At 36.1% G+C, this 60948-nt stretch overlaps 2 protein-coding genes across 2 annotated transcripts; one reads left to right on the forward strand and one right to left on the reverse strand.

The window, feature by feature from the left end:
- The first annotated feature begins 7337 nt into the window (after nucleotides 1–7337).
- SLC24A5 (solute carrier family 24 member 5) lies at nucleotides 7338–28334 on the forward strand. Its single transcript, XM_068992817.1, has 9 exons — nucleotides 7338–7458; nucleotides 8387–8566; nucleotides 19430–19513; nucleotides 19604–19707; nucleotides 20557–20657; nucleotides 22431–22714; nucleotides 25366–25572; nucleotides 27432–27533; nucleotides 28012–28334. The coding sequence occupies exons 1-9, from the start codon at nucleotides 7338–7340 to the stop codon at nucleotides 28332–28334; spliced, it is 1506 nt and encodes a 501-aa protein (XP_068848918.1).
- MYEF2 (myelin expression factor 2) lies at nucleotides 26013–60235 on the reverse strand. The gene is made up of 16 exons (XM_068992805.1): nucleotides 60075–60235; nucleotides 54710–54918; nucleotides 53423–53475; nucleotides 52239–52246; nucleotides 52043–52136; nucleotides 48573–48764; nucleotides 47745–47898; nucleotides 47149–47198; nucleotides 46971–47034; nucleotides 42020–42121; nucleotides 40535–40585; nucleotides 40188–40256; nucleotides 39784–39882; nucleotides 37467–37675; nucleotides 37336–37387; nucleotides 26013–29079 (listed from the first exon to the last, which is right to left on the reverse strand). Exons 1-16 carry the CDS (start codon nucleotides 60233–60235, stop codon nucleotides 28916–28918), a joined length of 1731 nt encoding a protein of 576 aa, XP_068848906.1. The 3' UTR covers nucleotides 26013–28915.
- Nucleotides 60236–60948: the final 713 nt, after the last annotated feature.

A 60948-nucleotide genomic window follows, 5' to 3' on the forward strand; every position in this document is an offset into this window, starting at 1 on the left:
TAATTAAAGACAACATTACTAGCTCTCTTTCTCATGAAGAAAAGTCAAAATCTCTTATCAAATGACCAATTTCACAGGGTTCCTCATTGTAGATTTCCTGTATTTCCTCCAACAGGAAGTTGGAAAGCCCAACATGGTGTTTGAAGTAGTAGCAGGTGGAGCTGGAGAGCTGATTGACAGATGCTTGGGGAACTGGATGGCACAAAGGGTCAACTTACAGAAGATACTGTGTATTCTTATCCTGTGGATGTTGTGAAGGAAAAGTCTTTGGGGAATTCCCTATTTTATTTCATTCACTCCTCCATTCAACAATATTTAGTAAATGTCTATCACATGCCCAGCACTGTGTTGAACACTGGAAATGCTGGAGGAAACTAGATAGGCATGGTTTTGTCCTCATGAAACGTACATTATAAAGAGTTGGCTCAACTTAGCAGATGAGGACATTCTTGTACTTTGACATTAAATAGACCTTTGCCTGCATCCTAGCTCTGACACTTAGTTGGGAACTATATAACCTTAGATCTTAGGCAATTGACTCAATCTACCATCTATAAAGCAAGGGTAGAAATCTCCATCCCAGTAGTTCTCAACACCCCTAGAATCACCTGGGAAATCTTAACAAAATATCCATGCCTAAGCCACCCCTTAGATTTTGATTCAATTGGTCTGAGTAAGTGTCAAGTCATCAGCAATTTTAAAAGCCACAGATACTTCTACTGAGCAACAAGTAAAAACCACTCCTCTACCCTTTAGGGTTAGCAGGAGAATTACACTGAATAATACATATGAATATGCTTCATGCTTAGTAAACATAACTTTACTATCACCTTTGATTCCAAATATAGCAGGTGCTAACTCAGCAGAGGTCCAGGTATCTGTGAGAAGACTGCGAAACTGAAGCTGGTCAGTGAGCAAGGAAGAGCTGAAGGTAATTCTGACACTTTTATTCCTCAGAAGAAAAAAATGACTACTAGTCATCGACTCAATGACCACCTCTGCACTGATTTTACCTGGGTAGCTTACTTGGTTGTTTCAATAGACTGCTTGTTCTGGGCGTCTTTATTTTTTATTTATTTTAGTTTTCACTGTGAGTACAGGACACAGTTCAAACTTTAATAATGCTATCAACATGAAAGAACTCAGGGAATATAGTTCCCATGAGCCCTTCCAAAGAATCTACTAGAATATAAGATTTGAGCATCAGAGTATCTAGAGAAATATCAACCTAAGAATGGTGGCAAGTGTTGAAAATGTAATTATTTGTTGGTAGTACCAAGATTAGATGAGGGTTAGAAGAAAAAAGAATATATTTAATGACTGTATGCTCAGGCAATGAATATAGACTATAGATCATAGCATAGAAAGAGAATGGAAAGGGCATATACTGCATTTTAACACTCTTCTCAGTAATTATATATGTGGTGGTGATATCAATATCACTATTTTGAGGTTCATAAATAGGATCAGCAAATGAGTAATTATGAAGCACTGGATTTTCTACTGCCACCCCCCCCCCTTAGTACATGAGAACCTTGAATGAGAACTATCGGTATGAACTCATGAGGCAATCTATTAAGTGGTGTGTGTGCGTATGTGGGTGTGTGAGAGAGAGAGAGAGAAAGACAGACAGAAAGAGAGAAAGGATGAACATCCCTGGCAACCCAGATTCTTAATCGTGGTCTTGATGTACTTAACATTTGAAAAAACAGAGAGACATTTGGGACGATGGCTGGTTTGAGGTAAATGACAAGCCTAGCGCATCTTTTTTTTTTTTTTTTTTAACATTAGGCAGTAAGAAAGCTATCAGAAACTATTAAGGCTCTCAGAAGTCATATTGAAGAGGCTCCTTCTGCCTAAAGATGAGACAATTTGAACTTCAGAAGTGATAATAACTATAATTGGAACCCATCAAAATATTTAAGTACATTAATTCATAATAATTGTTTAAATAGAATTGGTTATTTGGGAGGAAAACAGAGAGCCAGTCATCCTGAGAAGTGATACAGAAGAGTCAAGCACATATATTGTCTTTTCTATATACCCCTGGGAACCTACCAAGTGGATGATAGAAATTATCTCATTGTAAAACATTCCAAGTGATAAATGAAGAAGAAATCATAGAAGTAGAATGTCTTTCTTTTGCAAGTGAATGGATTGCAAAAGAATGAATGGATTTAGGTAATGAGCATGAAGGGCTGTGATTAATAACTTTACCACAAGAGAGAAGCAGACATTGTGTGCTTTATAAGGAAAGACCTCACCACCACCTTAGTGATGCCAAAGCGTAGCCCAGTAGCAGAGCAGATTCTGAGCAAGCAGAGTTAGTCTTGCCAAAGGGGCAGAACTGAGTCTAATCAAGTTCTGCATCCAGCTGTCAATCAACAAAAATATAGAAAACGGACGCATCTATTGAGCTATACCATAGGACACAATCGATAAAATCAGGACTGTGAGAAACTCTACAGATCAAATGCCCGGGGGTTTTCTAACAGATAACCCATAAGGAGAAGAAAAAAAGAGAGGAAACCTATAAACTAAAGGAGACTTAAAAGCCTTCTTTCAAGGCTAAGCTGCAGTATCCTAAGAATGCACCCAATTAGGGATGGGTGATAAACTATTAAAAATACACCCACAAGGAGGTGACTACTATATAAGTCAGGAGCCTGGTTACCCTCAGGGAAAAGGATGAGTTGGGACTGAAGCACATGAAGGATTGCTGGGGTGTCTGGTAAACTTCTATTTCTTGACCTGGGGAGTTTATGAGGGAGTCCATCTTATAAAAATAAAACAACAACAATAACTGTTATGCCCAAGTCGCGAAATCTCCCAATGACCACCAGGGAGCCGATATCCGATGCAAAAGCAAGAGAGTTTTTATTACCAAGCTCGAGCTGGGGGCTCCCACCGTTACTGACGCAGCGGCTAAGGAGAGGAGCCCCAAACTCTGGGTTACTTTGCTTATATAGGGTATTCTCGCATGAAGAATTTGAAAAACGGGAGTTTCTGGGTTGGGAGATGTCTAATTGGTTACCTTCTGTGGAAGGGTTAGGTGTTGGGTTCTGATTGGTTTTCATTTCCCGGGCTGGCCACGGGTTCTGATTGGTTCCCATTTCCCGGGCTTAATTCGAATTTCCTGGGCAGGTCATAAGTCCTGAAGGTAAAGTCAGGAGATCCTGATCTGGGATCTGATTGGCTCGCAGGTGGTGGGGTGAGGTCAGGGGATTTCCAAAGACTTTCCTCAGAACTCTAAAATGGAGTCTTTTTCAGTATGGTACTGGCACAAAGACAGAAATATAGATCAATGGAACAAAATAGAAAGCCCAGAGATAAATCCACACACATATGGACACCTTATCTTTGACAAAGGAGGCAAGAATATACAATGGAGTAAAGACTATCTCTTTAACAAGTGGTGCTGGGAAAACTGGTCAACCACTTGTAAAAGAATGAAACTAGATCACTTTCTAACATTGCACACGAAAATAAACTCAAAATGGATTAAAGATCTAAATGTAAGACCAGAAACTATAAAACTCCTAGAGGAGAACATAGGCAAAACACTCTCTGACATAAATCACAGCAGGATCCTCTATGATCCACCTCCCAGAATTCTGGAAATAAAAGCAAAAATAAACAAATGGGATCTAATTAAAATTAAAAGCTTCTGCACAACAAAGGAAAATATAAGCAAGGTGAAAAGACAGCCTTCTGAATGGGAGAAAATAATAGCAAATGAAACAACGGACAAACAACTAATCTCAAAAATATACAAACAACTTATGCAACTCAATTCCAGAAAAATAAACTACCCAATCAAAAAATGGGCCAAAGAACTAAATAGACATTTCTCCAGAGAAGACGTACGGATGGCTAACAAACACATGAAAAGATGCTCAACATCACTCATTATCAGAGAAATGCAAATCAAAACCACAATGAGGTACCACTTCACACCAGTCAGAATGTCTGCGATCCAAAAGTCTACAAGCAATAAATGCTGGAGAGGGTGTGGAGAAAAGGGAACCCTCCTACACTGTTGGTGGGAATGCAAACTAGTACAGCCACTATGGAGAACAGTGTGGAGATTCCTTAAAAAATTGCAAATAGAACTGCCATATGACCCAGCAATCCCACTGCTGGTCATACACACTGAGGAAACCAGAATTGAAAGAGACACATGTACCCCAATGTTCATTGCAGCACTGTTTATAATAGCCAGGACATGGAAACAACCTAGATGTCCATCAGCAGATGAATGGATAAGAAAGCGGTGGTACATATACACAATGGAGTATTACTCAGCCGTTAAAAAGAATACATTTGAATCAGTTCTGATGAGATGGATGAAACTGGAGCCGATTATACAGAGTGAAGTAAGTCAGAAAGAAAAACACCAATACAGTATACTAACACATATATATATGGAATTTAGAAAGATGGCAATGATGACCCTGTATGCAAGACAGCAAAAAAGACACAGATGTGTATAGCGGACTTTTGGACTCAGAGGGAGAGGGAGAGGGTGGGATGATTTGGGAGAATGGCATTGAAACATGTATACTATCATGTAAGAATCGAATCACCAGTCTATGTCTGATGCAGGATACAGCATGCTTGGGGCTGGTGCACAGGGATGACCCAGAGGGATGTTGTGGGGAGGGAGGTGGGAGGGGGGTTCATTTTTGGATTGCATGTACACCCGTGGTGGATTCATGTCAATGTATGGCAAAACCAATACGGTATTATAAAGTAAAATAAAGTAAAAATAAAAAGTTAAAAAAAATAAAATGGAGTCTTTTTTTAACAAAATGGGGTGGCTTAAGTCTTTCAATAACAATATAATAATAAACTATACATTTATTTTATGTGGCTTTTTATATGTTTTATTTTACAATAGAAAGCTTTTAAACATTCTTTTGCAAAATGAAGCATAAATGTACGAAGTAAATCTAATTAGCCTCCTAAATTCTCTTTTCTTGGTAAAACTATGCTTTATCAGATAGTTTGTTCAGAACAAGTATATGTGTGTTCTGGGAATGTGTTTTCAAGACTTATTACAATCTAATCAATCAACAAACGTTTATTAAGTACCTACTCTGCACAGGATTCCACTGGAATTGTTTCATAGTCATTGGCTTTTCTCTTCAGATATTTGCTCTGTTTCCTGGATTAACAATATACATTGTATAAGTATTCACCCTGGGCTTGCGTTTTCCTGTTTTGTCTGTTTATAATGTTTAGTTTTATTAATTAGTTAAACCACTGCATTTCAGAGAGGAAAGGTTCATGAGACACTTCCACACACACAAAGTTAAGTGGGGTCTCTTCCCAGGGGGTTAGCACTGCTGGCATTGAGACCACAGGCCAGTGGTCCAGGGTGCCACCTCCTGCAGGTATCAGCAGCCAGAACTCTGCTTGCTGGGAATCTGCTCTGTTCCTGGGCTACACTTTGATGACTCATTATCCCAGCTTCACAACCACACCACACATCTGGGTAGTCAGTTCCTGGAAATGATGGTTTCTGAGAGGTTTATAATGGGTAACAATTCCCAGCAAAACAAAGGGGGTGTTTGAGAATTTTCACCAAATCAAGATCACAAACATCGGAAGCAACTTACTCCTTTCCACCAGAAAAACCCAGTTTCTAAATTTAAAATTAAGCAAATAGAACACTTTTTAATGCTCTTTTCTGCTAAGCAAAGGAACCACAGGAGTTGCAAAACTAAAAATTACCCTTATGGCCAAGCTTCTATCTTAATCAAAAGTAATAAAATAGCAATAATAATACACCTGATGCAAAGAACTGATTCATTGGGAAATACCCTGATGCTGGAAAACAATGAAGGCAGGAGGAGAAGGGGATGACAGAGGACAAGATGGTTCGATGGCATCACTGACTCAATGGACATGAGTTTGAGCAAGCTCCAGGAGTTGGTGAAGGAAGGGAAGCCTGGCGTGCTGCAGTCCATGGGGTTGCAAAGAGTCTGACACGACTGAGTGACTGAACTGAACTGAACATGATAGATAATAGATAGCTAGGTAAAACTGACCAAGGGGCAGAGGCTGTTCTAAGCAGATGACATGCATTCATTTATGTAATCTGCACACAACCCAAATAGAGGATACTATAACCTTCCTGTTTTACAGAGAACGGAACAGAAGAGGAGAGAGGTTAAATAGCTTGCCCAAGGTCTTATAGCTAGTAAGTAGCTAGGATTCAAACCAAGAGGTCTGGCTCCAGAGCCTGTGCTATTTGCTACATGTTACCACACTGCCAGAAGTTCTTAACATTCCAGCAAGCCCAGTAAATGCTTAAGCAGGGAGGATAGTAGTTTATATTTGAACACTCACTGGCGTGTCCAGTTTGCATTTTCAAACCTCTGGCAGAGAGCACAGCTAATCAATGATCAAATAGCCTTCATCCACTATGGCTCTTACTAGTTCTTGAAGCTGCCCGCTTCTCTGCTCCCCAACTCTTGTTGCTCTGGTTCAAGTCACCATCATTTCTCCAGGAGATTATTGTGGGATCCTCTTTCATGACCTCCCTGCGTGGAGCCCTAAATGGAGAGAGAATGAGAGGCCCCAAAACAGCAGTATAAAAGTGTATAAACTTAGCCAAAGAACACATAGACATCAGCTCCAACAACTTCTAGAAGGGCTGGAGAGAGAGGTAGAAGCACTTGTAAACTCAGGTTCTTAGAAATCTGGAGAAAGCCCACAGCAGGAGTGGAGACACAGACGTAGAGCAGACTTGTGGACACAGAGCAGGAAGGAGAGGGTGGGACACACTGAGAAAGTGGCACTGCCGTACATACACTATCATATGCTAAACAGATATTTAGTGGGAAGCTACTGTACAACACAGGGAGCCCAGCCTGGAGCTCTGTGATGACCTAGAGGGTGGGATGGAAGTGGGGAGGGAGGCTCAACAGGGAAGGGATAGATATATAGAATTATGACTGATTTGCCTTGGTGTATGGCAGAAACCAGCACAATACTATAAAGCAATTATCCTCAATTAAAACAAAAAAAAGCAGAGCCACTGTGAAGACAATAAAATCAGTCCACAAAGAACGAGCTGCCTCGATCTGCCCTCAGGGACCATGGGCCAGGGGACTGTTCCCCTCCTCTCCACCTCTTCCAGCCTCTCTGAGGCTTACGGCTGCTGAGCAGAGTAGCTTAACTTACTCCAGTCACCCTCCCTCAAGCACTGGCCTTGCTGTGATGTGCCCTGGGCAGGGCGTGGGGCAGGAAGGAGACTCCTCACATGATCCAGCTTAATCCTCCTTTTCTCCCTTCCCAAGGCTGCACGCTGCAGAAAGATTGCTACTGGAATGCAGATCAAAGGGGGCCCACGGTGGGCAAGACGGGCCCTGCTCCTCGGCCTCCTCTGGGCTACTGCACACTTGTCTCCCCCAGGGGCCTCCCTGGCCCAGCGTCTCCCAAGGGCTACAGGTAGGTGGACACTGGGGTCAGCCACCGCTGCTGCTACTGCCACATATAAATAAACAAAGAGAGGGGAATTCTTACTTGACTCACTTTTGCTTATGCTTGCCGCTGTATTTGCTTGGATTTTTAGCATTTGGTGGGGCTTCCCAGGTGGTGCAGTGGTAAAGAATCCAGAGACACGAATTTGATTTGATCCCTGGATCAGAAAGATCCCCTGGAGTAGGAAATGTCAACCCGCTCCAATATTCTTGCCTGAAAAATTCCTTGGACAGAAGAGCCTGGCGGGCTACAGTCCATGCAGTCACAAAGAGTCAGACACGACTGAGCATTTAGATTATTTTAGCATTTGGTAGGATATCGAATACTTTCGGTCCTTCAGGTAGGTTCTTGAAAATGGCTCTGAAATAATGCACAGACATCATGAAACAGTAGAGTCTTCAGATTTTATTGCTGGAGACTTCACAGAAAAAGGAATCTTTCATCCTATAAATTCTGTCTGCAACAATGAATGGTTCTCTGTGGGCCTTGAGATTTGTGGACAATTTGGGCTCTGAAATGGGAAAATGAGATTGCACGGATATTAGAAATTTTTATCTTTAGATATATAGTTTCTAATTTAGGAGGAAAAGGGGTTCAGAATTCCCTTTTAGAGTTGAAGCAGACAAGGAAAACCGATTTCATTATTTCTTCTTTTAAATTCATCCACTATCTTTATTTTATTTTATTAAAACACCTCTTTTGGGTCCCAAAGACTAATATTTTTAAGGATCTATAATTATATCATAGTCAAAAGAGATTTATACATTTTTACCAGAGTTCTTAAAATTCCACCCAGAAACCCCACACTTACTATTTTCTTAAGGAATTTCTCTTTGTGGGCTTGGAATGCGTGACTCCAATATCCTTCAGATTTTCACCTCCCTTTCCTTACCAGGAAATAGCACCCAGTGTGTTATATCCCCATCATCGGAGTTTCCTGAGGGGTTTTTCACGAAACAGGAACGTGCAGATGGAGGCATCATAATCTACTTCCTAATTATCCTTTACATGTTCATGGCTGTGTCATTTGTCTGCGATGAGTACTTCCTACCATCCTTGGAAATCATCAGTGAATGTAAGTTGCTGGAAATCTCCACTATAACTTCCCAGAATAGTGATGCCACACACATATATGCCTGTGTTTGGAGAAGCTCAGTAACAATCCTGTCCATCTTACCTGGCTGCAGGACACTAACGTCTGTGTTGTGGCATCCTGTATCGTGAGGAACTGGCCTGACTGTGGTTTTTCTTGGTAGCTCATGTACAGCAGGGCATCTTTAATGGGTATAAAGCAACTATCCTACCAACTACGTCTAAAAATTGCCAATTTGTCTACTGTATTGTCTAGCTATTTGTCAGTAAACTGTTTCGAATTTTATACACATGCATTTGGTGCTCCTAATACTTGCCATCAAATACTTCAATTTTTTTTTAAAAATTTTTTACTCTGAAATCTCTATAACTTTTTAGAAATGGTAGATGATAAACAAATGCCTTTAAGGACCACCCTCCTACCTCTTCCTTTACCAGTCTCCTACAAGGAGGGAAAGGAAACTAATTCATGTTAATGAACCAACAAATATATAAAGAAGTCCGGCATCTTATGTAAAGTGACCTCAGGGATTAGGTAATTAAAAATTAAGCTCAGTTATTGGTTTCTGGGAAATAAGACCTGCCAAGCCCTTTAGTTCTGTCTCTTCAATCATGTGTATCACTCAGCATTCTGAGCATAGACCTTACATGGGTGCACTGGTCCCTAAAATCAGGATACCAGTGATGTATTATGATGACTAAGCAAAAGTGCCTGCATTTCCAGGCTCTATCTCCTGTTTAATTAGTTTAACTGGTTGAGCATGCTCACTTCAGAGAAGGTCGAAATTCAGGATTAGATTTCCCACTGCATACTCCCAGGATTGCACAGAAACAGCATGCCCCTTCCCCACTGCCAGACACACACACTGCTAGCATTTCTTCACAGAGGGAAAGAGCATGAATGTAAACTCTCCTTTTCCCCTTTTTCCCATGGCCCCATCCCCACCCCTGCTGAAATGCAAGTCATTTTTTCTCTTTTCTCTCTTGTTAGTGAAGTATAGCAATATCCTTAGGACTTAAAACAGGATGTGGCAGCAGTGTTTTCACTCAACACTTATTTCTCTAATTCAAAATATTTATAGAACAGGTCAGTGTAAGTTTATTATAATTATTATTTAATTTATTTATACAGTTTTACTTTGATATTATATTTGACATGGACATTTCTTTAATAGAAATTAACATTTTACTTAGATTGATGAAATGCAAGAAAAATAGAAAAAGCATAGACTTTCCTACATTACTATCGCCCAGAGATCCCCACAGTTGTCATTTGGTATATTTCCTTTTAGTCTTTTAGATATTGCTACACATACAGTCTAAGACTATTTCTTTTTCCTAAGATACTATTTTATTGTGAACATTTCCCCATATTATTAAATAGCCTTCAAAAACACGATTTTTAATGGTAGCACAATACTTCCTGCTTCTGTAAATGATTTCAGCACCTAACACTGGTTTTTATACAGAATGAGCACTCAGTAGAAATTTATCAATTTTTTAAATTATTAATTTTATTCAGTTCAGTCGCTCAGTCGTGTCTGACTCTTTGCGACCCCATGAATTGCAGCACGCCAGGCCTCCTTGTTCATCACCAACTCCCAGAGTTCACTCAGATTCACGTCCATCGAGTCAGTGATGCCATCCAGCCATCTCATCCTCTGTCATCCCCTTCTCCTTCTGCCCCCAATCCCTCCCAGCATCAGTCTTCTCCAAAGAGTCAACTCTTCGCATGAGGTAGCCGAAGTATATTAGACATTTGATTTTTAAATTTTTTGTCCTACATAATGCTCATACTTGTATCAAATCTTTGCAAACTTCGCTGACCATTTCCTAACAAAGACGCAGAGCTATGTATATTTTAAGCTTTATTTTATACATTGCCAAAAACATTTTACAAAAGGTGTGCCAACAAAAACCTCCACAATGTGTGGTAGCTTCCATTCCCGAAAACCATGAATAATATCATTTTAAATGTCTTTGTTAATTGCTTTAAAATAGAAGTTTATTTTATAAAATTTGCATTATTATTTGTCATGTTAAACATTTTATATAGGTACTGAAATTTGTGGTTTTGTTCTTGTGGGGTTTTTTTTTCCCCATGTTCTAATTAGGGGAGTATTTGTCTTTTACTTATTGATATCCAAGATTTTTTCTAATATAAATTCCTAACATAATTTTCCTATCATATGCTTTTTATGGTTTGTTTGGTTTTGTATTTTGTGTGTTTATTGCATTGAAGTGTACATAGGTAAATTTATAAATATTTTCCTTTATGATTCTTTTTTGGTTTTATACCTAGAAATACCTTTTATCCCTAGGTCAGAAAAAATTTCATCTTCTCTCTACTGATAGTTTTTTCTTTTCTTAACATTTATTTATTTATGTTGAGTATTTTTATTTTTTTCCACTAAGAATTTCTTTTGTTATACGATACATTGCTATTTTACCAAAAGTTGATCCATTTTCTATACCTTCAACTCTATACTCTAATGATCTATTAATGTTTGTGCCAATACCACACTTTTCATTAGAAAAACTAAATCATATTAATTATATAAAACTAAGAAATTTAAAATTCAAGGTACTATCTCTCTACTTAGAATCTTTCTTTTTCTGGAAAATAATAAATCCCCATCCCCTTTCTTTGCTTTCTTGACTGAAAGAATTAACCCATCAATATTTTTTTTTAATTAAAAACCTGTCTTGGGAGTGGTAAATAAATAAATAACTTTTGTAGCCCTGCAGAAGAAACTACTGCATTAAAATTTAGATTGATACTTCAAAATAATCTTCTTTAAGTAACTTCATGAAATATCTATAATAAGTAACTTCATGAAACATTTATAATAATGACTTCCACAATGCCACTTGTGGAATTACCTTGAACATCATCAGCAAACATGCGTTTCTCAAGTGAATTGCCTTTTGCTCTGAAATATAACACAGTAGCTATTATGGATGTGTGACTGATGGATGCCTATGCCACTGCCTATCTTCAGCTGCTAGGAATTTATCCCTGTCTTGAGTATTGAAAATACTGGCAACAAAATGAAATAGAAATAGTGCTAGCTTGATTCATTTTTAAATGCCTATAAATTAATTCTGTCATTTCTCTTTTCAAGGTCTTAGCATGGTCTTGTCCAAATTAGGACATCAGCAATAAAAAACAGGTTCTCTGAAATTTGTTTACATCCACAGAAACTAGCTTCAGAAAGTCTGTAATTGCTTTACATTTCCCCATAGTTCTTTGATGAGCATGAGTTATAACAGTCCCACCCAACTAATAAGTATTAATATTATCCTCAAAATAATTTACTGAGCATTATACATTGAACTGAAATGTTATTAACTACTTATGTATTTATTGTAGTTATTTTTCATAAACAATTATAGAAGACCAAGCATAGTTCTAAATTAAATATATAAGGTTTTAGTTCTTCAAAAAACCCTACAAAGTAGGGACTATTAGATTGATTTTACTAATGAAAAAACTGGAGCTGAAAGAATATATAAGTTCTCAAGACTACACAGGGCTTCCCAGGTGGCACAGTGGTAAAGAATCTGCCTGCCAATGCAAGAGACACAAGAGATGCAGGTTTAATCCGTGAATCAGGAAGATCCCCTGGAGGAGGAAATGGCAACCCATTACAGTATTACTGCCTGGAAAATTCTATAGACAGAGGAGCCTGGTGGGTTACAGTTCATGGGGTCACAGAGAGTTGGACATGACTGAACACACACACACACACACACACACACACATACACACACACACATACACACACACACACAGAGCCAGTACACAGGAGAGCCCTGGTCCCTTTAATGTCAAAACCCAAGAATGTTTTCAATTGCTATATAATATAATTTTACACATCCTTATTTGAGATTAGCTGTCATAATATGGTTGTTTCAGAAGAACTGTTATTTTAGGTATTTTCCACCCAAGGGCACCAAAAATTTTGATTAAAAAATACGTCAAATAGTCATTGTAATGACAGAGGAAGTATACTACAAAATAATGAGAATCTACTGAGTCACTTTAAAACATCAGTTAAGAATTTCAGCAACCTACTAGGGGTTGTAAATTAATGTTATAAATGGTTACCCACAATAATTAATATGAGAACTAAGCATTTTGTTTACAATGCACATGAGATTATAGCATCGTACTGTGGAACCAAACCATCATGTTTGATTCAATGACATTCTGTGGAGTACATGTCTGAGTTCCAATCTAGGATACAATGGTTGAATTGGCTGGCCCCTGGCCCATCCCCAGCCCCATTGTCCCATGATCCACTCTTCCAATCACTGACAGTGGTTCATTTGGTTATTAGCACAAGGGGCTTCAGCATGGTGAATTCTAGGAGTGGCTGGGACTGCAGTCTCCAGGGGATACGTTGGAGGTGGTGGAGGACAGAGCCTCTGGCTGATACTCTGGTCAGGCCCAGCTTAGACACCTGAGTGCTTTCTCTGTCTGCAGCTATACACATTGGTTCTATATACATTGGTCTGTCAATTACCTCTAGAACCACTACCACTTGAGGCTTCCACTAAGGATCTTTCTCTTTCTTGCTCTACTCATGATCATTAAAGTCAAACAACCTCTCCTTTGCACCTCAACACTAGGAAAGCAAGCACACACAAACCCTGAGACATTTTGTTGTCATTTTAACCAAGTAGATCCAATATGAGAAAATGCTGTTGCTATACCACCTTCCTTTAATCCTATCTTCTCTTTTATGCATTTAAGTTCTAAAGGAAAAGAGGCTAAAGATTCTTTGAACACATTTGTATATAATAGAAACTATATTAACTTACAGCCCATAGTAGGATGATTACCTCTCATCTTTATAAGCAGCTCATTTTTAGAAACACAAAAGTTCAGCAGAAAGCCAAAACAAATCCTTTATGTATCATTTTTATGTAATGGGGATCTTCTAGAGTTATTTAATCACTGTTTAGAGTACGTTTCTTTAACTTTTCTGAGGCTAACTACAGAGAAAACTGAGAACCCCTAGTGATTGGTAGGTCACTTGATACCGCCAGAAGTCCACAATGAGCTAGTTATGAAACTTTTTGTCTTAAATGTTACACTAATATGCTATTCAGTTGATACTCTAATCCCTCCACCACGTTGATCCTTTGAAGTATAACATATCTTAAGTGAAAATGATCTTAATAAGGTTTTGGGAAACATACTTAAATAAAATATTTACTTTTTTATTAAAAATTCTTTTTATTCATACTGCTTTGAACTAATGTTTGTCCATGTTCTATTTTATGTTTCAGAAACAGACAATAAGAAAGAAATACAAGTTTTAATTCCAGGTAGAATTGATTCTAAATTGATAAAATTGAAAGGGAGTCAAATAATTCTGTGAGTATGGCATTTGGATAGCCGACAGTTTCAGGGGATTGTTTGATTCTTAATCCTTATGAAATTTACAGAGGCAAAGCCTTCCTCAAGAACAAAGAATCTAAGAAGAGTGCTTCCTCCCAGCCACACAGGCACTCATCCTCCTCTTAAGAGCATTTTCATCCTCTTTGCTTTTCTTTTTCCTCTGATCTAAACTAATCTGAATTTAAAATATAAATAAATACATTGTGGTTACCTTGGATTGCATCTAAATCTACCTTAGGTATACAGAGATAAATAAATGTCAAGTGGTCTGGATATTACCCAAATGCTATTGGAGAGACAAGCAATAATAATAATAATAAAGCTATGTATTAAATCTCTTCACTTACCTACATGGATAACAGAAAGAGCAGCTTTTTCAACTCAGAAAGATCTAAGTGCCCATCCCATCTCTGCAATTACTACCTATGTGACCCTGAGCAAGTTATGGAGACAAAACTCAGATAATTGTGAGGTTTGGACACAAAAAGTCTTGCATGTGGCTTTATATGATTGACTTACAGCAAGTGGAAACTAATAGCTGTTAGATTAGGGCATGGGGGCATCCTTTTTCAGTGGAATCGGGCTTTTCAAAGCATTATACAGAGCTTCAGAATTTGTTCCGTTATGGCTCAGACAAGATATGAGATGATAACTATAAAGTACTCAAAATGTTTTTATTTACTATTAGAAGCATCACAGAGCATATAGATGCAATTGTGCATGGAGAGGCTGGGCATTTATCCCAGTGATGCTGACTTTGCTCAAAATATTTCTAGAAATATATCTGAAATTAACGTCAGAACCAATTTTGCAAATCATAAAAAACACTGGTTTGCTGTCACACTTCATTTTGAATCCTAAGTAGAGTTACTCAGCATGACTACCCACCATAGTCACTAGAATTGGGTCTGAATGACTTTTAATTGCTTCCAAAACTCAAATCCATTCACAAAGCATAAAAATTTGCCATCACTGAGGACTTTATAAAATTGTACCAGAAGACACCAAATTGCTTATAGCCTAGTCTTGTAACTCTGTTAAATGTACATGTGAAAAGAATTGAAAATACATTTTTAAAAAGGTAGCAGTGGTTAAAATACAATGGTAAAAGTATAAATGATGCTCCCTCCCATCTGTTTTCTCCTCTATCTTCTAAATTTTCAGTTAACATAGGGGTTTTTAATTATAAAAGGAATTTATCTAATAATAAGAGGTGGTCCAGAGGTGTAAGGCATAGAATTCATATTTCATAATTTTTAAATTTGATAAAAATTAGAAGATACCTTAAAGATTTGTATATTCCAACCCTATTACAGATGGCAAAATACAAGCCTTGTCTGAATGACTTATCTAAATTCTCACATTAAGGTACTGGCAGGGCCAGAAGCCAGGTTTCCATTTTAGTTTAAAACTCTTTTTCTATATTTCCAGAAAAAGATTTGCAAAGATGGTTATAAACTTTGCAGCATGGTATCAGAGAAGAGAACACGCTTAAGAAAAAGTCTGTTGAGTTTTAGTAATCAGTTCATTATCATAAAGTTGCACTTTGTATAACCAATGTAATATCTAAACCTATAAAGAAAACTCACCTTGAACATTTCTACTATATCCTCAAGGAAATATGATTAGTCCTTTAGAGTAAGAGAGAGGGAAAAAAAGTAATAGCTCTGGGGGGGGGGGTGAACAGAACAATTTATCTTTAATAATAAACTATAACAGAGAGAAATGCTACCCAAAGGTCAGTGAAGACAAAGCCAGTCGATTCTAAAGTTCAAAGGTATAAACCATTCTACAAAATATGCTTAGAACCTTAAGATATAACTTGTTAAAATATCTTTGAAGTTTTATAATTCATCTGTAGAGAGCTCTTCTTTTCATAACTGGAATAGAGCCCAGTGAATAGCAACAAGCTTTATTGTTAATGCCTTTTGAGAAAGAAAGTGTTCAGAAGGGTCACTTATTTTCTTACCTTGCAACAGCCAGATGGATCACTTTTTCTCTCTCCAGACTGAATTCTTCCAATGAAGCATTCTTCAGCCAGCACTAGACGCGCAGATCAGCCAATCACTCTTCAGCTGCCCCAAGTTTAGACAGTTTAAAATATTTTGTTCTTTTTTCAGTTTCCTCCATGTATTAGTTAACCCTGATTTCATTCAAGAATTCATGGTAATATCACTAAATTTATACATTCTCTGAAATATGCTAGAAAACTTCTGAATTATTACTCTCACTAGCTATTTTTCCCCCTAGAAAAGAATACAATGGGGGAAGTTACGTACCAGTGCCACAGGGAAGGGAAGAAAATGACTCAACCACCTCCCATCTTAAATTGCCTCAGTGCCTTTCTGATATTGAGTTTCTGTGGTGAAAAAGAAATAGCACTGGACTTAGGTATAGCTCAGCTGGTAAAGAATCTGCCTGCAATGCAGGGGAACTGGGTTCCATCCCTGGGTTGGCAAGATCCCCTGGCAAAGGGAAAGGCTACCCACTCCAGTATCCTGGCCTGGAGAATTCCATGGACTGCATGGGTCGCAAAAAGTGGGACACAACTGAGTGACTTTCATTTTCATGTTTCATGTTTAGAATCAATAGACTTGGGGTTTACGCCCAAACTCCTCACATTTAAGACCCTTACTTTCCATGTCACTTTAAGTTACTTAACCTTCTGATTATTTGTTTTTTATATGTGAAATGGAAACACCACAACTGAGAACTTCCCTGATGGCTCAGATGGTAAGGAATCTGCCTGCAATGCAGGAGACCTGGGTTTGAGCTGAGTTGAGAAGATCCCCTGGAGAAGGGAATGGCTGCCCATTCCAGTATTCTTGCCTGGAGAATTTCATGGACAGAGAAGCCTGAGAGGCTACAGTTCATGGGACCACAAAGAGTAGGACACAACTGAGCAACTAACACTCATTTCAAGGAATAGCTGAGATGATTAAATTGTGTATATGAAAGTGAATTGTATGCCATGAATATAAGATATTATTTAATTCATAGATAAAATTTTTAAGAAGTTAATAGAACAATATGCTTCATCTTTTCTAAGTTTTATGACCAACTGGACCTTCTATGTATCAGAGTTGTAGTAAAAGTATAAATACTATATATAAATGCAAAATCACTCCAACCAATTAAAGAAATGCTATGAAATGTAACTTACATAAATTATTACTTCTGTCCCTTCATTAGCCACCACAAATAGTGTTCATCAAGCAACATGACCAAAGGCAAATAGGATGGAGAACCTGGATTTGGTAACTCCAACTATCCTGAGAGGATTTTTCCCAGTGGAGGCATAACAGGTAGCAAAACAGTTCTGACTGGAGCTGGTTTGACCACTGAGACCAGATAGCCTCATGGGGACAAAAAAAGATGACTGTGGCTAGTATCACCAGCAACACTGTAGATGTCTTTCCAAAAGTGAAAGTGAAAGTCACTCAGTCGTGTCCAACTCTATGAATTCTCCAGGCCAAAATACTCGAGTGGGTAGTCATTCCCTTCTCCAGGGGAGAAGTTATCCAAACCAGGGATCAAACTCAGATCTTCCCAAACCAGGTCTCCTGCACTGCAGGCAGATTTTTTAACAGCTGAGCCACCAAGGAAGCCCAAGAATACTGGAGTGGGTAGCCTATCCCTTCTCCAGCAGATCTTCCTGACCCAGGAATGGAACCGGGGTTTCCTGCCTCACAGGCGGATTCTTTACCAGCTGAGCGACCAGGGAGCCCATCTTTCCAAGCACTTCCCATATTTTTCACAGCAAAAGCCCAAGTGCTCGCTAGGATCCACAAGGCTTTATATGATCTGGCCATCTATCACCTTGGACTCCATCATCTACAGCTCTCCTTCACACACTTTATTCCAGACACTCTGGCCTTTCTCTGTTTCTTGAACATATAGGCTAGCGTCTACCTCAAAACCTTTGCACGCACACCATCTGCCTATATTACTTCCAGGTCTATGTGTGGCTACTCCCTCGCTTTGTTAGCATCTCGGTGAAGTCCTTTCTGGTTACCCAATCTAAAATTACAATCTTTCCTCCATGGCATTTTATATCCCCACTCCTGACTTTCAAGCTTCCCTGGTGGCTCAGACAGTAAAGCATCTGCCTACAATGTGGGAGACCCAGGTTCAGTCCCTGGGTCGGGAAGATCTCCTGGAGGAGGAAATGGCAACCCACTCCAGTATTCTTGCCTGGAAAATCCCATGGATGAAGGAAACTGGTAGGCTATAGTCCATGGGGTCACAAAGAGTTGGACATTACTGAGCAACTTCACACCTGACTTTTGCTCCTTCTAACACAGTATGTATTTTTTCTTGTCTGTTTGCACCCACTGGAATTAAATTCCAGAAGAGAAATGTTTGTCTGTTTTGTGACTGCCACATTCCTATCACATAAAAAAAGCATCTGGTACAGTAGGTGGTCAATAAATACAACAAATAGATAAACAGGTGTTCCAGTTATCAATGGCTTCTTATGAAATCACCCCAAAACTAGGGGCTTAAAAGAACAATCATTTCAGACTTCTCATAGCTTTAAGGGTTTACTGGCCTCAGCTGGATGGTTCTTGCTTGAGGTCTTTCATGCAGTGATAGTCAGAAAAAGGACTAGAATTATCTGAAAGCTCCCTCCTTCACATATCTGGTGTTGGGACGGGAGGATTCAAAACTGAGGGGCTGAAACAGGGGTTCCTCAGGCATCTCTATGTGGGCTCTTCACATATATATATGGCAGCTATGGTTTTTATGTGGTAGCTTAGGGCTCTGAAGCAAATGTCCCTAGAGAGAACAATTAGAAAGGTGAAAAATCACCTTTTATGTCCTAGCTTCAGTCATATGGTTCTGCCATACTTTCAGCGGTCACAAAGGCTCATCTAGGCTCAAAATACATAAACTCCACCTTGGTTTTTGTTTTAGTTTGTTTGACAGGGAATGGACAGGTTCTGAAAAACCATGTGGGCAGAAATAGTGTAGCTATTTTTATAAAATTCAACCTGCTACGCCACCAACAAAGAAAGAAATCAGTAATGTCAAAGGCAGATATCTCAGTAGAGAAGCACAAGTTGAGGTGGACTGGAGAATGAGCAACAGGTAATGGTCCCACAGGTAAGAATAAGGAAATACTGACTACAGGTGACAGGGACTCAACCCAGCACACCAGAGTCTGAGGGTCTGGGAAGACTCAAAAATCAATAATAAACAATAAACATTGACAAAGGATTGCTATCAATGGCTTGGAAACCTGAATTTTCATTCTAATTTTAACTTTCTGATATAGGATAAATAATGCCTAGAAGGCTTCCTCTATTGGCTGTTTTCCAGTTGAAGTTAGTAACAATGGCTTTCTATGAAAATGTTGCTTTGATATATAGTTATGAGAACATGCTCTCCCATTTGTCACTTTACCAGGCATAACATAATTTCATTTGTCTTCAGCCTTTGGACTGTCCCAGGATGTTGCAGGTGCAACTTTTATGGCAGCCGGTAGTTCAGCTCCTGAATTAGTTACTGCTTTCCTAGGTAAATACCACTCATATATTTTTTTTGCTTAATTGGTGTTATTTGATCTTCTCCAAGGCAACACTAACTTAGCTACAATCTGGCTCATAGGTGTATTTATCACAAAGGGCGATATTGGCATTAGCACCATTCTTGGATCTGCAATCTATAACCTCCTTGGTATCTGTGCAGCCTGTGGCTTACTATCTAATGTGGTACGTAAGAAAACTTTATTCAACAAAATATATTGTCTTGACAAATTATAAGAACTGCTTACTGTCAAACTGCAACATTAATCAGCTGTAGGTATACATATATCCCCTCCCTTTTGAACCTCCCTCCCATCTCCCTCCCCATCCCACCTCTCTAGGTTGATACAGAGGCCCTGTTTGAGTTTCCTGACACATACAGCAAATTCCCGTTGGCTATCTATTTTACATATGGTAATATGTTTCCATGTTACTTTCTCCATACATCTCATCCTCTCCACCCCTCTCCCCATGTCCATAAGTCTATTTTCCATGTCTGTTTCTCCATTGCTGCCCTGCAAATAAATCTTCAGTACCATTTTTCTAGATTCTGTATATACACGTTAATATACGATATTTCTCTTTCTAGCTTCACTCTGTATAATAGGCTCTAGCTTCATCCACAGAAATAACAGAAAACAACAGAATTTGACAGAGTTTGACAGAAAAGAACAAAATTCTGTAAAGCAATTATCCTTCAATTAAAAAAAAATAAATTTATAAAAAAAGACAAAGAATAAAAAGAACTGTTTATATAGTCTGGAACAAACAAGGCACTAGGGATGTGTTCAATTAAGTTTATTAATCAGTAGAAAAACAACATGTATTCAATTTTAACCCACAAATACCTCTTGGTCAAATTTATGAAAATCAGACTTGGTTTAGAAACACAATTTTTCTTAAAATTCCTTTCTCTAAAAGCAATATGTAAAAGATAACAATGTTTAACTACAAATATACAAATAATTTTAGTATTACACTAAGCAAGTACTTGAAGAAGTAACAGTGTAATGGAAACGTTAATTATATTTACAGGTTTCAACACTATCATGTTGGCCCCTATTCAGAGACTGTGTGGCATATGCTATCAGTGTAGCAGCACTTCTTGCCATAATATTTGACAACCAAGTTTACTGGTAAGCTTGAAACAATCATTACTCTTATGTAAACCAATTAGAGAGTACTTTTATAAAATGCTAGTTTAGTAACTTTTTTTTCAGAAATGTTCTCTCTTTTACTTCTTAATTATCTACGACTTCCATACATTTTTCCTGTGATCTCTGAGCTAACCTCATCACAATTGCTGGTTGGGTAGTTCTCCCTTGGCAATTTTTCAGTCAAATCAGTCTTCCTTTTTGTCTAACCAGTGGATGTTACCATCCTTCTTTTTCCCTACTGACTACCTTCTCAGAAAGTTTCCAAACTTTTGATGTTTGTTAAAGCCCCAACAGGTGGCTTTTTCATCTGTTGGGTTGTTTACCTTTCCTCAGTTAGAAGTGGCCATGATCACACAATTAGAGAGATAACAAAGAAATAAACTTTTTTCCCTGATGTTCATTTAGTAAGAGAAATATAGGCCTCTTCCTCTAAAAATTAAAAATGTTTTAGGTTTCAAAACTAAAAGCTATTTGTTTTCTTTATAATCTCCCCATGCCTTGTCATTCTAAGAAAATGGAAACAGTCACTTTTCCAGCTAACACGTACCAGGTATTTGTTAGGTATTGATCACTATGATATGAGTCTTAACAGATGAATAAATGTAAAACACAGACACACAGACTACACATTGCCTGATGGTGGAGGTCAATGGCACCCCTTTGGAATACTAGTTTGGCAGTGCTGCTCTAATACCTACTATCAAGAAACTTCAGACCTAGCAGGGAGTAAATTTTCAAAGTGAATCTTCCTGAAATCTAGTCTGTCTCCCAAGGAAAGACTGTTGGTTACAACAGAAGTGCTTCTGGGACTTGGCAGTTGTCTGCCAGGGGACAATGACTGTAGGAGTATCCAAGGTAATGCTCCTTTCATTAGGGGAATCAAGAACTCTGTGCTTTCAAGCTGTAGCAGTGATTCACTAGCTATAAAATAACCGGTAAATGCAAGGTTCAAATGTGATGGCATCAGATAATCAAAATTCTCTAAATAGCAAACCAGAGTATAGGAAAACGGTGCAAGCCAAACTTATTTACATTAAAATCATCAAAAAAATCTCAGTATAGCAAATTTAAAAGCTTCAGCCAAAGTCTAACATATTCTGATTTAGCACAGAATTCCTATACCAGAACAATTGAAATGAAGGTATACTATATTCTTATAATTATTATCTTCTTTCAATGAACTGAGGTGGAGAAGCCCTATCACTATTCATTAGTTTCACTTTCACTCTGAAAATTTGTAATTACTATTATTTTCAAATAGGACCTTCCAGGTGGCTCAGAGGGTAAAGAATCTGCCTGTAGTGCGGGAGACTCAGGCTTGATCCCTGGGTTGGGAAGATCCCCTGGAGAAGGGAATGGTAACCCACTCCAGTATTCTTGCATGGAGAATTCCATGGTCAGAGGAGCCTGGCAGGCTACACTCCATTGGGTCGCAAAGATTCGGACATGACTAAGTGACTAACACACATTTTCAAAGAACTTTCTATGCCTGCTATTTGGAAGGATTCTACAAATTAAGAATGAGTTTATAATCCTTGTTTTTAAAATACAAAAAGGACAGTGTGGAACTTTCATCAGTAAGTCTTTTATAATGTAACCAAATCTGGACACATCTACAAAATCAAAATGTATCTAGAATATTTCTGTTCTATTGTTTCATTAGAAAATTAAGCAGATACTGCCCCAAAACTACTAACTCTAAAATAATTTTCACTTTAAGTTGAAAACCACACAAATTTCTCTAATTTATAGGTATGAAGGAACTTTACTGCTTTTGATATACGGATTATATGTTGTGGTGCTGTGTTTTGACATTAAAATTAACCAATATATTATAAAGAAATGCAGTCCTTGCTGTACCTGTCTTGCCAAAGCAATAGAAGAGAGAAGTGAACAACAGCCACTGATGGGATGGGAAGATGAGGATCAACCATTCATCCGTAGGCAATCAAGAACTGACAGTGGAATATTTCATGAAGATTCTGGCTACTCCCAACTTTCTTTAAGTTTACATGGTCTTAGTCAGGTTTGTGAAGGTAATAACCACATCATGACCATTATTAAGTTTATTACTAGCAAAACTTAATTTCATTTCAATTCAGCAAGTACTACATACTTACTATTTTAAAAATACTACGGGAATTTAGAGATGATCAAGAGGCAGACCTATCCTTAAAGAAGCTTCCAATATTTCAGAAAAAAACCAAAATAGCTAAAATATGAACATTTAAATACTGTAAAGAGAAAGAAATAAAGCATAAACATAGTTCCTAAATGGGACAGATGGCAAAAAAAATTTGATGAGGATGGTCAGATAGGAAAGATTATCACAGAGACAAACTAAGCCTTGTAGAATATTCTAGTAAGATTTTAACAACTTGATTTATGGCAATAGCTACTGAAGTTTTGCCAGACTTCATATGTCATAAGTAAATGATGCAGAGCTAACAGTAAAAAGCATTCCATGGACTGACAAAGAAATAACATGGGAAAAAGGCTTGTCAAGTACCAACATAACTGGAGGACTGAATGTGCAGAATGGAAGCAGAAGAAAGGTAGATCGGAAGGAATATGACAGTCTTAAATGCTAGATTAATAGCGTTTGCAGGTTTGCAGAGAAATTATCAGAACTGAAATATGAGATAAAAAACATGCTACTAAACCAACTGATGTGTTTAACAGATGCTTAGACAAGGTGACGGAGAAGGCGATGGCACCCCACTCCAGTACTCTTGCCTGAAAAATCCCATGGACAGAGGAGCCTGGTAGGCTGCAGTCCATGGGGTCGCGAAGAGTCGGACATGACTGAGTGACTTCCCTTTCACTTTTCACTTTCATGCATTGGAGAAGGAAATGGCAACCCACTCCAGTGTTCTTGCCTGGAGAATCCCAGGGACGGGGGAGCCTGGTGGACTGCCGTCTGTGGGGTCACACAGAGTCGGACACGACTGAAGTGACTTAGCAGCAGCAGCAGCAGACAAGGTGAAGGCAGTGGGAATACAAGAAAACAGGTGTGAGACAATGCAGAGGAAGCGTCACCAAGACCAGGCAACTGAAGGGCTACATGGGAGCAGAGATAATTCTGAGGCTTTTGATCATGACAAAGTAAGAACATTGAGAATACCACTTACAAAAACTAGGAATTTAGGAAGAAGAGCTGGTGTGAAGAAAAAGTAGGAAGGAGACAGGTGAATTTTAAACATGTGAAGCAGTAGTCAGTCATGTCTGACTCTTTGAGACCTGATGGACTGTAGCCCACCAGACTCCTCTGCCCGTGGGATTCTCCAGGCAAAAATACTGCAGTGGGTTTCCATGTCCTCCTCCTCCAAGATCCCCTGGGGAAAAGAATGACCTACACACTGCAGTATTCTTGCCTGGAGAATCCCATGGACAGAGGAGCCTGTTAGGGCTACAGTCTATGAGATCGCAAAGAGTCAGACACGACTGAGCAACTAACATGTTTAGTATATAAGAAGTCAAATTCAGCTACAGCCAGAAATACATATTTAGGGATTTTTTTTAAATAAAGTAGTTTTAAGAAACAGATTCTGGATTTTATTTAGTACATTAGACAGGGAACTTAGTAATTTATTATCTGAAAAAATTAAAACATAAATTTTCCCCTTCTTACAAAGATTATAGTTTCTAGTCTTTCAGGTACAAGAAGTACACATTTCTAAGTTAAATTTTATAACAAGAAACTAAAAAAAAAAAACAGTCCAAACAGTTTTTATTACAATAAAATTATATCTGTTACTTTCTGGCCCATTTGCTGCAATGTGGCAAAAAAAAAAAATTATGAGTTATTTTACTAGTATTAATTGTAATGTGACCTAATAGATGGGCAAAATATTGGACTGGCCAACAAGTTTGTTCAATTTTTTCCATAAGATGGTATGGAAAAAACCAACCAAACTTGTTGGCCAACCCAATATTTTATAAGTGCCATACAAATTTAAACAATCTAAAGTGAAGTCTCCTTTTTATCTAATATATTATTATTGACTTCTTCCACAAAGTTAATACAACAAATTAAATTTAAAAAACAAACTCAAGTTTTATAAGTTACACTGTAGATTCAATACTACTTCCAATTTTCTTAAAGTTCTAAGAATTGTGGTGAATTTTGTTTAGTAAATTAATGAAAGAAAATGATGAAATAAGCCCCATAAAATCACCTGAGAATCAGAAATATTCAACTTAATAAAAAGATTATGCTATAGCTATCTTTTACTCCCTAAGTATACATTTTGTGATACATAGGGCAGGCTAGAGGTATCATCAATACTGGGAAGTGGAGACAACTGGGGTTGCTAAGGGAAGACACCAGGTTAATCCCATAAGCAAAAGTTACTAAAAACCATCCACACTGTAGAAAATCAAAAGATGTTGAACTGAAACTTCAGAAACATTATGTTTCTAACACACTTAGTGAATGACCCTAAACACTTCGATGGATTTAAGACCCCAAATCAAGAAATGCTGAGTATCACATTTTATAGTCAGCCCTGAAGTCTCAATTAGCTTCTTTTTTGCCAGCAATATCAGTAATGAGATATTCAAATGTTTTAAATAGCCTCTTAAAAACTGATACAGCTAATTTATTTCAATATAGCTTCTTAAATGGACATTCTAACTTAATTGGCCATTTGAGAAAACTCAAAATCGTTTAATTTTTCCTTAACAGATCCGCCAAGTGTTTTCAACATGCCTGAAGCAGACTTCAAAAGAATTTTTTGGGTACTATCCCTTCCCATTATTATACTACTTTTTCTAACCACACCAGATTGTAGAAGAAAGTTTTGGAGAAAGTATTTTGTGATAACATTTTTTATGTCAGCACTGTGGATATCTGCATTTACATATATCCTGGTTTGGATGGTCACAATAACTGGTATGTATAATATCTTAAGAGCACAATTTAAAAATAATCAGTTGTATATAAGAACAGCATAAATTCACTAAATATAGTCTAGTTAAAGAGAAAATTTGTTTTTCAGCAAAGACTAAAAATAAAGATTAGTGCTATTTACAAAAAGATTAAATATTAATATACCAACAAGCTCACTCAGGTTTTGTGAGGTGTATACCACATGTCAGCTATATGGTCACTATTACACAGCCCAGGGGTACGAGTCAAAGGAACATGTTATCAACGATATCAAATTCACAGAATTTCTATGTTGCTAATAATTAAATCACATTGCATGGGTCCACAAGATAGTCTTTATACTGAATGCCATTCCATAATTTAACATATAGCAAGGTGCCAGTGTTTTGAGAAAACAATGGGTATTCACTGTTTAACTGGATTACATTTTGTTTTTTAATATGGCAATATAAACATACTACAAAATGAATTAAAAGGGTATAAAATAAAGTCTCATTTTAGTTTCTACTACTTTCATGATTAAGATTTAACTATTACTGCCTGGCCATTATCAGCTCTAGTCCCAAAGAACTCCTAGTTCAGAAGGAAAAACTGAATATAAGCAATGTACAAAAAAAACCCAGGAATTTCTCCCAAAAAGGTTAACCAGAGGTGAGCAAACTACCACCTGTGTACCCAAACACTGGGTCTCCCGTTTTTGCGAGTTAAGTTTTACTGAACAGTCAAGCCCATCCATTTATATATTATCCATGAATGCTTTCACATTACACTGGCAGAGCTGAATAACTGCAACAGAGATTGTACAGCCTACAAAACCTAAAAAAATTACTATCTCACCCTTTCAAAAAAAAGTTTCCTGACCTCTGACTTTTGTCAAATTAATATATGACTCAGAATAGTATGCTATTCTAAGAACATTTTTTTTGAGTAATATAGAAAAATCCAATAGCCTGCCTATTAAAACTCTCCATAAATGTTCTCAGCCAGATCACATTTGACATTAGGAAATTAAGAAAAGAACAAAATCAAGTACTAGATCACAGAACAGTCCCCAAAATGATAAATGTTAGTATTATTTATGTACATATGAACTCTGGCAAACCAGTTAACAAATTAACAACCAATTACAGTTCCAACAGCAATATATATAAGCATGCAATAAATATGCTACTTGAAGTTTTTTTTTAATTAACATTTTAAGGAAAAAAAAAGAACTGTAAAGCAAGTTTTCAATTACAATATTAAGAGCAGTTACATTCTAGTTGTTTCCCAAAATGCATACATTTATGAAAAATGATGAACTGCCATCAGATTTAACAGAAGTATTAAACCCGGACCACAAAGTTAGACTCAAGTAGAAGCCTATTCTGTTTTCCTCAGATTTATGATTTCCCAAAGGAAACACCTAAACTAAGGTATACCACTAAAGTAGAACATTAAAAATGCATACCATGTTAACACATTTACAGCCTAAAAATAGCTATAAATAATTTGCTTAAATCTGACCTCTTTACGAAATGTTTTTAAAAAGGAAAAGAGAAAATGACCAATCTTATTGGCATATTTTAAGCAACAGCCTTGATAACAGTGGACATCCAAAACTTCTATAAGCATACCAGATAGGGAAATTATTCCTTGGTACAATTTTGTGTATTAAATATCACCATCTGTCATGAAAAATCTGTGCTACCTTGGTTACCAATTCACCAATATTATTCAAATATTTTGCTACCTAAAATCTAAGTACATATTGGTTCTGAAATCTAAATATGTCTATTTTCTTTTTCAGGAAAGAAATATCTGCAGAGAACAGTTAGTGAATCTATAAGATTTGTAATATGTAATATCTGTGTTTGTTACAGGGGAAACATTAGAAATTCCAGATACAGTAATGGGCCTTACTTTATTAGCAGCAGGAACAAGCATACCAGACACGATCGCAAGTGTGTTGGTTGCAAGAAAAGGTAAGAACTGGGTCCCTCAAACTGCAATGCCCATTCTTAAAAGCCTGACTGAAATACACTGAGCAAGGATACCTTTAAAATATTTCCTCAGTAACACACTTTGAAGAAAAAAGAACTCAAGAGGAAGCATTTACTATTTAATAGATTAATTTCACTAAATCTAATCCCCTAAATAATATTCACCTGAAATGTGAATTAAATTGTAATTAACCATGTTAGAATGAAAAGCAACAAGTAATCTACATACCTTATTGAAAAATGGTTTAATAAATACGGATAATTATTATTAGATAAATAAATGTTAAGACTTTAAATACTAACCCCCTAAAATTTAAAAATACAAATTCAGTAAGACTTTTGCTCTAATACAACAATTTTCCAAAACAAACAGAAAATGTATCCAGTGTTTTTTCTTATGAAGCTTATTAATAAAATACAGTATTGGTATGCACATTTAACAACATGCTTTTTTTTGCAGGCAAAGGAGATATGGCTATGTCTAACATCGTGGGATCCAATGTCTTTGATATGCTATGCCTAGGTGTTCCATGGTTTATTAAAACTGCATTTATAAATGCATCTGCTCCTGTAGAAGTGAACAGTAGAGGACTAACTTACATAACCATCTTTCTCAACATTTCAATTGTTTTCCTTTTCTTAGCAGTTCACCTCAATGGCTGGAAACTAGACAGAAAGTTGGGAGTAGTCTGTCTGTTACTGTACTTGGGGCTTACAACATTATCAGTTCTATATGAACTTGGAATTATTGGAAACAATAAAATAAGGGGCTGTGGTGATTAATGTTAACAGTGTTATGTGGAAAATGTGAATGATGGGGAAGGGCAGAGAAGAGAAACTCCATTTCTTCCTTTAACTCAAATAAAAAATATTCTGAACTTCAGAATTTAAAACTTACTTACAGTAATTTTTTATCACCAACAAAAGTAATTTAAAGCCAATCAAAATCATTTCCTAATTTGTCTGAGCCCTTTCCTTTCAAGGACAATTACATATATTAAACAGAAGTTTTGGAAAAAACCATCCTTGCTTTACCTTACAATAGGTTGATAACAGCTGGGGACACTTTTAACAAACAAATCCCACTATGCAGAACTGAAAATAACAAGAAAATGGCTTACTTCATTAAAAATAGTATAACCATTCATTTAAACTGAATGACCAGACTTGCTGTCTTAAAAACCCAAACTTGAGATTAACAAAAAATCACAGTATATTTAACACTATACTGTTAAAAACTGGTGGGAGTTTTAGAAGTTCATTTTTACAACTTTTTGTAAGCAGACAGTATTACTTTAAAAAAATGACATTTACTAGGAGATTCAGCAAAACAGATGTAAGAATGTTCCAACCGTGGTTTCAAATTATGCATTGCGATCCAAGCGAACATCAATTTCTCTGCCACTGATTTTTATGCCATTCATTATTCTGCAGGCTTTTTCAGCTGATTCTGGGGAGTCAAATCTGACCGTTCCACAGCCTTTTGACTTTCCATTCTCCATTTTTATTTCTGCAAACATTACATGACCTGTAAAAGAAAAATTATAGAATTACCTGTCAGTTTAAACAGGTTCCATTTCAGTATACAGGTTTGAAATTTCTCATAGCCTATGAAGTGACAAGTAACTTGGCTAAAAACATTAATGATTTTAAAATAGCACATCATATAAGTATTACTCTCATCATTTTATATTCTGTATATAATGCAATTCATATACAATAATAAATAAAGGTTATAATATATAAAATTGAAATAAAAATAAATTTGCTTAGGATTTAATATTTTTAGAATGAAAAATTTTTATGTAAATCTTTACTTGAATTTTATAGCAAAATAAGTTAAGCTAGCACAAAACAATACCTAGTTACCATGCCTAATAACAAACACAAATCCAAACAAAATAATTTTTTTTTAATTTCTTGTTTTATACTCAATCCCCTAATCTCTTTTCTTTCCCTTCTATCCTCCATATCACTGTTTATCCCTGAAAACAGTAACAACAACCCAGGAATTTTACCAGGTCCACAAAGGGCTCCGCTAATTCTGTTTTCAACCACAGTGCAAAGTCATTTATTCAATATCTTAATTTGAACTCTACATCTAAGAGTGGCACCAAGTATTTATGGAAACAGACATGGAAGAGATACTATAGATTTAAATCAATAAAGGTAGAAAACACTGATGATGACAAGAGCATAAAGAAGGACCTTAGAGAGGAACTTTCAGAAGGAGGAAGAAAACCAGACAATGGTTCTGTTTAGAGTTAATATCATTACTGACTCTATACAGACTGGTATTTGAAATAAATGCATATCATTTATAAAAATATATGGCCATAAAAACCCATCATCCAAACCAGAAACCTGAGAGTAAAAGGGAGAGATAGTAATAAGTACACACAAATAACAGATGTAAACACTGAGACTATCCCCAGGCAAACAGGGATGTATGATAACCCAGTTCACATAGATTTAGATAATGAGGTGTGTAACTACTTACCACAGTGTTTCCCCCCTTGGAATATGTAGTTGCCAGATCACTATGGGCTAACTTTAGTCTGGCAATAAAATCAAAGAGTCAGACATATTTAGTTCTATAAAGGGAGGGAAAAAAAAGGAAAAGGGAGGAAGGTAAAAGAAAAGGGCTTATCAAAAAATTGCATAAGCCCTTTCCACATGATGGGATGAATTTTTAACCTGAGTGCAAGAGTAAGATTTTTTTCCTGTTTAAAGTTTGATCTGAATGATTGCTACAACATCCTGGACTATTTTTTACTTTTGTTTATTCATCCATCACCACCTTGCCCCATTACTGCATTTGTTTTTTTTAAACTGATAGTTACTCATCTACTTAATGCTAATTAAATGGTTCAAGTTTTATTAACTATTCATTATATCACACTGAGCCAAAACCATGACCTGTAACCCAGGTTGCTGCTGCTGCTGCTGCTGCTGCTAAGTCACTTTAGTCGTGTCCAACTCTGTGCGACCCCACAGACAGCAGCCCACCAGGCTCCGCCGCCCCTGGTATTCTCCAAGCAAGAACACTGGAGTGGGTTGCCATTTCCTTCTCCAATGCATGAAAGTGAAAAGTAAAAGTGAAAGTGAAGTCATTCAGTCGTGTCCAACTCTTAGTGACCTCATGGACTGCAGCCTACCAGGCTCCTTCGTCCATGGGATTTTCCAGGCAAGAGTACTGGAGTGGGGTGCCATTGCCTTCTCCTTAACTGCTTTCTAAAATTTATTTGTTCTTTAGTTGCTAAGTCACATCTGACTCTTTGTGAGCCTGTTGACTATAGTCTGCCCAGCTCCTCTGTCCATGGTTTTCCCAGGCAATTATCCTGGAATGGGTTGCCATTTCCTTCTCCAGGGGATCTTCCTGACCCAGGGATTGAACCCTTGTCCCCTGCATTGGCAGGAGGATTCTTTACCACTGCGCCACCAGGGAAGGCCCTTCTAAAAGTTCTAAAACAGACTAATTTCCAGAGAAATTATATTATAATAGTTAAAGTTTATCCAAACAATTTTTAACCTACAACTGGTAAAAATCAAACCACCCCTGTGCACCATTAATAGGAATGTAAACTGTTGTTGCCACTAAAGAAAACAATATGGCGATTCTTCAAGAAATTAAAAATAATAATACTCTATGATCCAGCAATTCCACTCCTGGGTATTTATCCAAAGAAAATAAAAACACTAATTAAGAAAAATATATGCACCCCTTTGTTCATGGCAACATTATTTACAACGGCCAAGATATGGAAACAAACTAAAAACGCCATAAAAAAAGAATGAAATCTTGCCATCTGCAACAACATGGATGGACCTAGAGGTTATTATGCTAAGTGAAATAAGTCAGACATAGGAAGATAAATATTGTATAATTTCATTTATATATGGAATCTAAAAAACAAATAAACAAACGAAACAGAAAAGTTAAACAGAAAACAACAGGTAAGGTTGTCTGAGTGGAAGATTAAGAATACAAACTTCCAATCACAAAATAAATGAATCACGGGTATGAAACATACTATGTGAGGAACACAGTCAATAACTAGCATCTTTTTATGGTGATCTATTGTAACTAGACTTTATTGAGATGATCATCTAAAAAGTAGGGAAATATCAAGTAACTAGGTTGTGTAACAGGAACTAACATAGAGTTGTAGATCAATTATACTTCAAAAGCAAAGAAACAAACTCAGTAAAAAAAAAAAAGAGGTCAGATTTGTAGTTGTCAGAGGCAGGGAGAGGGCTGGAGAGGGGGAATTAGAAGAAGGCAGTCAAAAGGTACAAACTTTCAGTTATAAGATAAATAAGTACTAGAGATGTAATGTACAACATGATAAATATAATTAACACTACCATATGCTATATATGAAAGTTGTTAAGAATAAATCCTCAGAAAAAATCCTAACTCCCAAGGAAAATTTGTTTTCTGTTTGTTTCTATGAGATGATGGGTGTTCACTGAGCTTCTTGTAATACTCATTTTACATGTGTAAGTCAAACCATTTATGCTGTACACCTTAAACTTATACAGTGCTGTATGTCAATTATATCTCAATGAAACTGGAATAAAAAGTAAAAAAAAATACACAGAAATTGTATTTTCTAATAAATGTCATAAAATGAAACATTTCATATCATAAAATGAAATAAAAAACTATATTTTTAAAAAAGCTTTAAAGATAAATGCAGAGCAATTTCCAGAGTCCTCTTAGTAACTCAAATGCTGGGACCTGAAAACAAGCAAGTTTAATTAAAGAAGCACACCTTAGTATACGGCAGCATTTTTCAGTGACTTTGAAGAGGACTGTGGAGAACATTCAAGAGATTTTAAGGTTAAAGGTTTTTCGTTATCCTAAATTTACCTAAAAATTTAGGGTTTTTCTTAAGTATCCTACCATAGTTTTAACAGCAATACTGAGGTTCACTCAACCAAGAAATCTTCATAACTTCAAAGGAAAATATGTAATTGTCTCTTGCAAAAATCTGTTAACCTCCCAGGACAAGTTTCTGCATTTTTTCCTCTTAAATCTTCCCTCTTTTTAGGAATCATGATTCAGACCCCCAAATTCCTGACTTCACAATGATCACAAGGCTGTTCCAGCTGACAAGGTCTATCAGCTAAGATAACTGAATTTTCTTATATTCTGGACACTCAGGCTTATAGAGAAAGTGACTTATAGATACTTGTTTCACGGTTAGACTGCCCTAAAAAGCTCCTAGGCATAGAACTGGAAAGTTCTGTTATCCAAGTTTCTTCTTAATTCCATAAAAACACCATTAGAGATATTTTCTTTTCTAAAGATAAATAATTGAGGAGAAAAAAATTTAGCTTTAAGTGATTACTATCAGATTTCCCTGGCTTTTTCCATGCTCTGAGGACTCCAAAATGACTTAAAAATCTCCTGATCTTAGGTGATTTCAAGAAAAATAAAATAGTACTGCTATTTCAGCAACTGTATAGGACAAACTGATGCTTTAGAACTATGGTGCTGAAGAAGACCTTTGAGAGTCCCTTGGACTGCAAGGAGATCAAATCAGTCAATCCTAAAGGAAATCAACCCTGCATATTCACTGGAAGGGCTGATGTTGAAGCTGAAGCTCCAATACTTTGGCCACCTGATGCGAAGAGCCGACCCAAAATAAGACCCTAAGACTGAGGCAGGAGGAGAAAGGGATGACAGAGGACGAGATGGTTGGATGGCATCACTGACTCAATGGACATGAGTTTGAGCAAGCTCCAGGAGACGGTGAAGGACAGGGAAGCCTGGCAAGCTGCAGTCCATGGGGTTGCAAAGAGTAGGACACAAGTGAGCTACTGAACAACAACAAACAGGACAAAAGAGTATGAAATGAGAAATCAGTATTACAATGATCAAAGATATTGCTGTTACATACACTAACTACAAAAATTACTTCCTTGCAATAAAAGAAACCTTTCTACTTTATTTAACTCAGTCTATTAACTTATCTTGTGGGGTATACTCTGGAAAATGATGGAAAAGCATATCCAAAAACAGGCCAAGTTAAAGTACATTTAAATAGTTTAATAAAATCGACTTCCAAAGTATAGCTTAATATAACCATGGGAGAAGAAATGAAAAATCAAGATATTCTATAAGAAACTATAATTATGAAATAGAAGACAAAAAAGTTTTAGTGTTTCTTTACAAACAATAGAAAGTGATTATCTGTGAATGTTCTTCATATTGTGTTTCTACTCTTACTGCATTATTTTTACTGTTATGTTAATCTTGAGTACGCTAAGTCATGCTTGATGCAGCATGTGAAAGCTGCTCAGTCGTGTCCGACTTTTTGCAACCCCATGGACTACACAGTCCATGGAATTCTCCAGGCCAGAAAACTGGAGTGGGAAGCCTTTCCCTTCTCCAGGGGATCTTCCTAACCCAGGGATCAAACCCAGGTTTCCTGCATTGTAGGCAGATTCTTTACCAGCTGAGCCACAACGGAAGCAGCATGTATTTTAGTAAATAAAATCTACCGCAAGTCTCTGTTTTCTGTGCAGTTAACAGATCTTCTGATTGATATAGAAAACTACATTATGGAAACCTGTAGAGCAATGTTACATTTGTTACAGTTTAGAGCAGGAATAGTTAAGATGGGCTTTCCTTGCACTGCAATGCTATGGTCCTGCATCATACTAGACCACTGAGTACAGTTAAAGGGTACAGGCTATACGAAGTTTGATAGGCTATGCCTATTTGACCTCGTTAGCATAACCTAAACCTATGTGGGATCCAACTCTAAATGGTTCACTTATATTATAGTCTGCCTTCTTAAAAATGCATATTCTGAGGAATTACACCGAGCAGAATAAAGGAAGATCTACTTTACTCTTCTCACTTAACTTCTCATCTTGTTATATTTGGAGATCTGAACAGATTTTTTTTCCTGTATTTTATCTGCTGAGGAAATGCTGTACTGAGGGTTATATAACTCATATTACATTTTTTCAGCCTTTGTAAGTGCCCCAGTATGGAAAACTAAACACTATAGACATTTAATGATCAGAGGGCTTGCTGATGGGTCATTTGCTGACAGTTACTATTTTAGCAGAGAGCATGGAGTACCACTAGACTCTTAGTAAGTAACCAAGAGAATATACTTAACTTACATTGGGTCCAAGGGAGTTAAGAAAAAGCAAATCACTGACTTATACTACAAAAAGGGCCACTAAAGGCTTGAAGCAGATAAAAAACAAACTTCTCATTCTAAGAAAGAAAAATTCTTAAGATTTAAAAGTAAATAAATAAAGTGATGTGGCAGAAAATTGTTCAGTTCATACAAGCCAAATAAATAATTTTCATAGTTGTCAATAGCTGGAAATTCTATATTACCATAACTTATTTTCCTTTCCACTAATGTTTAAGTTCAAGTTTAAAAAAGGAAAATGGTAAGAAATTTCTTATATTACCTTAATATAAATCTAAAATCAGATGCTTTTACAATTGAGAAAACAAAAAAATATCATTACTTTCATGACATAACACAGACTGATCAACAAGGGACATAAGACTAGAGCTAAAATAACAAAGTTAACCACTTTATTTTATTAGCTAAAATGTACAGATTTTTAAAGTGTAGATTTAGGTATTAGTTTTTTCCTTTTAAAACATGTTTTTGAGTCGATGATGTCCTCCTGTCAAAACAATGCCAGTAGCAAGTATAGAAGCCCACCAAAGACCTCAATGTGCTACAACGTCTGATCTCAAAAGGAAATCTGCCTACATATGACAAAGAAGAGTCAATTCAATATTGGTCACATTTCCATTGATGTCACTATTTGTCCCATTTGTTCTTTATCTTGTTTCACTTCTACTTAATCATATGATATTTGGAGGTTTTTTTTTTCACTGAAACTACAATAGCAGGGGTTATCTATACTTGCTGCCACTGCTCCCTCATTTGATGTATTTCACTAAGGCCCTGACAATGTTCACTTCCCTGTTGTCTATGGGATTCATGGCTAACTGCTGCTTACTCATTCTGGCAGATCTTCTTACTCCTACAAAGACTACTAATACCTCAAAACAACTTCATAATTCTGCTTTCTCTTAGTAGCAACTATTACTACTAGCTGACTTATTTACAACAACTTTTTTATCAAGAAAAATTATGTTTCTCTTCTTTGAATAAACTATATAAATATAAATAAGAGGATAGTCAGCTAAAAGGAGCCACTAGAACATTATAGACAGATTCATATTGTATGTTCTTTGAGGGCAGTGGTAATATCTTACTTTCTTCCTCTTTCTAATCCTAATGACAAGCAGACTACCAAAAATATAGTATTTGGAGATTTGATTAATGACTAAATAAGCAAATAAATGAATGAAGATCTTTTCAGAATGCTTAACTCATTCATAAACATTTAATAAACTCCTACTATATGTACAGAAGCAATGAAGGATGCTAAAATAAAAAGACGATGGTTCTTGCCCTCAAAAGCCTCTATCTGGGAGGGAAAAAACACATGTGAACAGATTATTATAAGAAAGTTAAGTATAAAGTACTCTCAGATTATAGCTTCCAAAAGATCACTATCACTGTGATAGTGGCGACAAAGGCTACTTTTACAGGAGAACACTGAAACTTATCCCCTTCACGATCTCTAAAAATTAAAGATAATAGTCCAAATACTCTTAGTTCAGTTCAGTCAGTTCAGTTGCTCAGTCCTGTACGACTCTTTGCGACCCCATGAATCGCAGCACGCCAGGCCTCCCTGTCCATCACCAGCTCCAGGAGTTCACTCAGATTCACATCCATCGAGTCAGTGATGCCATCCAGCCATCTCATCCTCAGTCGTCCCCTTCTCCTCCTGCCCCCAATCCCTCCAAGCATCAGAGTCTTTTCCAATGAGTCAACTCTTCGCATGAGGTGGCCAAAGTACTGGAGTTTCAGCTTTAGCATCATTCCTTCCAAAGAAATCCCAGGGCTCTCACAGGCTGAATGTATCACTTTTATTTAGTCATTTTTCATCATTATATGCCACCTACATGGCTTACTATTAATGACCATACTCTCTGGGTTATGATGCAAGAACAGATAAATATTAGCAGGAAATCTGTTACTTTGTTCCACTTGCACTAATTCTCTCATCATCACAAGAAAAGCCCCTCTTTTAAAAGTAATAAACCACCTAATTTTCTACAGAGCTAATGAACATATTATAGTTGTACAGGTAGTATCATTATAGCCAAGAACAGTTTATAAAAGAAACAGAAGGGCCAACAACATGCTCCTGTCTAAGGTATTCTAGACAGTGGGTTCTATGCTACCTACCACCTAAGCTACTTGAGTTGTACAAGTGACAAGAGTGTGCAAAATGGGTCTCATCTATTAACTCCATATCACTTAGAAGTCAGGATTTCATTGGGTCATACTGACAATGCACTGCACTACATCATAAACAAAGAAAATACCACTCCTCAGTATTTCCCACAGGAAAAAAATTCCTTTTAAACGCAACCAATGATGATATATTAACCATTTAAAAATCAGGTATTACAATATGCACCTTCTTTATCCACAAAGACTCTACTCAATGACAAACTCTACTCTAAATCTGGTTATTTAGTACTAATATGCACTGCTGTTATGTCAGAGGGTAACAAAATAATTCATTTCTTTGAAGTGGAATTAACCCAGGAATAAGCGTCTGGAAAGGTAATGATCTAAGCAGTATTTAAAAGTTTAAAATCAATTTTTCTTCCATAGTCAATATCAATATATCTACAGTTTGGCATACTTACCACACTGACTGAATTTCTCTTTTAGTTTCTGCCAAGTCAAGTCAAAAGGCAGCTAGAATGAAAAAAGGTATTAGTAACAGATATACAAGGAAAAAATTAATTTTAAGTATCCTTTACATTTAGTTGCTTACATTTCTGACAAATATCTGGTTGCCTTTGGAGCCTATTCTGTCTCTCATTCCGCTTCCCATCGGACCCGATAAAAATCCTCGATCCATATCGATGCTTCTCTCCAGTATAGCTCCTATACCTGGTCCCATTCTATCAAAGCTGGAACTCATCCGATCCAGTCCCATCCCCATTCCTCCAGTCACACTGTTCATGCCACCCATTCCACCACCTGGATTTTCAAGAAGGGAAGGGAGGATTTGGGAGTTTGGCGTTTTTGTTTTAAAAGCAGAAGGAAAAGGAGAAGGAAGAAGAAGGAGGGAAAAAGGAGGGAGACAATCATTTTTGAGAAAGAAAGGGAGATAAAAATTAATTTATTTATGTGATTAGACAATATATAAACATAAAATTATTTTCATACACGTGATATAACAATCTTCCAAGGAACAAATTTTAATTTGGTATATATTAGGTTAGTTGAATGTTAATGGCTAACTCAATCAGTTTATTCTAGCCACTGTATAACTACATTAGACATATACACTTCTATAAAGTTACATTCATATCATAAAACATAATATAAATTTTCTACCAATTGTTAATACTTTATTCATTAATGTTATAGTGGTTTTTACCCTCATTTTCATTTTCTAATATTACCAAGTTTAGTAATTATTAGAACAAAGACATATGGGATAAATTCAAATAATTACAACTCACACATCAACTGTTGCTCTCATCATACTGTCCTACATCATATTCTTTCCCTAGCTTACCTTTTATCTCAATATGTTTTCTCACATATAATTTCTCCTTGCATTATCAATTCAATTTCCAATAACCAAAGAACCTAACTTTTAGTCTCTCTGTTATACAGAACTTGTAGAGGTAACAAAAAACACAATCACATCCCTTTAGCCAGAGCCTGAGAATCTAGCTTGTATCTCATACCCACTTGATTGCTATATTCAAGTTGAATCCTCTTTATTCCAATTCTACTCTTTCTCAAATGTATCCTTGTTTCTCATAGCTATTCTAGTATCCCCATTCTAAAAACTAACATCACCCTCAAATTGGTTTTCTGTTAATAACAAATATAAAATTAGGGGAACAGAAGTATAAACACTGAGGTGAAAAAGGAAGATAGGGATATTATATTTAACAAGGAAATAAATAGCCAAGGTTGACAAAAGATGTTGAAAAGAATAAAGTGAGAAGCAAGGTACAATGGAGTAAGTATCTTCCACTGACAAGATTTTTTTTAAACTCACTCTTAGAACAGTTCAAGTAGACTGTGTTTCCTATTTGTGAGATTTCAATCAAGTAAAGGAAGTCAATAAAGTATGGAGAGCTCACACAGACATGGTTCAGCAGGAGTCAAAATTATAAGCCTTGTGCTAAGGCTTAATATAAGTTCTAAAATGTAGTAGTGGAAACAGAGGGAAGAAATTTAGAATTCTCTAGGGTTGCAACAATGGTACTCTTGATTCTATCATGGAAAGATTTAAGAGGCAAGGAAATAAGCATCTCTTTCAATCCTGCCCTCAAACTCAGGAGGTCTCTCAAGAAGTGTTAGATCTGAGGCAATTCACCCATGTTTACCAGAAGACACAAGATGCTCACAGATGAAATAAGTTAGTCTCCAATATAAGCAAGGAAACAAAATTGATGCTAAAGCTAATGTTGTTCCTGACACATGATTAGAAAAATCCCCAGATTCATTAGCTAGAATAAATGTTCTTGAATTGAGTGACATTAAACACATATTCTGGGGTTTAGAAATGTCAAAGAAGTAAAATTCAAAGTTAGTTTAGAAATTTCAAACAGTAAAGCTCAATAACTATCAAAGTTTCTCTAAATTACAAGTCATAGTAACATTTAAGAACAAAGTATTACTATACTACAATAACTACTCTTGCAAAGTTTTTTGCAAGTACTCAAATATTACTATAAAATTCTAGTAAAATTTAAACCTACTTATTCCAGATCCTATTGGACCCATGTTAGAAGCTCCTATTCTTCCTGCAAACCCTCCAATCATTGCACTGCCTAAACAAGGATGGAAAGATAATATACTAATTAATAATCATACTTTAAAATTCCCAAAGTACTATGCTCTCAGAAGATGTATAAAAACTGAAAAATACAAAGTCTTCTAGAAATAGGGTTCAGATATGTAACTGAAAAAGAGAGCTAGTACATTAAAATCTCTAAAGTATTTTTCTTCAAGTAATAAACTACATGAAACATTTTAAATGTCTACTTTTTCATAAAAAAGAGAGCCAAATTCTAAAAATATAACCTGCAAAAAGAAAAGGAGAAGTAAACAGCCAGCCCTACCAAGTCTACCAAAGGAATCTCCAAAGCCTCGATTTATTCCAATATCACCACGTCCAAAATCTCTCTCCATGCTACTAGTCATCGCACCACGGTATAGCTCTGAAAAGATTATGCAACAAATTAACCCTTTTTCAAGTATTATCAATAAACAGTAATCTATTTAGGAACTTACTGAAACTAAACTGTAAAGACAGCAAATGTCACAATACAGAAAGTCCGTGATTCACCCAACCTACTTTCTATGCCACATATATCCCAGTCCTGCTATATCTGTCCTTATCCCCTAGTGCCCATACATCCTCTGAAAATATCTATGGTATCCATCCCCAAGTAAAGGGGGGACATTTTTAATAATAAGGAAAATGAAATGTACCACACATATCCCACTATATACAATTACCTACCTCCCATTCGACCAACTCCTCCAAATCCTCCCATGCTATTCATTGCTTCCAGACCACCAAACCCAATTCCTATGAAATAAAGATTAAGTTTGAGATGTGACTGTCAGTTGTATAGCTGAATAGTGCATTTTGTAAATGTTAAGTCTCATCAGTAAACTTTTCATAACACATCACCTTCCATAGCCCTTAAGTAGGTACTAGGCCAAATTTCTGCTCACAGCCTTTAGGACGTGAACCAATAGTAAATCGTGTTTTGTTTTCCTTAGAATTCTCAACATATTTCTAATTCACTCAACATGGTGATGGGTACATACAAAAAAAAAAAAGAAACAAATACTTATACATACCTCCTCCAATTCTATTCATTCCTCCAAAACCTGGACCATCCATTCCCATACCTCAAATAAAATACACAATATTTACTTTCAATAAACTTTATTTTAATGACTAAAGAATGACATAATGCAAGAGCACAATAGATGTAAGACTGGTCTAGTCACAGCGGAGCACTAGAGAAGCAGCAGGGCACAGGCAGGATGGTTTTAAGTGCTATGCCATAGCAGTTGTCTAAGCAAGAGTCTTTAAGAAGGTCTCTGTGAAAATTAATTAGTCAAGAAAACAAAATTCACTGGTCATGCTCACATTCGGTTAGAGAATAGCTAGGACTGGGCAAGAGTTCATTATTTTTTCAGCTCACACACACAAATATCACTACAGCAGATTGAGAAATCAGGTCTCCTTCAAACATGGCAGCTAAGGGAGCAGTAAAAAATTAAAGAATAAAAATAGTATGTGTTTAGGAGGGCAGAAGGCCTAGGAGTAAGGGAGAAAATTTCCACCCGTTTAGATGAGAATGATTATTTTAACTATCCTCACAATTTAAACTGTAGCTATAGCACCTCAACAAAAACAAACCAGACAGCATTTATTAGTTCATCAGTTATAATAGCAATTCTCAAAATATGGTATGGGGACCTTTGAGGGTTCAATAGATCAAAACTATTTTACTATTCAAATAATACTAAGATATTAACTGTTTTACTTTCACTTTCTCCTGAGTATAAGGTGGAATTTTCCAGAAACCACTCAATAGATGGTATTATAATGAATTGAATTCAGAAGCAAATGTAAGAGCATGATTATCTTGCATTAAGCCAAACATTAAAGAGATGCAAAAAAAGGTGAAATATCACTCTTCTAATTTTTGTTTTCTTAAAGACATTTATGTTAACACATAATAAGTTTATTATTTTAAACACGCAAATTTTTAAGTTCTAATTTTTAATTTCTTATAAAGTACATACCGACAAATATAACCACATACACAAAAGCACTTTGGAGTCCTCAACAAATTTTAAGTTTATTAAAGGGTTCTTAAACCAAAAAGCTTAAAAATTAATTTTCAAAGATAAACTGTAGATTACTCTAGGTGAAGAGTCAAACAGCTATCTGAAAAGCTACCTTCCCAACTAGATATTCAAATTTAAATTGCTTACAATATGGTAGTATTTCACCCATTCCACAAAGAAAGTATATCCATGATATATAAGGCACAGACAATACTGAATATTCTCCTTTGACAATTCAAAATCCACAGTGCTAAAAGGCTAACTGTAACATGGCTGGCCTCAGAGGAACCCTCCTGACCTTTGCCCAATCTCTTTCCTGTTCTCTGCTCTCAAGGTTTCCTTCCTTTTTCAGACTAAAGCAACATCTTAAATATTCAATTATAAACTACAGTCCTTTCAACATTATTACAAACTAGTAAGTATAAGCTTTACAATCTAGCAAATGTATCATTTAAAATGAAATAATAAAGTTAGAATACTTACCACTTGGACCTAAATTTCCCATTACACCACCTATGTTCAACTGGCTGGCACTAATAGGTTGTCCACCTGGACCAAGTCCCATTCCAATGCCTCCAAGACCACCTAAAACACAAGTAAGGATGTTATTATCAATTCATATTTGATCAACTAACTGCCACTGAAAATTTTAAAGCTATATGCTTATAGTAGTAATTTTAAAAGTTTGAAAATTTGTAAATAAGAGTAACAGTTCTTGCTTTCATTGAAACGTAGCACACTGAGGCCTTACTATATCATTTATTAAAGAGAAGTGTTTTATGAAGCAGGTTCATCTTATATCACAGTCAAATGCATATTGAAAAAGAGTAATGAAATACTAAGAACATTCTGAATCACTTTATAAATGACCTACATATCTTAAAATTATGTATGTATTAAATCTGTAGACCTTCTTAAAATCTAGGAATTACTTTTAGATGGTTCAGAAGAAACTAAAAAGTCAACAACCAAGTAAACATAATATTGAATAAAGTGAATGTTATATTACCTAGGTTTATCATTGACATATTTATATGTATCTTAAGTGTTTTCATATATGTCATGCATAGATGAGGTAATTTTTGAGACCTTAAGTTACTTGCAAAATGCTATGTGATTAAGCTAACACTAGAATTCAAGTTTTATGTCTGTAAATCCAGTATTCTTTTTACTTCTCTTAAACTACTTAAGTTCACTGAAAATAGACTCTAAGAAGATAATCTGATGACCTTAAAGACAGTGGGAACTGTTTTATTCTACTAACTCTGAGTTTGGTCTTAAAGTTCCTGCTAGTCAATGGAGCAATTAGTAAGTGCTAAGGGTTGAGAAAACCATATATTATATACTTTTTTTTCACAGTATAGAAGCATGTTGTGTTACATTGGGAAGATCAGTGTGACCTGGTAAAAGAAATACCTTTTTTTCAGTTCAGTCCCTAAAAACGATTCAAAGCAATAGTACACTTAACTATCAACAATGCTCATGTCTACACATAACACTCTTATTTTCATCTTTGATACCATTCTTCACTAAAAGGAACCAGGACTCTTTGAAAGTAGGCCAATTTCATGTCTCAGAAAAAGAAAAATCATGGATCTGGGAAATTCCATTCTTACTAGAAAGTAAGAATATCAGAGGTATAAAAAATGAAGAAGCCTCCACTTGCCAAGTTACAATAATCTCAGCAAAGGAAGTGGAAGTGGAGGGAGAAAGGAAAGAATAAACACATTAAAAATAATTAACTTAAAACAACAAACTGATTCTGTCCAAGTCTATGAATTCACACTACATCTCAATAGAAAAGAGTACATAAAATCATAAATCTTGAAAAGAATAGATATAAAATAAATATGAATATAATAAAGGATTATTTTTAATCTAAACAAATTGAAGAGTTCTAGTGGTGGAAAAGAAAATTGAAAGCCCTTACTTTACAGAGCCAGGATCTTAAAAGATGACACCCTAAGTGATAACGAAGGGCAGAGAAGGACTGCCCTACAAAGGGAGAACAGGCAATATTCAAAGACACGTTAAGCTGAGAATTTTCCAGAATTTATTTTAAAAAACTGAATTCTCAATTGTGAAAGCCCAATAAAGGATAATCCACACCCACAATGTAGTAAAACTATATGCCAAAGACAAAGATCTTAAAATCGGCTACATGAAGAACACAGCTTACCTACAAAGAAAGGACAATTCAGCTGATAGCTGACTCAACAGCAATAATGGAAGTCAGAAGACTGGAATATTTTTAAAGTGCTGAGGGAAAATAACTATCTTAAACTATATAACTTCATCTTCGAAGACATTTATAGACAAATCAAAATTGAGAGAATTTACTAACAACAGGTACTCATTGAAAGAGCTTTTAAAATATATGCTTCAGGGGGCAAAATAATAGTGTCATGATCTATGAAAGCAAATAATAAGTAAGTACTAATAATGCCTATTTTGTGGAACTGGATAAAAAGTAAATATATAACTAAAACATTAAGCAATAATAGCATATAATTCAGTAGGAAAGTGATTAAAATTAGAGCATTCAAAGGTCATTTGGCTTTTGAGAATAATCCTACTAACTTCAGACTTTATATCAACACACTAAAATATTCAGGATAACCACTGAAAGGGAAAGATAGAAAAAGAAATATAAAGTAAATATTTGTACAAAGCAGATAAATGCTAATAAAACACAAAATAAGATAATAGGAATTAAACCAAATAAATCTATAAAGTAAATAAATAAAACAAAGCTGTTGTATCTACATTACTATTAGACAAAAGACGTAGAGGCAGTTACTAAATATGAAATCATTCTACAATGATAAAATCTTAACTCACTAGGAAAATGTATCAGTTCTATACTTGTATGCATCTACTGAATTAGTTTTGAAATAAAGTAAAACTAAGAAAAAGCAGACAAATTCACCTTAATAGCATAGGATTTTACCATAAATATATCTCAGTAATTGATAGCACAAGCAGACAAAATTACTAGCAAAGGTGTAATTTAAATGATTAACAAACTTGACTTAATGAACACAGGGCTCTCCAGATGGCACTAGTGGTAAAGAATTCACTTGCCAATGCAGGAGACCCAAGAGATGCAGGTTCCATCCCTGGGTCGGGAAGATCCTCTGGAATAGGAAATAGCAAACACAGCAGTATTCTTGACTGGAAAGTTCCATGGATAGAGGAGCCTGGAGGGCTACAGTCCATGGGGGTCACAAAGAGTCAGACACAACAGAGCGACTGCACATGCACACACACACAACACAGACACAACAGTATACTGAACACCTGGAATATGTATTAAAATGTATCATATAGTAGGCCACAATAAAAAGTCCAAATTAATTAATTAATTCCAAAGAATCAGAATCATATAGACAGCTACAGCCACACTAAGTTAGAAATTAATAAGAAAAAGCCTATACATTTGGAAATTCAAAAATACATAACTTAGGAAGAAATCATAATGGTAATTTAATAAAAATTAAATCACAATAAAGACACTCTAGCACAACTTGTATATAGTGGCCAAATTGATAGTCATAACTATCTGTATTAAAAAAGAGGCTACAAATTAGTGAAGTACACATTCAACTTAAGGAGTTACGACAAAAATAAGAGACTAAACCCAAAGAAATAGAAAAGGAAATAAAACTAAGAGCATAAACTAAGATATAAAAAATGGAATTTACTTTTTCAAAAGCACTAATAAAACTGACAAATCTCCAAGCAAAACTGATTAAGAAAAACAGAGAAATTGCAAACCTTTGGAATTTAAAAATGACAGAACTATAGCTGTGGCACAAATTGAAAGAGACTATTTTATGCCAACAAATCTGAAAATGAACAAAAATGGTAAATTCTCAGAAAAATAGAAATTACCACAATGGATTCAAGAAGCAACAGTAAATACAGTAAATAATAGTATATAAATAATAGTAAATAAAGTTAATAAGTAAAAATCTTTTCCTAAACACTATACATCAGGGCCAGTTTTACAAGTAAGTTCTAGCCAATGTTGAGAGAACAGAGTATTTTCAGGGAGAGAGAGAAATTCTCCTGAAAGTAGTATTGTTTCTTATAACAGAAAAATTAGAATAACCTAAAATACACACACACATATATTTACAAAATGTGGCATTAGCCACTGAAGTGAAGGGATTAGAGCTACAATTTTTCAACACACATGAAATCTCAAAAACAATGTTAAACCAAAAACAGCAAGTTGCAGAAAAATATAAACAATATAATTTCACTCACACCAAATTTTGAATCCAGCAAAACAATTTCATATGTTTATGAATGTATAAATGTGTAATCAAATTATTAAAACACAGATAAAATGATAAACACTGTATCCATAAGTTGTTTCTTCTAGGTAAAGTTATCTAGTGGGAGGTGGTAAGGGAGGAGAATCTTTATCTATAAAATGTTAACGAAAAATCACCTAAAACAAATATGGTCTATGATAGCTACATGAGTGATTTTATATTTGTCTATATAAACAGTTATGATAAAAAAAACTTTAATAATAAACAGAAAAATATAACAAAAAGAATAAGAGATAGTATTTACTGAGTGCTTACATTACGCAGAACTGTTCTATGCACTTTATATATTAACTCATATAATTCTCATGCCAATCCATAAAGTAGGTACCATAAGCATCCTCATTTTAAAGATGGAGCATTGAGACACAGATGTTAAATATATTATATTGATGTTTTATAATCCTTTGGAAAATAATTTTGATAACACTGATCACCTGAAAACCTATAAATCTACTTCAAGGTATCTATCCTAATGAAATAACCAAAAACATACCAAAGACTTGTATACAAAAAGAAAGAAAAAAGGAAAACTCTGTTGGTGATTAAAGGAAAAAAAGTTAACATACCTAAAATATACATAACACTGAAATAGTTATGGAGCTATATGGAGATATGGAGTTATATCATATGGATATGGATAGGTTAACAGCCAATAAAAAAATTTTAGAAAGAACTTATAACAAGGAATAGTGCTTACATTCTAATTGCTAAACAAAAAAAATAGAAAATTATTTATGTGGTAGTTTTCAACTATGTAAAAAAAATACACATATAAGGAAACACTGGAAGGAAATTCACAAAAATGTTATAATAATGGAGGTTATTTATGGATAATAAAATTACAAAGACTTTCCCCCGCCCACATAAGACCTTAACAAACTTTTTAGTATATACTGCTTTTATAATCAGGAAAAACTACAAAAAGGAAACAGAAAGTGGCACATATTTATCTTCTCAGTCTTCCTAATTAATTAGCACAAACCAGCTCCATAACTCGAAACACCACACAGCGGGCAACTGGGGATGCAAGCACAGACAGTCCTGTTTCGCCTATGACCGTCTGCGTGGCGTCTAGGAACGGCTTCACTTACGTGGCAACTGCGGCGCTTTACTGTCATGTGACCGATAGTCTTCATGAGGGACAGACTTGTCATCCTAGTTGCAAAAAAGTTTATTATATGGTTAATATATAACTTAAAAGATCTGTAATGTAGAAGAAAGCAGGTAAACTTTGAGGTTGGAGAGTTGAAGTGATATACAGGAACTCACCATTTTCACATGCATAGGTCTATCAAACAAAAACTGCCCATTGAACATAGCTGTTGGTTCAGTCAAGGAAAGCCAGTCAGAACAACTATGAAATTATAGTTGAACACAAACACATTTTTAATAATCATATTTAGCATCTAACTACCCTTAATATTTTCATCAACGTCTTTTACTATTTTACTTATTTGTATTAGTTTCTTCCAGACGCTCAAAGAAAAGCTTCAATTTTTTGCTTTATACTTTTACTTTATAAATAAAATATCTTTTAATCCAGCCACTGAAAAAATAAAACTAACTAGGCATCATTTAAAGCAACTATGTTAATGTACAATGAGATACATTACTGTCAACAACATGTATACAATTAGTTGTAGTAGCAAGAAAAAGTAGGAAAAAGTTAATACCAGGCCTGTATAATATGGCTAATTCAAGTTTTAAGAGTGACTTTAGTACTTGGACATAATAAAGGTTTTATGCACTGGAGACCAAATTCTAATATACATTTCTAAGTAAGGCAACCTTAAATTCCATGATCCCCACAAAATGGTATCAAACTTCAACCTTATTAAACAATGCTCAAGTGTAAATCAGGATACAAATTGCTTGAACTGCTTCAATTGCTTGTTCAAAAGTGACTGTGCCCATTCCTCTGCTCTTGCCATCTTTGTCTTCTTTAATATCTGCCCGCTTTACAGTTCCAGCTATGCTGAACACTTCCTTTAGCTTCTTCCAACCAACTTTGAAGTCAAGCTTAATATAAAATCATATAAAGTTACACATCTATTAACCCCTCTCCCCACTTAATACAAATCATTTCTAAATTCTCCAAAATATAAAGAACTCTAATTCTTGTAAAACAGTGTATCAACAGTATCAAATAGAAACATCTTAAGTTGTTAAAGATTAGTAAGCTACACCTATGTTGTTCCTTACCCTTGATTTTTTTAAATTCTCAAAAACAGCCTCTCAGTGCTGCTCAGTCCTGTTTTGTACATTTTGAAACTTTCATATCTATTTTTACTGACAGAAATTCAGATTTTAGAAAGTATAATTGATATCACTGGCTTTCAAAAGCTTAAGACAAACCAATGACAACATGCACATTCACAAATATCACATCTAAAGAAAGAAATCCAGTTACCAATAAGACTAAAGTCACATACAATAATAGTATATAATATCAAGAACTGTTTGTTTATAAATTCTACAGTTCTATTTTTAAAAATCCTAAATACTTGTGTTTATACTCTAACCTTGTATTTATGGACTCAAATTGGGTCTGAGTTTATAATAATTACTATTTTGCTTACTTTAGTTAAAAACAAGCAAAATATTTTATAAACCTGTTACCCATTCATCTAATAATCTCAAGATTAGGACTAAATATCTAAATGGCAAAGTTTTAGAGTAAAGCTTACACTTACATTAGCAACAAAAATTGTGGAACCAAGTCTACCAGCCTGCAAATTACTGATAACCTCAGGAGGAATGTTTGGATTATTGAGAATGGAAGGTGGTAAATTCATCAATCCCGATCCCATATCGGGTACATGTCCTCCTGGAAATGATCCTCCTGTTCGTTGCAATGCCCTACGAGCATTTTCTCCATCAGGATCCTATAATACACAGTCAATGTTAAGTGCCACTATATACATCAGTAAATCTATACCACTAAAATAACAACTTCAAATTCTACAGCAGCTATCCAAACTGGCTCAAATTACTGGCCCTCTTGAAGAGTGAGCTTTTTTCTTATCCAGAGAATCCAGTCCCATAAAAACCTGTGGACAGACAAAAGATTTCAGTCTCCAGGGATGTCAATTAAATACCTTTTTCCAATCACTAAAGTCACTTAAGAACTTGAAATTAGTTTAATTTTGTCCTCACACAGGTATACAAATATATGGCACATACACATACAAATAACTCAAAGAGGAACAAATACTTACTGTGACTCTTTCCTTTTCAAAATGCGGTAATGATACACCCAAAGCAATGCCAAATTCATATTACCGCAAAGCTTTCAACAGAGAACAAACTATTACAAAACCCAGAAATACTGGGGTAGAGGGGAACTGTTACAATCTGCAAATTTTATTCCTGAACAAAAGAGAATTATATACTTTCCAACCTCAAAAATGATTACAATTTGAGATGGAGAGAAGAAGATAAAGAAAGGCTAAGTACCAAGTAAAGAATGGTACTAAACATTGTTTGGGTTTTGTTTTCTTTAGTTCATTAACTTTTAAGAGAAACATTCTGCCTTTAAACAAAACAAAAAAGGTAAGCTTAAACATACTTCTCACTTATCTCAGCAGAGTACAAAATACAAAAACCACGTAAACACACAGACTACCACTATCTGCAATACCAAATGATTACGATACATGCTACTATCTACACTCTACTCTGCTGGTTCTGGTCAGGGAATTCTAATGAAAAGAAAGCTGGGTGACTTTCAGAAATTTTCTAGGAAGGCTAAGAGAATAGAAAGTGAAGTGAATGTAAGGATAAAGGTATTCTGCCATTCAATGTATTCCATCATGATGAAGAAGTAAAAAGAAATATAAAAGCAAAGAAATGTTCTGAAGACTGCTACATAACTTTTTAAGTTAATAAATAAATGCTTCAGGCCTAAGGTTTCAAAAACTAGCACAAATACAAAACTGAGAATAGTGGTTATCCATGGGGGAAGGAGGAGGACATAGCAGGGGAGATGCTTCATGAGCCATTAAGAGAGTCGGTTTCTCCTTAACATCTTAATATTAATAAAGCACATTGCTATATTTTTATTTTTATGTATGACATACATATAAACACATATACACACAAAATACACACATATATATCATAAAACATATATAAAATACAACTTATGTAAAACCACCTACTATACAGCGTGGTTTTTAGTCCTCCGTTCCCATTAGGTGTCTGTCTGTCACTGTCTACTATTGCTATGAGAGAGCCTATAAGTTTACAACTGCTATCAAGCACATTTAAGTAAATTTTAAAATGTAATTCTAATATCTGTTAATGAACATTGGAAATATACTTTTCCCTAGACTCAAACTAGTATTTCTCGGCAATGATCCTAGCCATCCATGTGAAAATCAGATAATTTTAAGAAAGGAACCTTTAGAGATAATAATCCAGAAAAGTTAATTGAATAAAGAACATCTCATCATTTAGCTCGGCCAACTCAATCATTCTTCTCTTTAGGCAGTTAAAAATAAGAAGTATTCTATATCACCTTGGATTACATAAATCTGTTATAGGGTCTCTGAAATATTACCAAGGATCTACAATGTGCTAAAACTTAAAAGAACACAAACAGTATGGGCTTTGTTCCCAGTTAAAAAAATAACAAAACTAACAAAGAACCTATAATACTTGTGCGGTTTTTTTTGGCCCCACTGTCAGGTTTGTGAGATCTTAGTTCCTGGACCAGGCATTGAACCCCAGCCCTTGGCAGTGAGAACACAGAGTCCTAACCACTGGACCGCCCGAGAATTCCCTGTAATACTTGTCTTTTGAAGAGGAATAGGAAACATCATAAAAAAGTAAGTCATAATCCTCAAAATTATAATTTCCTACATGGTGGTTGTTCTACAAATGCTACTTCCTTATGGGAAATTATTAGGGTATCAACACATTTCTGAAAAATTGGTCCTGGCTTATGCATGAAAATTATTTAATACCAAATAAATGGAACAGCTTACTAGAGTCTAAACTTCCTCTACCAATTTTCTACTTCTCAGTCAAAATATTAACAACAACAAAAACGAAAAAACCCCTAGGCTCAAACAGAATTAGAGAAACTCAGAAGCTGACTCCAATAAAGAGATAAGGGATACTTTTATTTGCTGGCAGCATGGCCTTTACTTTTAAGCTATTATTCATCTCATTTCCAGGAACACAAGACCAAGGACCAAGTTACACTGCCAGCTTGTGCAGCAATAACAACAGTCAAAATTATTACAGTTAACTCGTCACACAGCTAGAAAATGATAAGAGCTGGGACTCAAACCAACACCATACTACATTAAACTGTGACTGGCAGTACTGTTCCACAGTGATTTGTATCCATGTTGGTGGAAACTCTTCAGCATCCCAAGGTTATATCTTCTGTTGTTTCTTATTACAGACTTTAAAAAGGATATACGCCTAAGTGGTATGTGATCAAACTATTCAGGTAAGATTAACAATATGAACTAAAGAGAGACATGAAAATGACTTCTACTCAAGCTAGCCATTTCCAAGGTTAATTTAACAGCTAACTGTAAACAGTTTTTCATTTTATCTTCCGATCATTCTTTTGTCAACATATTTACACTGCTTCACACAAAGTGAATATCTTCATTTTAAGGGAGGCATCTAAACATCCCATTTATATAAGTTCTGGTTATATATTTCACTAATAGATTTATAACTTTTCTTAAATTTTAATCAGGGATAGTTTCAGGTTAATTTTATTAAAAGTGAGTATCAATTTTATTTAAATCTATAAGGTATTTGAATTACTAAGTAAACTTTATCAACTACAAGAATATCTGCAATATTTTTCAAATCTGACAACACAATTTGAAAACTGAAAGCGTTTATACCAAACAAAGTCAGCATTGTCCTCTTTAAATTTCTGCACCCTGTAATTTTTACAAATCATACACCTCTGCTTATAACAACTTGTGACAAATCAAATACATAGGATATTGCTTAAAAGCAAATATGAAACCATGTACAAGCAAAACTGTCATCAATTATATAACACTTTAATAAGCATCTATGCTTTAAAAAAAAGTTGTAATCAGATAAATAACATTACCAGATGAAAATCCAAAGAAACCATGTCCTTTCATTCAAATGTTTAAATTATTTCAAATACAAGAAATCTTACCTCTTTAATATTCAACGGTCTTCCACTAAGATCATATTTGTTCATTGTCTCTAGTGCTTTCTTGACAAATTCTTCATCTTTGAATTCAACCACACTTAATAGGAAAAAAATTTATAGGAAATGTTTATGTACTAAGATTTTTTTCTAATCATAAATTTAAATTTCACTTAAGATACTTAAAAAAAAAAATTCTTACCCACAACCCTACATCCAGGTAGATTTGTCAATATATGCAAAAGAAAAAAAAGTTTTGGATCAGCAGATGAAGTTAATGATAGATTCTAACATTTAAATCATTAAAGCAACTGATAATACAATCACTCTGTTTTTTACACCTCCAGAACATAACAGGCAAATGACCACAAATTTCCTATAAAGTTTTAGATCTATCCATTTAAGATTGTAGAATCTAGCATCTAAGAAGCACATGTTTACTTTTAGATGACTGTTCTTTAAAACTAAAGCAATGTCATCGCACAAATTCAATCAAGGAAATAACTGAAGGCTCTCAAATACCTATCCTTACATTGTCATATGTGTTTTTGAAAGATGTATGGTGTACAAATAATTTTAATGTAAATTTTCCAATTTTACTTTTACAAAGTTCTCAAAGAAAACTGGCTATACACAATTTAATAACATCCAGTTGTAACTATGTTTTAAAAAATTAATGCTAAAGAAACAAAGTAATAAAATCATTTTTTAAAATAGTTCCTTGTCATTATTATTATTCAAAGTGCCCTTTGAATATGATTACAGAAGTTTTATTTATCATACCCAACTGGTTTTTGCTAATATAATTAAACATTGTTAAAAAGCTTTCCATTATATTCTTCAATATGTTGCTTTTGTTGCTAAAGATAAAAATCTATCAACCTATTCCTTCTCTGTCAATTTAATCATCAATGTTTTTATATTCATCCAATTGGTCAGAGCACTGCCTTTTCTGTAGTCCTGTAGGCTACCAAATTAAGCTCTTTAGTGCAAGTTTCAAACATACATTCTGAAATAACACCTTTAAGCTACAGGCCTCTCATGGAACTCTGAAGAAATATTATCAATTCAGTGACTTTTAAAATATCCTTGAAGACATCAGAACACAACAAAAAAAAATCCTATATTAAAATCTATTGGCTAAGAAGCATTACCTTAGAGCATTAGAAAAGTGAATGCCTTTTATGAGCATTTTCAAAACCCACCTCTTCAAGGCAGCTAGTTTGGTTTGTGTGTCAGACTTGCTAGTATAAAGCCTCAAATCTTTCATAATAGAGTAAAACAAAATGAAACTTAAGTTTCCAAAAACTGGTACAAGTATTATACAAAAAGTAAACTGCTGAGGAACTTTTAAACCTCAAGCAGATTATTGCCCACAGCACTTACCCTTGATTTTCCTTCCGCATCCTTAAAGAGCTCCACGTATGTAACCTCACCAACTACATAAGACATACAAAAGGAAGATACCAAGAAACAATACATTTAAACACCAGTATCTTGCTTTACTGCACACCTGTGCACAACTCTACAGAAAAGCACCTATTATTCACCAACAATCAAAACCAGACCAACATACCTCCTGTCAATGACTATGTAAATTTAACTAATTTTCAGAAATGTACATCATCCACATTCTCTAAAAAAAGCTAACAACCATATTAACCTAATTCATGCTACAGATCATATTTTGGCCAGCATGATATAGTTGGTGAACAAATGCACATATACATACAAAAGGTCCCTTAGCCTATCATATTAAAAACATCAACATTAGCACTTTTCAAATAACTTTGGTCCCCTACACACAACAGCTGTTTTAAGGTGACTTTCTACCTGAATGTCTTCAAATCATGTTTGCCGTCAGTAAACTAAATTTACAAGTCATGCTTCACAGCAAGCCACACACTTTCTAAATAAAGTCAGTGAATAAAACCAATCAAATAGTTGTCACCTTACAACAGATACACCAATGCAAAAAAATTTTTTTTATTTATTAGATCAGCCTCAAAACCAAGTACATAGTTTGCATGACTATTGAAACTCAATTTTTCAAGAAATAACAAAACTAACTTTTACAAGATCAAGTATTAAAATGATTTTTCCCCAAAACAAACCATATATATAAAATGAAGGTTTTCAGGTTATTCTGAAAACAAAACTGCAACAGCAGTAACACAATTTTAATATAGAACTGCAGAGACAGCATCATGGCATTCATGACAATGCAAACAAAATGAATTCCACAGCCAGATTCCAGACTCCACCAAGATAATAACAAAACAGCTTTTGGAAAAAGAAATAATCAGACCTTATTATTCATACTTTAACACACTAAATGTATTGCTTACCTAATGCAATAGTCCTTTAAAAAATCTATAAAAACTTCAACTAGACAAAGCAATCACTTTAACAAAATTCTTGGTGGCATGCATATGTTGTCTCGCTCCTTCCCCACTAACATGGCAAAAAAAAAAGAAACTTCATTTATCCATACTACCTTGTAATGAAATTGTACCAAGTGAAAGAAGAGGAAAAGATTAATTTATGTGTCAAGAAATAAACAAAAATCAATTTTTTGAGTCTGTGTGGCTAAGAGGAATGAAAAAAGTTTGCTATCTCCCTCCCCATTCTAAATGAAGATCATCCAACAATGAGTTTATCAAAAATAGTTACCTTTTTCTCTCATTAGATCTTTAATAGCTTGCCATTTCATGTCATATGGGATGTTGCTAATAAAAACTCTGTTACGATTTGGACCCTTCTTTTCTCCAGTGCCTGAATTCTTATCTTTTGAATAAGGATGGAATCTATTGGCCTTCTTATTCCCTGTAGATTTTTCTTTTAATTCAGATTTCTCTTCTTTGACTGATTCATCATTCTCCCTATGAATTAAAAACAAAACAGAACAACAAAAAGAAAACCTCAGTGGTGCTTCCAATAGTGGAAGTCTATGTTAAAATAAGTATTTCACGTTTATCTTTTCACAAAATTCTCCCCCAAGTTAGACCTAAGGAAAGCAGCTGGAGAGTCAACTACTGCCTTTGAAATTACCCAATCAATGTCTTTTCAAAGCAATGATTTCAGCATATTACCAAAGTTCTCATTTAACAACCCTTCTTTTTTCCATATTAAATAGCTGCAGCATTCAAACAAACCCAGTTTTCCCCATCATACTACTTAATAAATGTTGTTAGAACCTAACAAGAGGGGGAAATGGGTGATTTTTTTCCTAGAGTATATTAAAACTGCCACTGTTAATGGAGAATTAACTTTCTGGGCCTCATACAGAACTCTAAAAACTTAATTTACAAAATGACACAATGAAAAAGTTCATATCTTAAAGGTTAATAACAGTTTCCTCCCAGAATTTTTCTCCTTCATTGCTTAAAAACATAATCAAAACACAGTTATATCTATATCTATACACTCCCCATATGACTCTCATAATTTTTGTCTCTTCCCAGTTTTGACCAACCTGATAAGGTATCCTATTATTTTCATGTTCAGTATTTCTGTTTTAACCTACAAATTAGGACAGGGTATTTCACAGAATCGAGCCATTTTTATTAAGAGTAATATCTATAATAGGTGGGATGGGATGGAGGAGAGAAGCAGTACTTAAATGCAACATGAACCAGAAATGTATAAATCTACTTTTTAATGAGGCCCTAACTGGAAAGACATTTATCACATTTCAATTACATGATGCTATTCACCAAGCATCTGTAACATGTAGGTAAACAAAGTAAATCCTAAAGACAAAAATTTGGATATACATTTTAAAAATGAAATTTACTTTTCAAAAGTAATCTTTAACAAAAGTAACAACAGATTTCTTTTAAGTCACCAATGATCCTACTGAACTTAAAAGTATTTAATTAAAACTTCAATTTGAAAGCAATTTTTCACAAACACATATTAAGAAAAATCTCTGAGAATGATGCCCTAGGCTTTCTGGATTATCCTGACAACCAATCAGGTTTCATAATCCAGGCTCCATATTATCTTCTAAGCCAAGCAACTGTGTGATTTATACACTGCAGTACTTCACACACTTCTAATTGTAGTCACTTGTTCCACAATACATCGAATTTTTCAGATAACTGTTTTTCTGGGCAGGAAACAACCTAGCCATGAGTACAGTATGTAAAATGCTAGAGAACAAAAACCATCTGCAGTGATATCAGCAGTATCTAGCATGGTAATACTAGTGCTTGACAAATGTTCATTTTTGAATGAATAGTTAATTAAGAAACCATACTCATCTGAGCACAGACGATGCTACTGTCTGCCAGAAAAACTGTTAAAATCAAGGAAGACACATGAGGGCCAATATGCTTTGCCACCTCTTCAGACCTAGACAGGGACAACTTCACTATCCAGCATCTTCCCTCATTAGAAATGGCATGCCTGGAAGTGATCTCCTCAACTGTACTCCACCAAGTACCCACCTGTCTAAACAGAGTGGCACTCCTATAAATGGCAGCAAGCAGTCAAAAGCCACAGAGGGCTTTTCTGTTTCCCAGGTACATCAGATACAAAAACAAATCCTTTCCATCCCCCAAAGAACCTATTTACATAGTCTGAATTCAACAAATATTTTTAAAGTAAGTCTCTGTTCAGGTGAGCAGACAACTATACAGTCCCTATCCAAATATCCCTTCCCCTGTTATTTTCTTCCTATGTGAAACCAACTAGGAAATTTGCACAAAGTTCTGAAGTATGTTCTTTTATTCTTACACGGATGTTGTAAAGTTACAACAATCTGACAACTCCACTAAAAAGCAATAATGTAAAATCATTAATTATTATTAATCCCTTGAGTAGTAATAATAATATAATCCCTTAAGTATTAAAGGCTTCCTTGACAGCTCAGTTGGTAAAGAATTCACCTGCAGTGCAGGAGACCCCGGTTTGATTCCTGGATCAGGACGATCCCCTGGAGAAGGGATGGGCAACCCACTCCAGTATTCTTGGGTTTCCCCGGTGGCTCAGATGGTAAAGGATCTGCCTGCAATGTGGGAGACCTGGTTTCAATCCCTGGGTTGGGAAGATCCCCTGGAGAAGGGAAAGGCTACCCACTTCAGTAGAGTCAGACTCTAGTGACTTTCACTTTCACTTTTGAGTAGTAAAGGATATGCTCTTTACTGCTCAAGGGATTACCAGAGGGAGAGACATCTTCCAAGTTTTTCCCAATTAGTGGCATCTTAAAGATATTGCTAAACTGCTCATCTACAATGCACAAATTAAGATTACTACGGAAGGTAAAATCAGTGTAGTTGCTAAAGGTAGTCTGATTGTTAAGAAAGTGAACTATAATAATAGGGGAGGGGTGAGAGGAACATTTATGAGGGAGGGGATATGTGTATACTTTTGGTGGATTCATGCTGTTGCATCACAGAAACCAATGCAACACTGTAAAATAAAAATAAATTTCAAAAAAGAAATATACAAACATCATAATGTAACTCTCAATCTCCATATGCTCCAAGTTGTTAGTCACACATAAATAATGAAGCATTATAACAACACTGCTATTTTTCCTCACATTCACTTAAGAAAAAGAGAGCTAGTATACCATTTTGACGTAAAGAAAAAGACTAGACCAAGGGAAATATCTTTAATTTCTTGTCAAAAGATGCGAACATGCCAAATAAATCCTCTGTATTCGAGTTTCATGATCATATGAAAGCTCACTATGGCATTTCTTAAAATGTTTACTGGGCATTTTTAAATACAAAGAGGAGTAAGACATAGCTGATGCCGACATAGCTGCCTCTGTGCTCAATTACTATGGACTAGCCTCAGTAAAAATTTCACTCTTGATGACAAACAGCACTCTGTTCACCTCTAAGCAACATTTTAAGGCAATATGTGGCCATTTTTATCAGTGCTACAAGTTCTTATCATTAAGAATATATGGTGAATCAACTCTAGGTTTATGTATTGGGTTGTTGACTACTTCCGTTGGTGCCCAGAGTCAAAAAATAAGGTTGTTAGGCTGATGTAAGTAAATGTCTCTAGTTACTTAGTGTGAGTGACCCACGCCTGTGTGCTCAGTCACTCAGCGTCTGATTCTTTGTGATCCTATGGATTGTAGCCCACTAGGCTCCTCTGTCCATGTGGTTTTCCAGAAAAGAATACTGGAGTGGGTTATCATTTCCTCCTCCAGGGGATCTTCCCAAGCCAGGGATTAAACACCCAGGTCTCCTGCATTGGTAGGCAGACTCCTTGCCACTGAGCCACCTAGGAAGACCAAGTGATCCATGATGGTCTGTCATACGTTCTTAAGGAATAGACAGTACAAGAAACCCAATAGTAAACTGGTTTCTTTACACAACTGGGAAAAGAGGCAGGGAGAAAGAGGAGTTATAAGCAATAGGAAAAGAATCTGCATTTGTATTTACTGGTAACATTTCTTCACCTTATATTTACCTCTGCTTCAGTAAGAAGTGAAAGTGATTCTTTCCCCACTTCTCACTTCTTTTGTCTATCTACACCCCCATGGGACTTTAAAAGGGATTAGAGACTTTCAGATCTCATGGAAGTTCAGATACCAGCTTTATCTGTACCAAGACTATTATACTAATCATACGCAAGTACAGTAGGGCTTCTCTCCATAATTCAAGGTTGTACTTTTTGATAAGGAGGTGGCAGGCCCATATTTAGATAAAACAAAGTACTTCTTATTTCTCATTCCACTGGTTTTCACTTATATTTATGATGCCAACTCCCTGAAAGCCCACAGTTTGGCAGGAAGGGTAGAAAATGCTTCATTCACTTTTTTGGTCTTCAGTTTCTAAGTGCACCAGGTTCCACCCAGGAACAAACTCCACTAGGAGATAGGTCAAATCTCCTATACCCACATCTCTGTTTTTCCTAGAAGATACTGCCCATCCTATTCAAATCCAATTGAGAGCAAGAGCACATAGCAGAGCTGGGAGACCTACTTTATTTCATCTGCAATCAACCCTTAGACTGGTCCAGGTCTTACATAGTGTTCCAAACACTCTTATACAAAAGAAAAGAACGTTTATCTTTCCTACTTTAGTGTGAACATTATTACTTTCTAGTAAATTTAGTGTTTTCACAAAATTATTGACATACTTTCAACTTCAGGTTTAAAGAGCTGGGCATGTGCAGATGAAATGTCTGACTTCATATTCCTTCTATATAACAAGACAAAGGGAAGCACAGCATTTCCTTTTAACTGGAAATTATTATGACTCGAACCGACTACATTCTTCATCGGCACTGATGACAGCTGCAATGTTTTAAGTAGTGGGTTTCCTTCAACTAAAAAACGATCTTATTTTACCAAAATTAAGATCCTACCATCCCGCATTGAGTTTTTTTAAAAAGCCTGTGTGGCTGACAAACATGGGGAAGCGGTAGGGAAGGGGGTGGAGCAAGGCACCACGCACCGTTCCCTTTTTAAAGTAGCTCTCACCAGTTCAAGGATAACACAATGGATTCGGTCTCACAGCACATTACTAAACTTCCTCTTGGTATATAAATCAGTTAAGAAATGAATACACACTTTAGAAAACCACAGTGAGTTTATAAAGCTCAGAATGAGGCCGGGAAGATGGGGGAGAGGGGGTGTGCAGATATTCCTTTTACAAACGTTCTCGGCGGTTAAGAGGCAATGTCCGATGATGTCATCCCTAGTTACTCCCTAGTGATGAACACTAACTATTGGCCTTTAAAGGGGGGGGAGGGCATTTTCCTGCAAATCGTGGCGACCGCCGAGTTCTGCGTAAGGGTTCTCCAACCGAAGCCCGGGAAGAGGGGGTGACTCGCGGTCTTGGGTCAGTAGCAGGGGAGGGTAGCCCCCAGGCCCGCATCCGGGTTCCCCCGGTTCGGTGCGGGCGGGGAGGGCCCGCGAGAGGGCCGACTGCACCTGCACCAACCCGCCGCCCACGGCCCGGGGACGGTTATCCTCCGCCAAGGCTCGGCCCCGGCTTCGGCACCCCCCGCCCCCAGGTCGATCTCCCGCCCCCCACCTCGTCCCAGTCCCCTGAGGAAAAGACAATACATTTTAACGCCATTGGAGCTGCTGCTGTGCTGCGGAGGCTGCTTCTCCTGCTCGGGCGGGTGAGGTTCTCGCCGGGGCTCGCCCGGCGGCTCCGAGGGCTGCCGATGCGGGCTGTCGTCGCCAGCGGCCCTAAGCACCTCAGGCTTGTCGGCGTCAGCCATCCCGCCGCCACGGCCTCCGCCTCCGCCGCCTGCGCTGAGGGGCTCCGAGCGCGACAATGGCGGCGGCCGGCAAAGCGGTAACGGATCCCGATTTGAAAAGGCCCCGAGCGCTCAGTTGCCCGGATCTCGCGAGAACCAGTCAGGGCTGGGAGACTGGGAGATGGTGTGAGCCGGTAGAGGGGAGGGAGTGGGAGTGCGCGGGGAGGGGAGTAGAAGGATGGGTTGGTGGCGTGTGTGAGCCACCATGGCCGTAGTCGGTCCTGCTCCTGCCCAAGGAGGGCTTGGTTTGTCCTGAAGCCCGTGGTAGGGCAGTGTTCTGAGTCCCAGCCCCTTCAGTCCTGTGGCACCCGGGGGGGTCTTCACTAACAAAAGTCGGCTCTGGGTGTTCGAAATCTCTAGGGCTCTGAAACCTAGACTATTCTAATCATTTCCTGTAGGGGCAATTTAAATTAGAGAAGCACACACCGCTTAGCATCTTTACAAACGTCTGCTAATCTTCAGACTCCCCTTAGAAATCCTTTGAATAATGCAAATAAATCACTTGCTACTTCAGTGCCTAGGCACCCTGTGGACATTCAATAAATAGTCATTGATGACTGGTTGCAATTCACCAGAAAGAATGGCTTTGAATTCCTTTGAGTTCTGGTTGTTCTAGAGAATAAGGCAAAAAGAAGACTAAAGTTTTTAATTCTCCAGGCAGCAATCAATGAGGA

This window comes from Capricornis sumatraensis, chromosome 2 (assembly GCF_032405125.1).
Source record: "Capricornis sumatraensis isolate serow.1 chromosome 2, serow.2, whole genome shotgun sequence".
NCBI lineage: Eukaryota > Metazoa > Chordata > Mammalia > Artiodactyla > Bovidae > Capricornis > Capricornis sumatraensis.

Excerpts from the sequence above, each read along its gene's own strand:
- MYEF2 (XM_068992805.1), bottom strand. The coding sequence starts at position 60,235 with ATGGCTGACGCCGACAAGCCTGAGGTGCTTAGGGCCGCTGGCGACGAC. Across the intron at positions 40,257-40,534 it reads AATGAATAGAATTGGAGGAG|GAATTGGGTTTGGTGGTCTG; the intron begins GTATGTATAAGT and ends TTTATTTCATAG. Across the intron at positions 37,676-39,783 it reads AGATTCCTTTGGTAGACTTG|GTGGTGGAATGGGTGGCATG; the intron begins GTAGGGCTGGCT and ends TTGAAAATCCAG.
- SLC24A5 (XM_068992817.1), top strand. The coding sequence starts at position 7,338 with ATGCAGATCAAAGGGGGCCCACGGTGGGCAAGACGGGCCCTGCTCCTC. Across the intron at positions 20,658-22,430 it reads TTTGACAACCAAGTTTACTG|GTATGAAGGAACTTTACTGC; the intron begins GTAAGCTTGAAA and ends TCTAATTTATAG. Across the intron at positions 22,715-25,365 it reads TCTTAGTCAGGTTTGTGAAG|ATCCGCCAAGTGTTTTCAAC; the intron begins GTAATAACCACA and ends TTTCCTTAACAG.